Source organism: Diadema antillarum, unplaced genomic scaffold (genome assembly GCF_040938485.1).
Source record: "Diadema antillarum isolate AM-2024a unplaced genomic scaffold, OU_Dant_1.0 seq00000728_RagTag, whole genome shotgun sequence".
Lineage (NCBI taxonomy): Eukaryota > Metazoa > Echinodermata > Echinoidea > Diadematoida > Diadematidae > Diadema > Diadema antillarum.
The window spans coordinates 215,535-270,447 of record NW_027271630.1 but is presented as its reverse complement, the minus strand read 5'-3'; the positions used below and the strand labels follow the sequence as shown (position 1 = coordinate 270,447).

Here is a 54,913-nt window from a genome sequence, read left to right as displayed (position 1 = left end):
ACACACAAATACGCATGAAGTCACTCACATGCATATTTCCTATACATTTCTGATTCTGGTTTATATTTCTCCTCCCACCGACTTTGGAACCCTTTACCTGATTCTCACTCTATATAATCTCTTATAACTGCCTCAGTATTCCATTCTCCCGTCTCTGTCACTGCACCTCAACGTCTAGCTCACTACTGCCCCTTCGACTGTCACTCGATTGTATTTGCCTTCATTGGGAAAGTGTGTAGTGTACACACTCTCCTTATGTCGCTTCCTTCGTCTCTCTCCTATTTCTATGTAGAGTCTTCTTTCGTCATCAAATGACAGTTTATACATACACATGGTGTTATCGCAATTCACTCTTCATAATTTACATCATTGCAAACTTTCAAACAACACATACAACGCAAGATTGTTGTTGTACACACAATTTTTGCTCATTACTGTCGTTGATTAGTCATACTTTGCCTATATAATCGAAACAACAGAGACATCTTTATTGGCTATTCATGGAGGGGCTTTCCCGCTGCCAGTACTCTTAAAATACAAGTATGTTGCTTTGTGCTTTGTAGTGTGAACCTCAGACAGAAACTAACAAAAAACGATAAAAACCTGCTACTGTGTGCAATACTGCTGGTCTGCTTAAGAAAGGTAGAAAGTAGCGCTTATGCACCATGGACATGGAAGAGTTGCATGAAAAATAACGGGTACAGTTCGTTATTCCGAAGATTCGTTAATCCACAAAAGATATACGGCTCCTTATTGCAATCATTCGTTACTCCCAAAAATATAAGGAGGGTTCATTATTCCAAAGGTTCGTTAATCGCAGCATAAAAATGGTTCGTTATAACGGTTCGTTTATCCGAAAATTAAATAAGGTTCCCTATTCCGAAGGTTCGTTACTATACGTAACTAATTTGTTTTAATTTTCGGATTAATGAACCTTCGCAAGAATGAACCTCCGGAATATTAAGCGCAAGAAATGATTCGATCGATGAACCCTATTACATTTTCGGATTAAAGAACATCTAGGTAAAGAGATTTTGTGTGTTCCAGAATAGGAAACGTTATTTCGTTTTCTGATTAATAAACCTTTGGAATAACGAACATCTTCTTTTCAGTAAATTTCTGTAACACATGAAGAGGATGACGATGTGAGGCTATGGTTACAACAGAGTTGAAGAGTACGTGCCTAAAACCTGGCGGTAAACCGAAATGATCCCCGAACGATAGTTATTGACCCTGGCGAGAGAACAAAGAGGTTGTACATATCACAGTCACAGGTCTGAGAAATTTTATTGCACCATATACACCGTTATCCTTGTTATTGAATCCTCGGCCCCACAAGTGCACCGGAGGATATATGTGGCTTACAGCAGTGTCACACGTCGCCGCGCTTCACATTGTGTGCGCAAAACTTTGACAGACTTTGAAACACAGAACTCCTGTCATCTTCTGTCTTCTTTTGGAAGATGCTAAGACTATTAGTATTGATGATCTTCCAGAACAATGAGAAGTCCACTGCACTCATCGAGTAGAAGAAATAAAAATGTTCGAACAAGTGGTACCTACACGCAACTGAAACCCAATATCTGGAAAATCTTACTGATCTGATTTTTTTAAAATTCTGAGCACTAGCCTCAAAGTACAGTATATGTAATGAAATATTTTAAGTAGCACAATTCACGCACTGCTGGAGATAGAAAAACCCGATGTTTCAATTGGTATAGAGACATGGCTATTATTCAATGTATTCCATGCTCAGACCATGACATCGTTTATCTCGATTATCGTATTCATCAAAATAAAGCAACAACGAAGAAAAATGTTCATTCTGATTATGGGTAAATTTGAAAACAAAAGTGAAGATTTAAATCAGTATGCGGATTCAGTCAGTAACGGAGTATCAGAGGAGTCTACAGGAAACGATTTGTGGGAAGGTTCTAATAACGTTCTTTCTCAATGACATTTCTCAATGAAATTACCACATACCCTCAGACCTCACTGAACATATGAAAATACCGTATGGTTTAAACACAGTCGAAAAGATTATGTGTATACAAAGTGAGGGTTTATGATAAAGCAAAACGCACTAGATCTGAGGACACAGGTATGACTGTGGAAGATATCTAAAACGCTGCTCCGAGCACTGGGCCGGAGCCTCAGGAAATCCCGTTGTGAATATCTGTGCGAGGTAGGCGAGAATCTTACGATTGGTAATAAACAAAACATTACCATGCCCTTTCGGAGATTCATCAGAGCTTGAGTGCGTCAGAGCCCCTCCCCAGGACCCCCCCCCCCCCCCCCCGACATTTCGTCGCTCAACACACCTGACTGCATTGCAGTATATATCTGCAGCTGATAAAGAAAATGTTAGTTCTTGTCAATATTAAGTTATTTTACTCTACTCATGAAGATCTTAAATTCACAACCTACCTATTCGGAGCTGTACCACGCTCCAAACCATGGACCAATCACAAAACAGATAATATATCTTCTAAAAGAACTGAAGTCACATAAAGCACCGCGGACCCTAATGGGATTCTACCCCTGGTCTTGAAGCAATGTGTCGAGTTGGTTCACTGTTTCAACAAATATTCCAGAAGTCCATAGACACAAGAGGGCTGTTTGACAGCTAGTTAAGCCAATGTCTCCCTAATATTCACGAAGGGTACCATTAACAATTGACCACATCCAGGAAACTACAGACAAGTTTCACAAACAACTGTCCCGTATAAGCTTCTAAGAGCACAATAATTCACTCAAACATCAAGGCTCATCTTGAAAAGTATACATTTGTTCAATAAGAAACAGCTGGTTTCCAGAATCGACGATCATGAAGTACGATAACACAACTCAGCCTGACTGTCAACGACCTTGTAGAAATCCTAGACCCAGGCAAGGTTCATCAGCAGACGTCATCATCATGGACTTCAGTAAGGTCTTCGATACTGTACTCCTTTTTTAACTGAAGTTAAAACAGTTGGGTTTGTACGGGCGCCCTTCACAACAGGCTTACATAAATTACGTCCTCACCACCTCACCAGGAGAGCGCGTTGCTCTGTGCAAGAATTAAAGGACAAGTTCACCCTCATAAACATAAGGATTGAGAGAATGTAGCAATATCAGTAGAACACATCATTGAAAGTTTGAGGAAAATCGGACAATCCGTTCAAAAGTTATGAATTTTTGAAGTTTTTGTGCAGTAACCGCTGGATGAGAAGACTACTGCAGTGTATGAATAACTTAGATGTCACATGCGTACAACAATATAATGAAAATATAAAGGGATTTTCACAAAATTTCATCTTTTGAAAAAAGTACACATTCCCTTGACTCGTTACCGACATATGTTATGGGTAATATTATTCCCCCTGCCCTTAGAAAGAGGCAAGTCAAGTGCTCTTTTATTATGCGAAAAAAAGTGAAAATATGTTGAATTTTCTTTACATTTTCTTTATACTGTTGTACGCATATGACTCATAAGCTATAGTAGTCTCCTCATCCAGCGGTTCCAACACAAACATTTTAAAAATTCATAACTTTTGCATCGATTGTCCAATTTTCCTCAAACTTTCACTGATGTGTTCTACTAATATTGCTGCATTCTCTCAATCCTTATGTTTATGAAGGTGAACTTGTCCTTTAAGGTGCACCTCATCTGCGCCTGTGTATCTGTCGAGTCCGGCGTCCCGCAAGGCAGGCACTGTGTTCGGTAGACCCCCACAGTTCACTCTCTACATTAACGACACTGCCACTTGGCATATCAGCTCCAAGTTCGACTGGATATTGGCTAACAACTGTACACTATTATCGTAACATGGAGTCTGATGAAAGACACTGCAAAACGACGTCAACTCGCCGTGAAACTGAGCATCTCGTAGGCAAATGAAATTTAATACAAATAACATTGTGTCATGCACATCACTTACAAACAGAAGGCCATCCAAACTTGTGAAATAGCAAGAATGGGAAACTCCTAAACTCTGTTCCAAGTCACAGTTGAAATAACCAGCAAGTTGTCATTGACTGACCATGTTTACACCACTCCATCTACGAAGTACTAGGCATCTTGCGAAGAAACATAGGACCTATGAACGGCACTGTCCATGCAAGTTGAAGGAGACCTACTGTACAAAGGAGCTTACAAAAGTTTGCTAAACAGTACGTCCAAAGCTGGAATTCAGAGTCGGAGTCTAACAATAATTGTAGATCACAAACATATACTTCAAGAAGTGCAACGTAGAGCAGCAAGATAATGTCTGCGAGGATTCAAGACGAACCAGCAGTACCTCCTCCATGTTGATGGAACTGGGATGAAAAGACCGTTTAGCCATTTCCAAACTTAAATCTGTTCCACGTGCCGCTGCATAGACTCTAACCAGAAATCATCTTCGATTTCCTTCCATTAGCCTGTGACCACGAAGGACTGTAAAATTGTTAACTACCAAGTACGATGGAAAAATGGAATGTATTATCCCCCCCCCCCAAAAAAAAAAAAAAAAATGAAAGCGCGCCTTCAGCTTTTGACACAGTTAAAGAGGAAATCCCCCAAAGTGAATGAACTTCAGAGGAAATTGGAAAATTATTCCCTACAGAACGATACAAAAAGGAAAAAAAAAATCGGATGAGAAATAAGGAAGATATGGCATTTTTAAAATCGTACATTTTTTGCGGAAAACATTTTTGACCAGTCCTTATGAATATTCACATGAGTGAGTTCATGTCACACCCTCACAATTTGTCATGTACGCTATATATGAAATTCGGAAAATTCATTATGTTAGCTAAAACAAGTAAAAGCATTTTCTCATACCAAGACATAATCGACTATCAAAGTTAACATTGTTGTTGTTTTTTTTATTTTGGGTGGTTTTAAAGCAAGTTTTGCATTTATACTGCTTAAACATAACATTTTTGTCATTGCTGTATACGAAATGAAAAAGAAATTGTGAGACCATGACATCGTCCACTTGCTGATTTGAATATTCATAAGGCTTGGTCAAGAAATGCTTTCCGAAAAAAAAAAAAAGAAATTTCAAGATGTCATATCTTCCTTATTTCCAACAAATATCTGATTTTTGCCATCTTTTTTTTAATCGTTCTTTTGGGAATATTTTTCTCTTTCTTTTGAAGTTAACATATTTTTTGGGTGGATTTCCTCTTTAAGGCAGGACTAGGTGACACAGACATTTCAACTTTCATTCGGAAAGGGAGTACTAACTGTTTAGACACCTTGCACCTGCAACATAATATATATATCTCAGAAATGGAGTTTGTTTGTAGAAGCCGGAAGATTGCTGGCCATGCTTCTTGACGGACGGATTGTATTCAGATTCGTTATTGAGGTGTATCAATATAAAAAAAATAAAAATAATGATAAAAAAATAAATAAATCTAGCCGCCTCAAAACTTTGATGGTGGCGCCCTCGCTTAGTCCTTCTTTGTACACACAAAAAGGTGGATTTGGGATCTAGGGTCTGCATACTTGTGTGCGCTCTTCAAGTCACAGATCTTTAGGGATTTGTTCCAAGTTTTGTACAGAGATTTATCATAGTCAAATCTGGACCCCTGTAACTTTTGGTGATGTTACTCCTAATGTTCCACCTTTTACAGATTCAAAAGTACATTGTAGCCGCTATCAATCCAATGTAGTCCTTGTGTGCACTCAAGCATGCATATTTGTAAGTCTCTTTCTCCAAAACTCCCATGGACGTGCAATATGGGTAAAATCATGGTAAAACTTCGAGCCCGTATTGATTTTGACCACACCCCCAGTGTTCCCACCTTTTTTTTTTAGGTCATGGGTCATATTTTGTCGGTGCCTTGTGTCCTAGATGGGCTGCATCTCTTCACGATTCGATTCAAATTCGATATAGAAGCATGAGTTATATAATACAATCTAACTTTGGATGACAGTAGAGCATCTACAAATCCCTTGTTCAGTCTTTACAAGGTTGAAAATCCCATTGACACCAAACAGAAAACCAATGGAGCATTTCTGCTTGTGTCTAATCGTTTATGTTTCTGTTGAGGTTGGGACTAACAAACAAAAAATCCAACAAACACCAAGAGAATTCTATTAGAACAAATTGCAGCTATCAGATCACAGAAAGTCTAACAGTAACTAACAGATATCAGACCCAATTAATACCAATAAATCAGACACAGCACAACAAATACATCCAACAGGACTAATACAAATTCCATCGTGATTAAAGTTTCTGGTGATTTTGCTGGTGTCCAATTGCATACACACATTCCTTATGGGGTCTGCACAGCTGTTTGAATGAGCACCACAATTAAGGTACAAAACCCATGTAAAATCCAGCAAAGCCCATTTAGTAGCTCAAGGGTGCCATGCAGCTATCCTATTTCCTATTGGATGGAACCCACGGAACCAACAGCCTCCACAGACAGTTGAGTTCAAGTCATTTCTATTGGTTTCTACTGATTTTTATACTAATGATTGATATTCATGAGTGTCGGGTATCATTTGAAAAATAGTGGAAGAATAGAAAAAAAAAAATTACATTTTAAGAATCTATGCCGGGATTTTACTTTGAATTGGGTTCCAAATTGCACTGCACATTATTCTCACATTTTACACAGTAGTTTCAACTTATTCTAAGAAGTACATGTATTTTCACATTCAGTCATGTATTACAGTGGCGGATCCAGAGGGGGGCACAAGAGGCACACGCCCCCCCCTTTATTTATCATTAAAAACAAAAGAAATAAAAAGAAAAAAAATGAAATGAAACCCAGAAGTGGCACCAGAAATATTAGTTGTGCCCCCCCTTTACGGAATTCCTGGATCTGCCCCTGCGTTAAAAGTTAAATCTAGTCAGAAGCCGATGCAGGGCCTACTACTTTTCCTATTTAAACCAATAGGTCTGTTGGTTTTGATGGTCCAACAACATATTGAGATTTCACAACACACAACATCACATACATCGGACACATTGAAATCGATTACAAACCTGTCATATTAGAAATGTCAATCTTTATTTCTTTCATTTCATTTACACATGTATTTTCCATTTCAAACAAAAATATACAATCATAAACACCTGTAAGCAAAGTATTTCAAATATTTACATGAGCATGTGAATTGTTACTAGTTTATGACAAGGGAACATCTTTTAAAGGGACTGTACAGTACTGGTTGAGGTGAGGATTCAGGTTTATAGCATTTTTTGGTGAGATAATGAGAAACCTATCATCAAATACAGTGGACTGCCATTATAAAGAAGTCCTTGAGACCGGCAGTTTTCTTTCATTATACCAAAATTGCGTTATAACTGAACAAATCAACAATAAAAATACATAAAGTGGATAACGTTACGGTCCGAATTTTTACTTCATTATAACCGGAATTTTGTTCTAATAGTGTTTGTTATAACGGGAGTGCACTGTATGAAAGAGCATGTAATTTCAAGAAGGATTCAACGTTTATTTGATGAAAATTAGCCTTGAAATTGCTGAGATATCCAAAAAAGCAATCCTAATAAAATTGACAGGCCATGGCTTTTATTAGGATCTCTTTGTTTTACCTTGTTTCTAGATATCTCAGTCATTTCAAAACCGATTTTCATCAAATAAACTCTTGAATCCCCTTAAAATTGTATGCTCTTTAACATTTCATAGAGTGGTTTCTAAATATCTCGCAAAATGTTACAAGCTGAATCCTCACCTCAACCAGTACTGTACAGTCCCTTTAAACAAAGTCATATAGGGTCGATTAATGTTGTATTAAATAATGGTAATTAAGTAGGCTGTGGGAAATGGAGGGGACTGCCCAAAAAACCTAGCCTGTATATTGCAGTCCCCTCAGAAATGGATAGTGGGGGGGGGGGGGGGGGGGATGGCGACAGTAACTTAAAAGACAGTATGAACTCAGAAAATAAAAGACATTACAGAATTTGACACATTAGAAGCAAGTGGTATAGGAGCTTCCCAGTGCAGAAAATGCTTGGGGCCAGTCAGGAAGAAGCAATTTGTGTCTGAACAGGGAAAACATATGTCAACTGATTTTGATAAAAAGATGAGTCTCAGATGATTTTTGGGTAATGGCTTTTAAAGTAAGAATTTTGACATCCGATGAGTTGTAACCCATGTGTTGCTGCAACTTATATGGAAATTAACACAACATGTGCATTCACCGTCTTTGGAAGAACTTGATACATGTACTAGATACATAATAAAATTCTGCACAAATATGCAAATTACTTTCAAAGGACTGTGCATTAATTTCCAGTTTCTGTTAGCCCTGTTGATTCCAAGGTAACAATAAGTTTTGATGGAGACTTTGTTATACTGGTACTGTATGTGCTGGTTCCCAAGGTCCAATAGGTTTTGATGGAGTCTGTCCTGATGTTTGCTATTAATTGCAGGAATGCTCAATACTGATTACTGCAGGACCATCACACTGGAGTATCTTGAGCTCTATATCAACCCATTAAAAATGCTGAACAGCGCCTCAAGTCTGGAAATGTTACAATCATACTATAATTATTACATTGGAGAGGCCAACGGTGTATTGATTGTAAGAAAAATTACTACGTACATGTCAGGGGACAGAATTTTGTGTTGAGCAATTGTATGACATTGCACAGGCTTTGTGTGCCTATAGGGTTAATACACAGTCCCATAGTACAGGGAAACAAGCAATTCATTGTTTGGGGGAGAGAGATATGAACTGGCTAGTGGTAGCACAGAGTTCTGGGGCTGCCATCCCATGCTACTAATTAAACCCCCAGCTAGTTTCACTTCACTTTGGGGCATGTGTACTTGCCCATGTTATAATAGTTCTGTTGGTTGATTAATGTTATAGTTGAGATACTATGAGAGAGGAAGAAATAAGTATGTGCCTTGCATATTACAGTTGAGGTTACACAGAATATGAAAATACTACTACTACTATTTCGAGGGCATGTATTAGCTTCAGCCGATGCCAACTCGGGTTCCATAAACAAAGTTGCGCCTCCAAACCTCTCCATCTAACATGTCTGTCCTTAGGTCATTAATGCTATCAATGCCTGCGTCCTTCCTCAGGACACTGATTAAAGTGGCCTTACATCTTCCTCGCTTTGCAGTTTCCTGTTTAGGTTCCCAGAGTACGAGGAAAATAATAACTAGGAATACAATTCATATGGAAATGAGGGGAGCAATACTTTTGTGAGTGATCAATTACAGAAAGTGCTGAGCCAACCACTTCTGGTGGTCTGGGGCATTGCATCTTGCTCTGCAGAGATGGAAAGAGGCAATCACAGGTCACTGGAGGAAATTTGCTGGTCTGTTTTTGTTTCTGTTTTGTTACTTTGGTAATAAACCCACATATCACTGCATATGAACTGTTCAGCTCATTCATTTATGAGTACTCCCCAGGTATCAAAACCAACCCATACCTACGAGCTCATCCCAGCTCCCATCCCCCAACAAGTGGCGTCACAGACAGAATGGTTGACAGGAGCAGTTATTGAAGCCCCATTGTCATAGCAAAGACGTGGACCTCAAACTGATTGGATCTGGGTGCACGACTGACGGCGAGACAGCATCGGGTCTGGATGAGGTGTTCGACTGATCAGAACGAGGACGTGATCATCGGGCACCAGCCGGAACCAGGCTGGTTGGCGGTGCTGATGGAATGCTGACTGCGTAGCATCTTAAACGGAGACCGATCAGGACCGGATGTGGTTCTACCATGTATATAGATATCAAGGCTGGATGTCAGAGTGGTGTAGATTTACTTACGTTGTGAAGTAATTGTCATTGTGTAATGAGATTTTGTGTGTATACTTGTTTTCCTCCCCACATGTTAGCCTTCTGTTACAGCGATGGCAGAATCCATAACCCAAATGATTCCAGCACTCACCGATGCTTTACATGCTAGGGTTGAATGTGCAACGCACTCCACCCCCAGTGAAGATCAGCAAGTTTCGAGGCCCTTCACGAGGGGAGTTATCGCTTCAAGAGTGGTTGGACAAGGAGGTATGAGAGACCCACCTCCTTGGGTTGGATGAGTTTTCCACTTATGATAGACACTATCATCTCATTGGGGAGGCCAAGGCCCGGACACTGTTAGGTAATAAAGCTGGAGTGGCTAAAGAAGAGATCCTGTGCAGGAAAGATGACATGCAGAAAGACAGTGAGAAGATAATCGAAGTATTGAAGTCTCTCTTCGCGCTGGTGGAGTCTGTCCCTTCTCTCAATCAAACCTTCCACAACAAAGATCAGATCAGTGGCGGATCCAGAGGGGGGCGCAACCGGCGCACGCCCCCCCTTTAATTATCATTAAAAACAAAGAAAATAAAAAGAAAAAAAATGAAATAAAACCCGGAAGTGGCACCAGAAATATTAGTCACGCCCCCCCCCCCCCCTTTACAGAATTCCTGGATCCGCCCCTGCAGATGGATGGTATTATTATTATTATTATTATTATCACCGTTCTTATATAGCGCATAATACCTTTGGCAAGGTCTCTATGCGCTTTGGAGGGAGACAAAGAAACATACAAAAAATATAAATTTGGTAAGATGCTAGCAGATTACAGCTGTGTACTCATGCGGATTTATGACAGGATGGTGAAGGCAGCAGCTGAAGAAGATGACAGGAAAGCATTGGAGCGCTTGCGAGATGGTTCGCTGAAACAAAAATTTGTCAGAGCAGCTAAAGAAAAATGGGTTCAGTGTGAACTCAGGAGGATTCGAAGATGTGCTCGTGCTTACAGGTGTGTTCAACATGTGCAAGCTGTGCCATGTCATGACCAGCCTTAACTGTGGCGCAGGTGTTGAGGAACCACTGGATTGCACATTATGGAATATCAGCCAGAATTGAGTACCCGGCGTTGTCACATGGAATCAGAAAGCTCAGTGCAGACAGGTTAAGCTGCATATTGATGAGAACATACCCCCATTGTGATAAAAATTGCTGCATGCCGTTCCACCTCTGTGCCAAAGTCGAGGATGAACTTGAGAGACTCCTCACATAAGACATTATTGAGAAGGTCATTGGTGAATCCACGCCATGGGTCTCACCAATTGTGACACCCAAAAAAAAGGATGGCTCCATCTGGCTGTGTGTCAACATGAGGGCCCCTAACAAGGCCATTAGATGCAAAAGACACAACATACCTATAGTTGAAGAAATCATAAATGACTTAAATGGTGCTCGCGTATTCAGCAAAATCGACCTCCTGCCTGGATACCACAAGCTCAAACTTGAAGCAGAATTGTGTTACATCATGACGCACAAGGGCCTTTATCACTACAAGAGGCTCAATTTTGGAATTTCCTCTTCGAGTGAGATCTTCCAGGGGGTAGCTCACAGTATTATCCAAGATGTGTCTGGTGCTAGGAACAACAGTGACGATATCATTTGCTTTGCCAAGGCAAAAGCCGAGCAATCAGTAAACAGAATTAGAAATCCTACGCATCTGGGCCAAGGGCATCCCTACTGACACTGACATGTGCAAGGCACTCGAAAGCTGGCCAAGATCCACCTAGGCGAAGCAGACTAGACAGTTTTGGGGCTTCACAGGATATTACTGGTGGTTTGTCCAATGATTTCACCAAGATTGCAAAGCCACTGTTTGCACTAGTATGCAAGCCAAAGAGGAAGCGCCAAGAGTCACATCTCACACTACCATCATTTGTCTGGACAGATGAATATCAGACAGCCTTTGACACGCTATGACAGTGCTTGATGTCAGCCCCCATCCTGTCCTACCCCAACTTCAAGAAACCCTTCCGACTATACACCGATGCAGGCAATCTGGGGATGGGTGCTGTACTTTCCCAGGAACAGGTGGGGCCAAGAGAGGGTAGTGGCCTATGCAAGCTGGGGTCTCCAAAAGGATGAAAGGAATGACGAAAACTACAGTGCTTTCAAACTGGAGTTGTTAGCCCTGAAATGGGCTGTCACTAAAAAGTTTCAGGACTACCAGCTCGGCTCAGAAGTCAAGGTCTTCACAGACCACAACCCTCTAGTATATCTTCAGAGGGCTGACCAGGGGGCTACAGAACACAGGTGGGTGGCAAAACTGGTGATGTGTCTTGACAGCCAGAATGCCCAATGCAGGATGATGATGAAACAAAAGCACTGAAGGGAAGTGCATGGACATGCATGCATCATTGTCCACGAAAATAGCTACAGCTCAAGCCCAAGACAACTGCATTGCTCATGTTGCAAGGCTAGTGGCAGAAGGCCGTTGTCCATCAGCAGCTATCCTGAAAGACGGGAGCTTAGGACAAATTAATGGTACATGAGGGCATCTTCTAGCAGCGCATCTTTGATGATCATGAGAAGAGGGATGATTTTGGTCTAAAGCAAACAGGATTGCAGATGGGGACAAAGCTGTGAATGTCTTCCTAGCAATGATTGGACCAGAAACTCTTGAACCTGTCTCCAATCATTTCTGTCAGGATGACCCAAGAATGAAAAAGTATTCAGAGCTAGTTCAAACATTGGAGGCATACTATGGGTCAAGCAAGAATGAAATTGCCCTCAGATTGACTTTTCGTCAATGACGACAAGCCCGAAATGAGAGCATAACTGAGTACATATTAGAGCTAAAGAAATTGGCTCATCATTGTGGATATGGCCAAGCCTGAGAGGTAAATTTGAGAGACACATTTGTGGCAGGCCTTAGAAATACCCATGTAGAGTCAAAGCTTTTGAGCTAAGGTTATACTCTAACTTGGAAAATGGCCTGTGATGAAGCCATAGCAATGGAGTATGTAGAGTCCGATAGCAGTCGTCTCCAGGGACAAGGTCCTAGTAGCAGCCATGGCCAGAAGCCAGCAGAAGTTCATTGCCTGGATCATAGAGGGATGGCACCACTATTCAGGGATACCAGATAATGGTATTTGACACAGGGATGCATATGGGGATGTTCACATGGCACTGGATCCCAGTGATCTCTGGATGAAGGGTTGCTCCTAGTATTCATAGCTACGAACTTGAAAAACTCAAAAGCTTTCCATTTTTATCTAAAAATGGATGACAACTGAAATATAACCAGATGGATGGCTAAAGTGCTTGAAAAGGATATCACAAGCAAAGGCGATATCTATGGCATACCAGCCGATCTTTCAGAAACAGACATACCAGACACATTGAATAAACAGAAAGTCTCCAAAGTGGAGCAAATACTGAAGAGAGAAAAAACAGATATGATCCCCACAAAATACTCATTTAAGTCATGAAAGCTCCAAGCCGCCACACTTTTTGGTTATGAACACTTTTCAGTTATCCCTCCCAATTTTCGTTGCAACAAGTGTAAATCACTGAGACATGTAAACTGTAGCAACAAACTGTTGCTCAAAACAAACGTGTGTATGCTGTGGAGGGTCACATGCCTTCCAAGATTGCACCTAGAGAGAAAATTCCAACTGTTGCTCACTGATCACTGAAAACTTATCTTACTGTTGCAAAATCAATCAAGAAAACCAATCAAGTTCCTTACATCTCAAAAGTGGAAATTGGGATATTTTTTCCAGAACTATCTAAAACTTTGTTGGTCACCAACATCCAACATGAGGATACTGAAACATTTTACACGAACTTCATTGAAAACTTAATAATGATCTTCTCAAACTCACTTCCTCAAAAGAAGAAAGCTGACTATCCAGCAGCAAACAAAACAAATAACGCAGCAGTAAAATGTATGTCAAAACAAAGTAATACCTCACAAAGACAACGCTGATGCTCTTGCACAATTTTTTGCAAAATATCTGGAAACAAAACTCAAGTACCACTCTCTATGAAGCAGTAGAAAAGAGCAAACAACATGAAGACACCAGAAAAAAATACCTTCAGTACTCAATGAAGATTTCTCTAAGAATAAACTGTTGAGATCTCTGGACTGTGAAAAAAACATCCATGCACAACAAGTATGCCAAGAAACTACAGAGAAAAAGCAAATGGGGGAACTACTACTATAAATGTCTGTAGCTGCTGTCAAGGATGGAGCCAGTGTTAGATCTGCCAAAAATGTTGACATTGAATGTTTAACACTTGAGCATTTCATGAATATTAAAGCATGACAAAGAACCTATCTGTGTCACTGGGTACAGAGTGATATTTAACGGCCACGCCGTCTTCAGTGAGGAAATGGAATGAGACCAGGGGGGTGTTTCATAAAGCTGTTCGTAAAGTTACGAACAACTTACGAGCGACTGGTGATCAGTTCTTGTGCTGAATTAAGGAAATTCTGATAAGTATAGCACATCAGAAGTGATCACCAGTCGCTCATAAGATGTTCGTAACTTTACGAACAGCTTTATGAAACAGGGCCCTGGCCATGCATATTACCAATATATCAGATCAGTTCCATAGTCGGCCCCTGGTAAAGTGTAAAGGTGTCTGTGCTTGCTCATGAGTTTGCAGCAGCGAACAAATTACCAATGCCAGAGAACTGGAAAAGGGACCACAAAGCTGGAAGAAAGTGGTGGGCAGGGTTCAAACAACAATAGTGACTGTCCATTCAAAACCCTGACCCTACCTTATTAGCAAGGCCACCAGCTTTTGATAGGCCTATGGTAAACAAATTCTTCCAAAACCTTGAGGACATCCTCCAACGATAACTGTTTGTGGAAAGGAACATCAGTATTGATGAGATGGGTTGCTCCACTGTTTAAGAGCCAGGATGGGTAGCTGGAAGGAGGACAAAAGCAACTTGGATTTGTCAAGTCAGTGGAAAGGGGTGAGTTTGTCACTGCTGTTTATGATATCAGTGCTGCTAGAGTTACTGTGCCTGCAATGGTGATTTCCCAACCAAGTTCACTACAAGGACTATTTCATAAAGGGAGCATCTGCTGGTTAAACAGACAAAGCAACACAATCCAGATGGATGAATGAAGACATATTCCCAGAATACCTCACTCACTTTGCCAACCATGTCAGATACTCGCCAGAGAAGATGCTGATGACTCTTGACAACCACAAGTCACACATTTCCCTGAAAGCCATCAAAAAGGCATGAGAACTTGGCATTGTTCTTCTAACAATTCTGCCACATTGCTCCCACAGATCCCAGCCCCTGGATAAGGCAGTATTTGGGCCATTCAAAATACTCTCATGGATGCTTGCATGATGAATCAGTCATCAAAGTTGGTGGTTACTCTTTCCAATAAAATCGTCATCGACATCAAGAGGGACGATATTAAAGCATCTCACATTGCGTCCAAGGATCCAAGAAGAGGGGTACCGCGCTGATACCGATCATCGCCACATTTGTCAGGCGGGAAAAGGAGGTGGCTCTCATGGTGAATAAGAGGAAGCTACGGGATCCAGATAACCAACAAGACAACACAAATATCTGCATTGAGGAGGATCTCACACTCTGCGCACCCGAATGATGACGAGCACTTCTAAGAAAGACCCAAACACCGTCAAGACGTGGTCCATCAATGGGAAGATACACGTCATAACAATGAAGAAGGGCAGGGACTCATCATAGACACCCAAGATGATTTATTTTGCCTTCGATGGGATGAGGAGCAGATGAAGTCAGAGAATCTGATCGACTTCACGCAAGAACGAGGCAAAGTCTGCATGACAGTGGAGAAGGTGCAGAACAGTACCAGTTGCCAGGAACAGGAATGCATTAGAAAAGAAGTGGAGCCAAAATCCCTATTGATAACTAACTCTAATAATTCATCCCAAGCTAATTCAAAACTTCTTGGTCTTAATGTGTGGATTGCATTCTAAGCTCGAACTAGGTAATTCATCAGAAATAATTAAAGATGTTGATTTAGCCTGCATATGTGAAACAAAATGGATGATGAGGACGATAAACTTATTCCACAAGGTTTCAAAGTATATTGTAAAGAAAATTTGGACAACAAATTTTGCCAAGGCAGAGTTCACGGTATCTTTATGATATCTAAAGAGCACTGTAATGTATAGGTTTTAGATGACATCAACTCAAATCATGGGCTGTGGACTAAAGTGGAAATAAACCCACTTTTAAGTTCATTCTTGGTGCAGAAAGCCCTTACAAGTCTGAACTTATCCTCTCAAAGACAACTTGGGCAAAGAAGGGAAATTATTCAGCAAAAGTGCCCACATGCAATAAGCGATTTCCTGATGTCCAGCCTCAAACCAGTGCAAAAAAGAAGTGCAAGACAGATAAACCAGTACTAGAGAATGACACTTCATCAAGTAAAGATAATGACGCCGAGTGTATCTACTGCAGTGAACTGTAGAGTGCAGGCAATGATGGCATGATCAAGTACTCAATCTGTTCTGAATAGGCTCATGAAGCTTGCACAGGAAAAAGAGGATGATTCTGATAAAGTATTTGTATGTGATCTCTGTTCTTAAAAGGCTATTCACTGAGATCAGGTCTAGATATGACACAAGACATCAGTGTCAGGATTATAGTTAGTCAATGTTAAAGTTGATATACATTGGCAGCTTAACATGACTTTTTATCATCACTTACGTGATGACATTTTCAAAAAGTTTTATTTCAGTGGTTTTCAGTGGTAGAGATGAGTTGCATTTCCAGTGTTTTATTTGTTAAGAAAAATTGTGAAAGTAAACATCTACGTTCTTCATTTTGAAAAACTGTATTTTGCTCAATAGTCTTTATATTTTCAGAAAAAGAGAGAAAAAAAACCCAAATATCGACCCGTTGTGCTTGGCATCCTTAAAAGCACAGTTTAGACTCAAAGAGTGATTAATGTTCAAAAGTTCAGTTGAAAGTTCTCCAGTTGTCTTTTATATGTGTATAACATCTTTTGGCGATATATTAGCACAGAGATAACAATGCATAAAGGGAATGAAAACCAACATTTTGTTTTGTCTTATAGAATATGTCATGTTAATAAAAAATACTTGTATTCATCCCTTGTGAAGGGGCTCATTTACCAGTGTTGCAAGTTTCAATCTAAGTACATTGGTCAATACAGCAAATCTCAGTACATGTACTAAGTTTTGTACATCCCATTGTACTTATAAGCTAGCAGAATTCAAAGTATGGGCCTAGTAGTTGGTTTCCATGTAATAGTGGTTGTATCAGAAAAAAAGTCCCAAATTCAAGACTTAGAAATCTAGAGAGTAGTGCACATTATTTTAAAGTCTTTGTTACAATTACTTTCCAGTTTAGTCCTATAAATGTTTGAAATGTTTGAAGCTACTATCCCACTTTCATTACACAGCTCTGCCCACTGCATGCTCAGGTATATTACTAAATATAGAACATTAGAACTATGAGGCAATACGGACCTACAGATCCATTTTACCCCAAGGGGGAGTGCCATTATGCCCCAGGGATGGGGCAAGTTGGATTTTTCTTTTGTAAAGTTCATTTTGAGTTTCTTTGGAATTTTACAGTGGTTTTGTTGTTTTGTCGTTGACATAATACATGACATCTATTTCAAACTGTTATATTTTACTGTATTTTCCTCATTGACAGGGGTGGATCAAGGAATTCTGTAAAGGGGGGGGGGGGGCAAAAAATATTTCTAGTGCTACTTCCGGGTTTCATTTCCTTAATTTCTTTTTATTTCTTTTGTTTTAACAAAAAATAAAGGGAGTGCGCGCCCGGTGTGTCACCCTCTGGGTCTGCCTCTGGTTGATGATATCATATTGCAAGTTTGAAATTAAGTGTTCCATTATACCCCAACTTCTCCCACTGCCTCAGCTTATCTTTTTTTCAGTCTTGTGTGTAAAGATGACATAAATATTTTCTAAATACCTAATTCTCTGTTTTACAGATTTATATGGAATAATAACAATGAGAGGGTCAAAAGAAAATATTTGTGTAAGGATCATTTCAAGGGCAGCTTACGCATGGTATAACCTTGTGTGTTCCTTATCATGATATACACACACAATATTGCTTTAGATAATTTTGATTGTTTGTGGAAATGTACAGAAATTTTATTACTGGAAAAGTACTGTCAGAAAAGAGATTTCATTTCAAAGGCACATGACTCTAAAAGTGTATTGAATGAATTACCTTCCTCTCTGATTGCAGACTCTATCAGAACCTGGTATAATTTTGGAGCAAATGCTGCCAAAAAGGAACTCAGAATCAATTTTGGTGTTTTAGGTTCTATTCAAAGTATTTGTTTGTATATAAATAGATATATAAGATCCGAATCAAAAAGTGTTTTTTGTTGTTGTATGAAGAATGATTGGATGAAGGAATGATATATATCAGTGATTTGTTTGATCCTCCACACCCAGTTAGTAAATCGTTTCAAGATCTTATTTTTGATTTTATATTGATCCACAGGATGTGAAATATTCTTTTTTAAACCATATTCCCCCTCAGCACATTCACACACACTACCCAAACTACACACAAAGTGACACACAAAGCACTGTGTGTGTCTAGCCAGCTCTTGAGAAAAACAAAGGGTAAGCTACTTCCACTCAGACTCTAATCTTTCTTCAGGCTGTTTGTGGAAAAATGAAGTTATACCATAGTTGTCGTAAAAAAAAAAAATATAGAGGGACAGCAGAATTTACAACATGCAGCTGCATGCCAAGCACAGAAGTCTAGCTGCACGTGACACATGTTTAGTAGGGTGTGCACGTGATGCATGGGCTTGGTTTACATGGTGTGGGGTCTTCATGCCAATTGTGTAGGCTATAAGATCATGCTGTACACACTAACATATTCGCACATGGATTAAAGAGAACAATATGAGTGTGGGAGAATACAAAGGGAAAATTCTTGGTGACAAGCCAAATGACTATCATGTGCTATTTCATAAAACTTATGATCAAACACCAGTAAAATGGGAGAAGAAAAAAAATCAGTTCATCAATTTGCTTTTTTTTTTCTTGTTGTTTATTCCAACGGGAGCTACATACAGGAACTACACATGTTCCATACAGTAACAATTGCATTTTTTGTGACTTACAATGTCATGTTAATGTGACTTGTTTGTAATACATTGTACATGCATGAATGACAAGCCTGTACTCATACGAGCAGGTCCTTGTCATGGACTACTGGTTATCCTTTGCAGTTGGTTAATAGGGAATAATATTGAAACGCTGTAATTTTGTTAGGTTTGCACTCTATGTCGTTTTCCTTGAAAGCATCACAAGAGTATAAGGATTTCTGCAAAGGCTGGTTGTGCAAATTTATATGAGCTGCAACTATAACCCTGTAGCTACATACGGTACAGATAGGTGCATAATTAGTGTGTGGCAGGGGCGGATCTAGGAATTCTGTAAAGGGAAGGGGGTGAAAAAAAAAAAATATATATATTTCTTTTGGGTTTCCCTGTATTATTTTCTTTTTATTTCCCTTGTTGTAACAAAAAATAAAGCCCCCCCCCCCCCCCATCGATCCGCCCACTGTGTGGTAGCTATGACATAAATGAAACATGCTCCCAGGTATACAGAGACTACTCTACCATAATAACACCCAACAAGGACATTCATATGCAAATAATGTATATGTGCCAAAATTATCTCACAATTAAAATAAAGTGATAACACGCACATCTACATTCAGGAACATAATCAACTTCTTCGCAAAGCAACAATGCAGTAAATATTCTGATGTATGCAAACACTTTCCTTTTTTACAACAATAGATGTCAAATTCATCAAAAACTTCTAACCTATGTAATGATAAGCTACAGTGTAGAATTCATAATTTGAAATGTCAGCAATCACTTGAGAAGTACAAAATAGACAAAGTTTGTCTTGCTCACAAGAAATGGATTCAATTGAACAAAAAATGACTGAATTGACCTGCTTTTACGGTAAGCTCAGAGTTTGTTTTTCATACATTTTTGTAAAAGTACAATCAACTGAACAATCTAACATGTACATTGTAATAACGTATGGAGGAGAATCTGAAATCCTGACAAATCTCCAAAATCATGAATTAGATGAACAAAGATTTTGGTCAAGAATTCAATTGAAGGTATTTTTTTCCCCATGAGCTTTTATAAATATCTACTCAAACATGATAGCATTTTGAAACATGAAGTTCACCTATGTTTACATGAGTTAAATTTTCATGCATTCTAAAATTGAGGGCCCTAGCATCAACAGGTATAACATACAAGTTTTATTAATTTTCCTCTCTCTCTCTCAAAAAAAAGTAGTATTAGAAAACCACTCAATGTGTCCAGAACAATCCAATAAACTCTCAAAAGTAATCACAAATCATTACCAGAATATGCCAGATGGAGGAATAATTAACATCAGAATTGTTAAGGATTGGTAAGCAACATATCCTCATGGACAGGGTTATAGATTTCTGTATTGGTCACAGAGAAGCTGGTACAATGTGTCATGCTCACTGAGATTGCTTGGATTGCAGCGGTCATCAGGTTTTGCAGAGGACACAGAAGTTGTGAAGAAGGAGCCATCTCCTACATCCTTCATGGGAGTCAAGTGAAGCACTCCTGGTTGTCTGTAGATGCCTGAGGACACATTGGGAGAAAGGGCATATGTGAGCTGTCATCCTGTTCAGTTGCTTGGATGGAACAAGATACTCCACATGAGAAATGAAAGATCCCTTGTCTACATATGAAATGAAAATGGAAAGGTGGCCTATAATTTCAAATGGTGGTCTGACTTGCATCCAGCAGTATACTGTAAAACCACAAATATCGACGGCATGAAACTATTGTGAATTTGAGAAGATGGCCTTTTTTGTGGCACAATTAAAATTTTCAAAAATTGCCATTGGCATTGTGTAGACAAAAACTTTTGCATGCAATCCTATTTTGCATTGTACTTTTGTGAACCTTGGCCTCTCACAAAAAAAAAAAAAAAAAAAAAAAAAATTGCAAAAGTCTCAAGCACACAAAAATTTCTGGTTTTAGAGTACACTGTGACTATGACATCTGAAGAAATGACAATGTTAAGTAAGCGATTTGCTAAATAAATCTGAATGGCAAACAATGAGGGTAAAAAAGCCATATTACAGTGTACAGTAAATATTCATGTTACTTTTAATAGTCAACATAAAAAAATATATATATATATGTATATGATCATGATTTTTTTTTTAATACCATGGTACTATGGAAAGGAGATGATTCCTGTCTTTGTTTTTGTTTTTATATGAAATCACTGCACTAGATCAATTCTTCATAATGCGTGTAGATGTTTACTAAGTGCAGATAGTAAGCAAAATATTTTCAACCATGATCTATAGAAACTATCTGGGTAAGAGAAAACCTGCTTCAGGCAAGGCTTGATGTAATTTCCTCCTGTAAGGCCAAAGTCATTTGGATAATACACTGTAGGTCATGTCAAAAAGAAATAAAATCTTGCAGGCAAGTTTGGAAACACAATACACAAAAGTAAAACAAGTAAAAAAGTAAAACACAGAATATCCAAAGCTCAATTACAGTGACCATACACTTGATAAACTCTGACAAAATAACATCCCCCATCTGGGGGTAGTGCAAACTTACATGTACATGTACACTGGGCAGGGCATCACTAACAGAGGAACTCTCTTTGTCTGAGGAGATTGAGTGGCAAAGTGAATCAGGAATCTATAAGCTAACAAAATGAAACAAATAAAAACATACAGAAACATAACAAAAACTAGCAATCCCACATGATTCACATAGCCTGCATTTCGAACAGGGAGGACATCTTGCCCCTGCAATCTGCTGACCAATGCAGCATGGTACACAATTAACTGTCCTGCCCCTGTGAACACCACAAGCCAAATGAATGTGTTCTGAATTATACTCATGTGGCTGAGGTTGTTGCTGTTTGTTTGTTTGTTTGTTTGTTTGTTTGTTTGTTTGTTTTTGGGGATAGGGGAAGTTATGTGAAAATCAGGGTACTATTTCATTAAATCTTACTTCATACAATCAATACATGTTGTAAAACCTTACTATACAATCTAATTTTGTAGATCTATTGTATGATATTAGCTAGAATACTTAATAGTGACATGTTATATTTTGAATATCATTACTTTCTGAATTACATGATGTAGAATCCATGTCAGTTTACACAGAACCATTTCATACTGTTTTATTCTAGCTTTTTCAGATACTTTACTTTCTACTAGTAGTGGACCAAAGAATATGCTTTACATTAGGGTGTCTAATTGCTGCTTGTATTGTCTGACAGGATCAAAACATCTCAGCACATATCATTTTTTCGAGTACTGGATCCTTTCACAGTTTGATACGGATTTATCCATCATTTAGGTGAGATACATCAGTTATTTATTCACCAACACTATTATGAATTTAGAAATTGTGACTCACACACTGTCCAGCTCTTCCAGGAGATTTCTTTGAATGCCCCTTCTGCTGTAGTGGGCATTCAGTGATGTCCTCAGTATACGGCCTTGACAGGTCAAACTCTAGGAAAGTCTCCCTGACATGGTAGTGCAGAATTACTTGCATGTATTTGTTACGTGCCCTCAGTTTGCAACTTCCCTGCAGCAGCGGCATTGTACTCTCGAGTCCAATGGCTGGAAGATGCTGCACAGACACCAGCATTGTTGTTGGTCATATGCATACAGTATTTGACAGGCAGGGCACTCTTCCCACCTCCCTGGCACAACCTACTGCAGCGAGCATAACACCATCATCGCTATCCAGGTCATTGATATTGTCATGTGAGGCTCAAGCAGTCCTATCCCGGAGTTCATCCTCGGCAAACACCGGCTCATAATCATAAGCTCTAAGTCCTCCATTGAATAAAATGAAGGATTTATGAAGATATTCTTTTTCCCCCCAATATTTGGAGGTGATGAAGTGACAATATGAGTGTGTTTATGTGGTGGTTTGGCTTACTGTACACTCATGGTCACAGAATGTTTGTGTGCATTCAATATTCAAGTGCTTTGTGATATGGCGGTATGGGTCTAGACTGATAGACTTTATATTGAAACATTAGCCTCCGTTAAGAAAGTCAACAGCCTTGTAAATGTATTTCATGATCTTTTCCATTTTTCCCCCCTAAAAGAATAAATTGCAGCGCTGTATATGAATTATGCAAAAATCCATTAATTTTTAGGTTAGTTTGGACTTACATGTATATGACTTGAATACAGGGTGTATGTAAAACCATGCATCTTCGCGTACAATTTGTTACAAGTAGAAAACACATAAACTGACCAATGACCTACAGTTCTCCTAATCTACATGCCATGCATCCTATTACAGGGTTCATTGGATGAAAAGAAAATGGCAACCTGCGGGTACTGCACTGCAAGTGCATGGTGAAATGAGACTACTAGAGTGCACACAAGCAGACCCTAAAAAATCAACTTTCTTGTATATAAAGACAGAACAAGCAAGGTTGCTATCACCTAAAGTTATAGGCAGCTAAATTTTTATATGATATGCATCCATACTGAATTTGAATAAGATCAGTTGAGAAATGGGGCCGGTATATGACATAGGAGTGGTGGCAGCAGTGTAAAACTGTTGAAGTTGTCCTCTGGTACACAAACTGGGGAACACAATCATATAGATGACGCAGCTTTTTACATCTGTATACCGATAAACTTTACATTTGCATCTTATCATTTCATACTCCATTTTGGAAATTATTTAGATAGCAACATAATTATGCCTCCCATTTTGTTTTTGATTTTCCTACCTCGTTGATTTGTAGTATGGATATTTCATTTATTCATTGTGACTGACAATGTGATGGATCTTGCAGAGTCTGGAGGTGCTTTCATTTTCTGTAACTGTACTATTATAATGAGGATGGAAGTCTCTTTTCATCTGACTGAAAGTTCGTATTCTCAGAACTCCTATAAGATAAAAAAATATATATATCTGTAAAGTTAATGGTAGATATGCATCCAAAGTAGTCTGGTCAAGGGGCTGATTATCACACTGCAGGCACTGTTTCTCTAGCACTGATCATATTGGAAATATTGAAGATCCACGTTGATCCATTAAACAGTGCCCTCTGCCAGCAAGAAGCAAAACCAACCTGCTGATGCACTTTCAACCTCCAAACACAGGGTCTTGACCCAGGGTGAGAAAGATCACGTTGGGATTGGATGCCTCTTCAAAGTCTGAAGGCACTTTCTTGAGCAGCACAGCGCCATCAGCGACACATTGCTGTTACCTCCCAAAGCATAGTCTTGCACCCATGGTATTTGAAACAGGTGCACGTAGGCCTGGGTGAAGATAGGTTGATCACAACATACTGGTCCATTGCAGTGCGAGGTAGGAAACTCTATAAGGCTGGCAAGTCTTCTTGGCAGGGAGTTTATGTCTAGGATATCTGTATTATAGCATTGGGGGGGGGGGGGGAGAAGAAAACGGTTCTAAGCTAATTTCTTGCATTAATCTACCAACAATTCTGTTATCACAGATGAGTATAATCGAAAGCTGGATTTTTCTCATGATGAATTTTTAAGACTCAAGCACTAAACATACATATAAACATGATACATCAGCAGTTTCTACACTCCGAATGGTAATAACAATGTCTACTGTCTACAACTCTTTTAGAGAGTAATACCATTCAGGAACATGCTCCTTTAAAATTCAACAATCACAATAAGCTTATAGAGCAGAAATAATTTGAGCTATCTGTCATCCAAACACAGAGATTTGACAATACAGCCATTAATGATAACTTAAGAAAATACAGTAATAACAACACAACAGTTCCCTGATAAAAAGATATCAAACACTACCTTACGGGGACATACAAAATTCACATGAGTTCACATGCATTCACATCAGTAATATTATGTTTGACATTGAGACAGGAAAATTCACCTTTATATTCGTAAACAATGCGGAGTGAAATTTCCAGGAGCTTTGAGGGATGTTCTGTCTTATGCACTGCATCAAAATAGGTCTGAATTTCAGGAGGGAGAACTCCACATAACTCTCCCTGCACAATTTGTCGGTCCAGCAAGGGTTTGGATGATCCACAGCTACACAGAAAAGAGAAACAAATAAATAACTAACTACACAGAAACAAAAGGCAATCAAAATGAAAGCTGCTGTGACATTAAAAAAACAAACAAACACAAAACAGACATTATGGCATGCCAGTCTATATGTCTGTATGTCAAATACAAAGCTTTCAAGCAGAGGAAATGAATGAAAATGTACATTTATCAAATGACAGTCTGAAAACATTGCATAACAGTTCATCTAATTGTCCATTACACAATGTTTGATGTTAGTTTCAAAGCCTGTAATGCACATAAACAAACCAGACAGAAATACATAAAGTATTTGGTCACTACAAGTGAAAAAAAAATGTAATAGGAGTAATGTGTTAATTACGATGCAGTTTGTATCATAAACTAGACTACAACGTAATCATTATCATTCTTACTTGCTGACACCAACTCGTTTGCTGTACAGATTGAAGGGCACTGCACAAAGATGGGGATTGTGGTCAACATAAAGCTTTGACAAGCGTGGCAACCAGCCAATCCCTGAGAAGAAATGACAAAGAAAGTAATTTCAAACAGTTTCCAACAGCTTCAAAATGAGAAGGTTTAGGAAATCTGAAGGAAATCTCCTATGACAGGATCTAAATGCTTGCACAACAGCATAGAATATCACAAGAGGCCTGAGGAATTCTACTAGAATCAATTACTACAGAAATGACAGTACCAGAGCTGCAAATGTCTCCCTAATTCTGCCGAAAACTTCAACTTCATAAGCTATTATTTTTGCATATAGATATTTTCATGAATGAGGAGGGTCATGGACATTTTCACAAGATGTTGTTTTTCACAAATTGACACAAAGCTGTCATTAGTGCACTATTACACCAGCGCATGAGTGACAAATTCGCGTGTTGTTAAACTCGCAGTCCAACAGTGAGTCAAGAAATTTGCAAAAATAACAGTTTAGGCCTATACAGTATTTCTTCATATATGGATAAGAGAATAAAGTAATTATACACACTGTACATACCATATTCAAAAATTATTTTTGCTCATTTAGGTGCATGTAACACACAGGCATCTTCCTGATTAATGCTGGCAGTCATGCAGTATCTAACAGAGGGACAACCAATTTTTACATGCACATACATATACACACACAAACACAAAACCTGGAAAAATGAGACTATCACTTAATTGAAATTGTTGTAATACATGACACTGACTAAAATTATGCCTCACTTTTTTTTTCTGTAGCCAATCTAGAAACCTTAATTCTTGCATTTCGCAATCCATGTACCCTCATCCCAATCGTGAATGAACGTGATTGTTATAATTTGAGTTGTTTTGTACACTGTATAAGTTACTGTATAATTTGTATATGAAGGGTTTTTCTTATGTTCTGAGGTTGATTTCGTTATGTATAGTAAGCATCTTGTTTTTGTTTGTATTTCATTTGCTATTTCATATGTAAGAGCGCCATGAGCATCATTATTGATGATCTTCAGCGCTTTATAAGAGGCCACTATTATTATTATTATCATTATTATTATTATTATTATTATTATTATTATTATTATTATTCAAACACGGCAGTTGATTGTAGAGTGTTGCTTCCTGGGAGATTGTTGTACAACAACCATTTGTGCGCTAACTAGCTAGGAGCTACACAAATCGTTTGTGGTAGTCCATCCTTCTTTTTCCCAATGCCTGGAATACTGCAGTTAGTTAGATATTTTTTCAATTGGTTGACTTTTATTTCTGCAAAACTCAGTTGCTGTGTCTGCCATCTTGGAAACAGCTGTTGTCGACGTACTGTAACAGTACCAGTACTCTAGTAGAACGTTGTACCTTACTACCTTTAGTAAAAATTTCTTTGTTGTGGACACTGAAGCGGGGAAATATATCTCTTGTGATACTGGCATTGGTGGTGCATGGATTGTAAAACAAGAACATTAGTAAGTATCAAGGCATTTGTGGAACTTGGCCGAATGTTGCTGCTTATCCTCCCATAAAGGAGGATAAAAGAACTACAGTGTACTTGAATTCAAAAAATCTCCCCAAATAATACAGAAATGTACAAAATTTGCCAATTTGAGAGAGAAAGAGAAACTTTTAAATGTGAAGAAATATCTCGTCCATATAGGGATTGGCTATATGTGACCCGCTACAACAAAATGGTCCTAAAGTCGCGCACGGTCGAAGCCGTGAAAATCGAGTTGCAAGTTAGAGCATCAAAATTGGTCAAAACTTACGATTTTCTGAATTTGACATATTATTAGAGTCTGACATGTCTTCTATCATCTGTCGAAATTTTGAAGCAAAATGATGAAAGAAAAGACCAAAAAAATAGCGTTTTTCTGGGCCATGTTTTTTTGGCGTTTCAACGAAGCAGAAACTGGTTCGAACATTTGGATTGAGCACCACACATAGGCTCCGCCCCTAACAACGACCAGAGTGATCTCATTGGTCAGTTTGCTGCTTGCCGCTAACCGAAGCGTGAAGCTCGCACACTGCCCAGTCGACTGGTGCGTGCGGGCGGGTTGCGCTATGCCTAGCCGCTTCTCCTGACATCCTGGTCACTGATTGGTCGGTGAGGAGACCACCGACGCTCTGTTTGAATGAGCATTTCGGGGGTTGCTAGGGCTTAACTTCTATTGTCCGGAGGTGAATACTAACTTGCGTGTCTCTTGATTGTGATTGTGTCGCAAGGAGAACTTTTAGGGCGCTTTTCTCGAAACAGTGATTTCCCAGACGTCTTGACATGCTCTCTTTTAAACATCGATATCTCCGCAGCCGATTATTTTTATAAGACGTGTTATATATCAATTCAAAGCAGAAAGATTAGGGAATTGTGTCATGCAATTTTCAAATAATCGACCTCGCCCGACTTTTGGATCATTTTGTTGTAGCGGGTCACATATGATTATAGAATTAAAATGTTCTTGACAGTACTGCAACAAAAACAAAAAATTACAAATGAACAATGATGAGCTCGTCCAAAGGACAGACAATTACTTACTCTGTCTTATAACATAGTAACACTGAAGAATAAAAATAAAAGTGAATATATCAAGTAACATCTAATGTGGTTTGGGGATTGATTGAGCTACTTTAAGGGAAATATGATCTTTCTCACCTGCTGGAAGCCAGCTAAAATTATTTCCCACAGCAGACAGCTCTTCAAGCTGCTCCAGGGCTAGGATCTGTTGTGGTAGACTCTGAAGCCGATTACGGTCTAGCTGCAGGGTCTCCAAACTCTGGCACTGGCCAATCTCTGAAGGCAATGTCACCAGGCTGTTGTTCATCAGATTCAGTAGCACCAGCTCCTTCAGTTGACCAATTTCTATCAGCAGAGGAGAGAGATGGCACATTTAACACTCTTCTTCAATACATACTTTTTAACCTTTATATTTACAGTGTATATCATCAGAATTAGACTATCATTGGTGTAGGTTGAACAGTTTCTAAAGAATGGGGTTTGAGCAGTTGTGTTGACATTGAGCATCAATCTCTAACAAGAGACCCGCGGGTCTAGCGCTCACCTGAGTATCGCAAGTTCACCTTTCACGCAGTCACTAATCTAAATTATTCACAGCTCTACCAAAATTTGACCAGGCATTCTGAAGTAGAAGATGAAAATGTACAATAAGGGCCCAAATTTTTAAAGATTCCTTAATTTGGGGAATTGGGGGCCCCCTGGGGCCCTCTGGGTGGGGCATGGTGCCCATTTTGATAAATTGAGACCCTGACCCCCTAAGGATGCTACCTGCCAAGTTTGACGAAAATCTATCGTGAGGTTTTCAGGAAGAAGATGACAATGTACGATTCAGGCCCCCATTTGGACCTTCCTAACCAACTCCCCCACCCCTGCCCCCAAGAGGGGCACCCCTGGATCTCCTATGAACAAACTCAAAACTACAGTCATTAATGTACTCACTCATAGTATTATCTTAGCTGTATAACTTCTGATTCTAGAGAAAATTTTTAACGATTCCTTCATTTGGGGGGTTTGGGCCCCCCTGGGGGCCCCCTGGGTGGGACATGGTGCCCATTTTAACAAATTGAGATCCTAACCCCTTAGGGATGCTACCTGCCAAGTTTGGTGAAAATGGGTCATGGGGTTCTAAAAAAGAAGATAAAAATGTACAATTTAGGCCCCATTAGGACCCCTCCTCACCTCCCTCCCCTGGGTCCCAAGGGGGGCACCCCTGATTCTGCCATGAACAAACTTGAAACTGCAGTCATCAATGTACTAACTCATAGTATTAACTTAGCTCCATCACTTCTGGTTCTAGAGAAGAAGATTTTTAAAGATTCCTTAATTTTGGGGGATTTGGGCCCCCTGGGGGTCAACTGGGGGCCGCCTGGGTGGGGCATGGTGCCCATTTGAACAAATTGAGTTCCTAACCCCCTAGGGATGCTACCTGCCAAGTTTGGTGAAAATGGGTCATGGGGTTCTCAAGAAGAAGATGAAAATGTACAATTTAGGCCCCATTAGAACCCCTCCCCACCCCCCTCCCCTGGGTCCCAAGGGGGGCATCCCTGATTCTGCCATGAACAAACTTGAAACTACAGTCATCAATGAACTAACTCATAGTATTAACTTAGCTCTATCACTTCTGGTTCTAGAGAAGAAGATTTTTAAAGATTCCTTAATTTTGGGGGGTTTGGGCCCCCCTGGGGGCCCCCTGGGTGGGTCATGGTGCCCATTTTAACAAATTGAGTTCCTAACCCCCTAGGGATGCTACCTGCCAAGTTTGATGAAAATCGGTCTTGGGGTTTTCAAGAAGAAGATGAAAATGTAAAAAGTTTACGCACGACGCACGACGGACGACGGACGACGGACGACGGACGACGGACGACGGACGCCGGACGAAGGGCGATCGCAATAGCTCACTTGAGCCTTTGGCTCAGGTGAGCTAAAAACTGGCTCACAGCATGCTACAATAATCTAAGTCTGGTGAAGAATACTGTCAATGCTTAAAATTTCTTACTACAAATACTTATGAGTACTATTCAAACTGTGCACAAAGGGCCTCTTCACGTCACCCATATCCACACCTGCCGTGATATGGTCCTGCAGTGTATAGGTAAAAACTGCTGGTTGATACTCTAATAATCAACACTACTTTTCTTTTGTCAAACAGAAAAATGTTCTCTCACGGCTACAGGGTAGTGACTGATATGTGTGTACCTGTCCTCAGATCATATTCAAGACTGATGATGTGACTGTGTACCTAAAAATGTTTTGAATTTCAAGTAACAGCCCTAAATCAAACCAAAACTAGAACTATCACTCATTGTGATTAATATACCCCCACCCACAACTGAGGAAATTAGCTGAACCAGGATTTTTAAAACTGTTTAATGAAAAAAAAAATTACCAAGGCAATGCACTGTCCAACAGTAAATAAATGTATTGCTCACTGTTAGTCAAATGTCCCACATCTCAAGTCAAGTGCTCAAAAACTGAGTGAGCAAGATAAATAAACTGACGATTTCTATGGTTTTTATTAAAAATTGTATAACCATGGCGCAACACAATGTTGGATAATAAGAAAAAAAAATGAAGTTTTGCACAACTATATATCATAGCCATCACATGTGCCAAATTTCAAGCCAAATGCTAACAGGATGAGGGGCTTAGTTGAATTCACAATATTAGTGTATCATTTTCATTCAAAATATACTGTTACCATGGCAACACATTTTCAACACTGACAAAAGAGTTTTTGCACATCTAGGTAATGTAGAGGTAACATGTGCCAAATATGAAGCCAAAATGCTCTAAACATAGAGTTAGGATCTAATCGAAATGTTTGTATGATTTCCATTCAAAATGCACTGTTACCATGGCAACATATTGTTCAACAATGATGAAATACAAAGTTTGCATATCTCTGTACTACAATGGTTGCATGTGCCAAATTTCAAGCCAAACGCTCAAAGACTGAGGGAGTTACCTGAATCCACAATATCTTTATATTGATTTTCATTCAAACTATGCTGTTACCATGGCAACACAATGATCAACAATGACGAAAGGTTAAGTTTGCACATCTACATACCATAGTGGTCAGGTGTGCCAAATTTCAAGCTAAATGCTCAAAGACTGAGGGAGTTGGTGGAATCCATATGCTTTTTGGTGAAAAAATGTTGTTACCATGGCAACGCATTGTTCAACAATAATGACAGATTAAGTTTGAACATCTATATGCTATAGTGGTCACCTGTGCCAAATTTCAAGTCAAATGCTCAAAGACTGAGGGAGTTAACTGAATCCAAATTTTTTTTTGCATGATTTTCATTAAAAATATACTGTTACCATGGCAACACATTGATCAACAATGACCAAAGACTATGTATGCTCATCTACGTACTATAGTGGTCACATGTGCCAAATTTCAAGCTTAATGCTCAAAGACTGAGGTAGTTACCTGAATTCACAATATTTTTGTATGCATTTTAGTGAAAAGATGCTGTTACCATGGCAACCCATTGTTCACCACTGACGAAAAATTTAGTTTGCACATCTATATGCTATAGTGGTTGCATGTGCCAAATTTCAAGCCAAATGTTCAAAGAGTGAGGGATTTAACTGAATCCACGATATTTTTGTATGATTTTCATTCAAAATATGCCGTTACCATGGCAACGCATTGATCACCACTGCCAAAAGATTACCTTTGCACATCTATGTACCACAGTGGTAATGTGTGCCAAATTTCTAGCTAAATGCTTGAAGACTAAAGAAAGTTAGCTGAATCCACAATATTTTTGTTTAAAAAAAGCTGTTACCATGGCAACGCATTGTTCATCACTGACAAAAGATTAAGTTTGCACATCTATATACTATAGTGGTCATGTGTGCCAAATTTCAAGTCAAATACTCTAAGACTAAGGGAGTTAACTTCATCCACAATATTTTCATATGACTTTCATTCAAACTATGCTGTTACCATGGCAACACATTTATAGAAAATGACGAAGTAGTAAGTATGCACATCTACATACAATAATGGTCACATGTGCCAATTTTTAAGCCAAATGCTTGAAAACTGAAGGAGTTAGACTAATCCACACATTTTTGTATGATTGGTAAAAAAAAAAAATTCTGTTGCCATGGCAACAGATTCATCACCACACACATCAAATGTGTTTTGCAAAAATATACATTACATTGATCGCATATCCCTAATTCAAACTGAATTGCTACAAAACTAAGAGATTAGAGCAATCCACAAGATTTTATAAGATTTATATGAAAATCTTCCGTTGCCATGGCAACGCATTATGAAATACTCACAAAAAAGGTCTCTTGCACATCTGCCTGTGATAGCGGTCACACATGCCAAATTTGAAGTTGATTGCTCAAAAAATGAATAAGTTGTTCGATCCACAAGTTTTTATGAAAATATGCCGTTGCCATGGCAACGCATTATGCGATACTAATAAAAAAAGTGTCTTGCACATCTACCTTTGATAGCAGTCACACATGCCAAATTTGGGGTCAATTACTCAAAAAATGAGAGAGGAGTTCGATCCACAACATTTTGCTAGATTTTTTAAAAATTTGCCGTTGCCATGGCAACTCATTATGCAATACTAACAAAAAAGGTGTCTTGCACATCTCCCTTTGATAGCAGTCACACATGCTAAATTTGGGGATAATTGCTCAAAAAATGAGAGAGTAGTTCGATCCACAAGTTTTTACAAAAATATGCCGTTTCCATGGCAACGCATTATGCGATACTAACGAAAAAGGTGTCTTGCACATCTACCTTTGATAGCGGTCACACATGCCGAATTTGGGGTCAATTGCTCAAAAAATGAGAGAGGAGTTCGACCCACAAAATTTTGCAACGGACCGACCGCCCGACCGCCCGCCCGACCGACCGACCGACCGACCGACCGCCACCCGACCTCAGGATGATTCCTATATACCCCCCCTACACACTATGTGTGGGTGGGGGTATAAATACATACATGACCATGCTTACAGTTGCTACAGACAGTAGTTGTAGATATAAGCACTTGAAGAAATATTAACCCACAGAAACTCTTTGTTGCTTGGCAACAATAATAAACAAAGACTAGTAGTAAAGTAGAAATGTGAGATTGTTGCCAAGGGTTACCTGGAGGGACTGATGAGAGTCCATTGGAAGACAGGAAAAGTCTCTTGAGGCTTATACAGCGACATACAACAGGAGGAATCTGACTGAAGGCATTCTGACTGATATCCAGCGAGCCAAGGTACTTTAACTCACACAGCTCTGTGATGTCAGATAGATACATGTACATTCTATGCAGATCAAAAAGACTGACAGACAGAAAGGTAGATAGATATAGGAATAGACAGACAGCCATTTAAAGGAATAAATAGGCAGATACATACAGGCAAAATATTTACAAAATGCATGCTACATGATGGCTATAAATTGACAAGACCATTAAGCAAATCAATATAATTCATGACAGAAAGCACAAGATGTAGCCAAGGGTTGGAACATATACAGGTATTAAAGCAGGGCTCGACACTAATGGTGGCCCAGTGGCCCAGGGCCACCAAAAATGCGCGTCGGGCCACCAAAATTTCAGAAATGAAGAACGTGGTGGCCTGATCGGGCCACCAAAAAAGGTGAAATGTTTGCCTTTGGGCCACCAAAATAAAAGTTAGTGTGGAGCCCTGATTAAAGCATGAAAGAATCCCTCATATGTCTCACATGCTACAGCTAAATTAAATTTCTTGAGTTTCATAGTTTCTCCAGCAATACAAAATATCTTGACAAGATATCAACACAACATTCACTGACTAACGCAGAATGAACTCAATATTGTTAGCTAACAAAATCTTATTTTCTTTAAATTTATGAAAATGCTTTGATGATTTGTGGGAGCCAAATATGGTACTGCATGGTAATACTTAACTAAATGCCAACAAATTACGATCACACACAACCAATTTCTTTTGTTCTTATTCACATCAAAATACTTTGACATTAACCTTTTTTATTTGAGAGAAAAGATGGTTTGAACTTAATACATCAGCTAAACAATTACACGACCTAAAACTTCAGAACAAAATGAGAGCTGTGTCATCAAGTGACTGAAAAAAAAAAAGTACACTGAACTTTCCCCATTGACACTGGGCATCACTCATCTTTCCACAACATTTATTCAATGAACACAGAGAGTGAACGCCAGTTTAGCACATCTGAAAAGCTAAATGGACATGCACCAACTCACATTAAGATTAAACTATATCTCACCATCTGGGAGAGTTGACAGCTTGTTTGACGGCAAGTACCTGCAGAGTGGAGAAATTGGAATGTTTTGAATCCAACAAATTGTAATTTCATAAATTCTTCATTCTCATGCTTCACACCATTTCTTTCATGGCTACATTCCAACATTTCATGAGCGATCTCATTTCCCATGTCATCAATTATACTTGCCATGATTTCCAACCATCACATTTTGCATATTGTCCCTTAATAATTCCCACACATTCTTTACACACTTATCTAAGTGCTTTCAAAGACTCCACAATTACCAAAACAAGAGACCCGCGGGTCTAGCGCTCACCTGAGTATCGCAAGTTCACCTTTCACGCAGTCACTAATCTAAATTATTCACAGCTCTACCAAAATTTGACGAGGCATTCTCAAGTGGAAGATGAAAATGTACAATAAGGGCCCAATTTTTTCAAGATTCCTTAATTTGGGGGGATTGGGGCCCCCTGGGGCCCTCTGGGTGGGGCATGGTGCCCAGTTTGATAAATTGAGATCCTGACCACCTAGGGATGCTACCTGCCAAGTTTGACAAAAATCCATAATGAGGTTTTCAGGAAGAAGATGAAAATGTACAATTCAGGCCCCCATTTGGACCCTTCCAACCACCCCCCCCCCCTACCCCCAAGAGGGGCACCCCTGGATCTCCTATGAACAAACTTGAAACTACAGTCATTAATGTACTCACTCATAGTATTATCTCAGCTCTATAACTTCTGATTCTAGAGAAGATTTTTAAAGATTCCTTCATTTGGGGGGTTTGGGCCCCCTGGGGGCCCCCTGGGCGGGGCATGGTGCCCATTTTAACAAATTGAGATCCTAACCCCCTAGGGATGCTACCTGCCAAGTTTGGTGAAAATGGGTCATGGGCTTCTCAAGAAGAAGATAAAAATGTACAATTTAGGCCCCATTAGGACCCCTCCTCACCCCCCCCCCCCCCCCCCCCCCGGGTCCCATGGGGGGCACCCCTGATTCTGCCATGAACAAACTTGAAACTACAGTCATCAATGTGCTAACTCATAGTATTAACCTAGCTCTATCACTTCTGGTTCTAGAGAAGAAGATTTTTGCGGATTCCTTAATTTTGGGGGGTTTGGGCCCCCTGGGGGCCCCCTGGGTGGGTCATGGTGCCCACTTTAACAAATGGAGTTCCTAACCCCCTAGGGATGCTACCTGCCAAGTTTGGTGAAAATGGGTCATGGAGTTCTCAAGAAGAAGATGAAAATGTACAATTTAGGCCCCATAAGAACCCTTCCCCACCCCCCTCCCCTGGGTCCCAAGGGGGGCACCCCTGATTCTGCCATGAACAAACTTGAAACTACAGTCATCAATGTACTAACTCATAGTATTGACTTAGCTCTATCACTTCTGGTTCTAGAGAAGAAGATTTTTACAGATTCCTTAATTTTGGGGGGTTTGGGCCCCCCTGGGGGCCCCCTGGGTGGGGCATGGTGCCCATTTTAACAAATTGAGTTCCTAACCCCCTAGGGATGCTACCTGCCAAGTTTGATGAAAATCGGTCATGGGGTTTTCAAGAAGAAGATGAAAATGTAAAAAGTTTACGCACGACGCACGACGGACGACGCACGACGGACGACGGACGACGGACGACGCACGACGCACGCCGGACGCCGGACGAAGGGCGATCGCAATAGCTCACTTGAGCCTTTGGCTCAGGTGAGCTAAAAATGAAATTGAGTAACCCGTTGAGGACGGACTGATTTTGCTACAACACGCATTTCGCATAGACCCCTGCCCGAGTATACTTGGGACTCGTCCTCAACGGGTTAAGTATGCTTTTGTTATGGCAGTTACTGCACAATTTTAAAATCTTAAATAAACTCACAAGGCAGAAAGCCCAAAACTTACAATGTGTGAAGTCCAGAGAGCCTGTGGATATCCGGTGGCTGACACAAAATTGGGAAGTAATGAATATTGGTTTAATTACAGATTCACAAATAGGGCAAGTCCAAGATAATGTCCCCTCAGATGCTCAAAATTCATCTTGATTTAATCGAAAAGTTATTGATATCATGTTGTAGCCAAAGAGTTAAATTACATATTTCCAGCAAAGAAAATATTGAATTATGCAAATTTATGCAAGAAATATGACCTTAATTTGCATAAAGTAAAAACAAACCTTACGTATGGGACAAATTAAAAATATTCATATAAAATCAGTCGAATTTGTCCTTGACCTAGTTCCTTTATGGACATGACCCCTGTATGAGCTATTATAATTTCCAATCGGTAAGACAAGGTCAGCACATTGATTATGCAAATTATGCACTTTCCCAGAACGAAGTGTCCCATACGTAAGGATTTGAGTATGTTTTTTTAAGTTTTCTCTGAAGATTTCTAACATCGACCAATCATACTTCAGGAAGTTCTAATTTATTCATTTTAACTCCAGATTAGCAAAACTAAATGTGGAAATTTAATTAGTCCTTCGTCTTATAACTAATTAAAGTTTGCTTACGTATGGGACAAATGCCTTACGTATGGGACATTACATGCAAAGTGAATGGGAAAATCGCCTTTTGACATGGATGCTATATGTCCTTACATTTGTTTGGTTTATGGTTATCTTTGCACCTACACTGAAGGATATGTCTATATATCTGCCTCTCCTACTCAGTTGACCTCAGGGAGAGTGTAAGAACAGCATTATTGAGTCAATCTATGATTAAGAAAGGAAAATAAAGAATATCCATTTATTTTCTTATTTTCATTACAGGCTGTGCAGCTGGTCTTTAATTAGCATTCCTCCCTTTAACATTTTGATATTGGATATTTTCTTAATTCAGTTATCATTTTCAACTTTACCTCTCTACAAAATGACTTTGTCCAAGAGAATGGGATTCTCTGAGTGTCATTTTATGTGCAGTACATTGTTCAGCATGTACTACAGGCTGTACAGCCTCAAAAGGGAAATCAAAACAATTTTGCTTGTGGAGCTCATCAATGACAACATTACAGGTCTTACTGAATAGAAAAATCACTTGAGGTGACAGCAGGTAACTTTGTCATTACTAGAGTTGATAGCAAAGGAAAAACCCTAAGAGAATACTTTTTATTTTGATATGATGTTTAATATTTCAACTGCACACCCTCAGAATATGTCATGACTTTATCAAGGTCATGAACATGATTTCTGAAAATCCGGTAAAATGAAGACTATAGTTCACATTTACCATGAACCACAATATCAATACTGGTTCTCTGGTTGGAGTGCTAAAAACACAAATTACACAAAAAATAGGGAATTCAAATTTTTTTTTTTCTATTTTGTGTTTGACGAGACAGATGTGCTCTGAGACACCTTCATCAACTCATACTTACTTTGTACCCCACAGCTACACAATTATCAACATACATTGCAATCTGGTAGTGTATGATCAAATGAGGTTATTAGAATTTATCACAATTGTAAGTTTCAGATCAGTGAGTTACTTAAGTGTTTCAAATCTAGAATTACATTTTCTCTTAAGATTTGAATACAAATGATAATCTTTCCTGTTTTACTACACAAGCATTTATGTATGTACAAAGTATCAACACAAATTTTGTGGTCTTTGGTTTCATAGACTTGAAGCCATGCAATTTGAGAAAAAAAGCCAGCATAGGTACACTGTACATACAAATACATTCTTCTGTCTCTTTGTTCTACCACGGCTTTTAAAGTCTAAAAGTTTCATTGAAATTTGATTGATTTTGCAGTTCCAAGCTAAAATGCACATGGCAAAACATGATGATTACAGAGCCAAATGAATTACTCTTGTTGTTGTGTTTTGTGCTGCATTTCAAACAATTATAAAGCTCTATAAAAACTTAGACAACTTGCAAGGTAAGCCTAGAACTACTGAAGGTACCCACTTCAAACTTTATTTGCAAATTACACTGTACATGACATTTGATTTTACAGTTGAAATAAATCAAGACTACAAATTAGTCATGGTACATGTGCATGTATGCTACATCAAGGTCACAAGCTAGAATTCACACATTTTTTTTTTCAATTGATATTATGATAAAATATTGACCAGAGTATTACATATGGGCTAGAAATAGAGTGTCAGTATATACTGTATCTGTATGTTAGACATCATGAGGACAGTGTTAATGCATGACGGAATCCAAACTAAGATATTTAATTGTAAATTGGTAATTACTTTTATTTGTCTTATTTTAGCTTTTGTTAGGTACCTGAACCGGGAAAGCACCCACTTAGCAGTCTATTTCATTTGTTAAATGTTGTGGTATGATTTGTGGAACTGAATATGACACTGGGAAAATTCAAAGTCATTCCCATGAATACACTTGTGCACTAAAGACAAATGTCCCATACGTAAGTTGAGCCATGTCCCATACGTAAGGTGTACTTTTGTTAATTAAACCAACTTCATGAAAAAATGCTGTATTCTTTTGCAATGAAACTTTGCTGAAAGATACTTCAGTATTGTACCTTTCTTCACTTCTAAACAGAACTTGATCAATAAGGTACTTTCAGAGAATTTTCAATTCAAACTTTATTTTGAAAAATCCAGTTTTTCTCTGGTCCCATACGTAAGTTGCCATATTTTTCTTAATAAAATAATTAACCCAAGGTCAAATGACATCAAACTTAAACACAATGTTCTTCTCAGGGATACCAGTCATTCTGATGATAAACAGTAAAATCCAAGTCCTCCTTCATTACTTTTCAGAGGTTTGAAATCTCTGAATGTCCCATACGTAAGGTGCGCGATATCTTGGACTTGCCCAATAGACAAAAAATATGTGGAATGACAAACTAGAAGGAGGTTCATAAAGGCGGCAGCAATATCAACAAATTTCAGTGAATGTGAATGGCAAGTACATTGTACTGAGAAATGATATTACACTAGTTGACAATACATCTGGTGAGGCAATGAGCAATAGACAATGATGAACTGATAACAACCAGAAATATCAAATTTTTCACAAAACACCTTCTTTTAAGAGTATCCCTTATTTCTCTTTGGCATCCATTGCTGAAATTATTTCTTATCATGATTAATATCAAACTGACTTCCTACACTTACAATCTAAATTCACTTGATTAAAAAACATATCATTAGACAGAAATCACCAAGAGGGCATTTGCATGATACTCACAAGACTGGTTATGAGATTTCTCTTGGCATTAATGACCAAGATGTGTGTGTAATCATCATCTCTTGTCAGTCTGTGTGGAAATTCCAACAAGCCCTTGTAGTTTAGGTTCAAAATCTGGTGGGCCTTGTGATGTAGATGGAACAATTGAACAATAAGCAGAAGGTTAACAAAGTGAACAGTGCTAAGGAGAGAGAAAGAATGTATCATGTGTGGTCAACTAAAGACTTCAAATAACCTACTAGAAGTGGTTTCAAAAAAAGTGGCTTATCATGAGTGTTGTCTATTGAAACCTGTTTGTACAGAAATCTGCAAACTGCTTGTGAGAGAGAGAGAGAGAAAAAAAGAACAAAGAAACAAACAGTTCAATAAACATTAAAGATGTAGAAATGATATCAAGAAAGTATTATACTTCATATTATGATAAAAGAACATCTAATAGTAATCATAAATAACAAGTCAATATCTCTTCTAATGATAGTTTGAAGAGGAAAGGGAATGCAAGTCTTTGTATAGAAAGTCACTTCTTGCAAAGTTGATTTTCAATAGTAGATGGTTTAAGGTGGATTTCAAATGTTTATTTGTTGGTTTGTTTTTAGCCAATATCACTGAGTTTTCTCAATGTGTCAAGAAGAAATAGGTAGGCCCTAAATATCATGGCCATTTGACAGTTGATATAAACCTTATTATGAAGGGCCTCAATTAGGAGATCTCCCACACTGCTGGATTCTTGGTCCTCATCCATCATGGAGGCTGACCTTGTTGTGACCTTGGCTTTGACCTCTTCCATGAAGGCAGCTTATCTTGTAACTTAGATCTACCCTGAATGTGATTTATGAGAATGAATTTGAACGAGTTATCTAGGGTAAACATATGGGAGTGTAGAGGTAGAGAGAGAGATACTGCATTTTCCAGCATGAGATAAATATCTTATGTTCAAGCAAGTATAAATGTACTTCATCAACACCCAAGGTCAGGACTCATTCTTGTCTTAACAGGAATTGAATTCAAGTGGCCTTGTCTAATAAGCAAAATCAGAGTACCATTTGGTACATATGTACATTCTTTCAAGGGTTATGAGTGCCCACACAAAAGGGGCCAATGTACAGTTTGTATTGGTTATCATTTGATTTAGTATGGATTCATCACCAACATAAAATTGTGGGTATTGTGGGTGTCATACTGACACTGACTGGAGGAGACAAGATGGGGGGGGGGGGGGCAAACATGTCCCTTACCATACCCCCCCCCAAAAAAAAAAGGAGGGGATACCCCTTTCCACACCCTCCACTGCCAACCTCCATACACTTTCACACAGTGAAGGCACACACATGAAACAAGAGGTGGTAGATTCACAACTTCGTCGTTCACTTTAGACTATCTAATTTTCTTACTTTTTGACTAAATTTTTTTTTTGTTGACATTTTAACACAAAATGTGTGCTCTAGATCTTTCAATTTCATTTCTAAATATGCAAAAGCTTACTCATGGAGGAAGGGCCGGGGGATACCCCTTCCCACCCCATTTATCTCCATAGACTTTGTACACATTGAAGGCGCACACACAGAACAAAAAAGGGACATACGTAACCATAGTTCACAGGCCCATGTTATATATAGCCCATTGACAATTTCCCCTGAATATTTGAATATTGAAATTTTCCAACTGTATTCCACCAAAGTGTGAACCAGATTGTCGAATTTCAAGCCTGAAAACGTAAAAGCCCCCTAGTGTGTAGAAATTTCACATTTTTTTTCGTCAATTTCAAAATGTCATATCCTCCTATTTCTTATAACCGATTTCAATCATTTTTGTATTGTTCTGTAAAGAATACATGTATTTTTCTCTTACTTTTGAAGTTTATTTATTTTTGCGGCAGATTTCTTCTTTAAAAGTGACAAGCAAAAAAAAAAAAAAGCCTTCAGCGCAATTTTCTGCTGCCATTTCCGGGTTTGGCAAGCAAAAACAAAACAAAAGAAAACACTACAACAAAACAAATGGCCAGTTCCAGGGTCATTGCCTTACAAGCAGAGAAAAACGAAGAAGAAAAAAAAAAAAAAACTTGACCACATTTTCCTCATGCCACTTCCGGGTTAAAAGAAAAAAAAAAGTGGGGGGGGGGGGGGGGAGGGAGCACGAAGTGGTTAATTTAGACCCTATGCATTACTATCCCTTATGTAGGCCTACTGGTAGTGGTATAATTTAAAAAGTAAGTGGTGCCGGCCCCGTGATGTTTTATAAAATGCTGTAGGCCTACTGGCCGGGCCGGTACTATCACTGAACAAAAGCCCCAAGTGTGATGGCTGATAGTGTTCCCTACCCCATCACCCTCCCCCCTTTTTTTTAAACTGTATTTAAATAAAACAAATAAAATTTACTTATTAAGTGGAGTTAACAAAGATTGGATCCCTGGATTCAAGTTGGAAGGAGATCAAGCACTGAAGCAGTTCAATCAAGTTTAATTTAAGCAGTCATGTATGTGTAATAGGCCCTAATCTATATTAACATCCTTTACTTTATTTATAACTTTTTGCTTGAGGCCTAACATCAAGTTTCTAATATTTTTTGTGAGATAATAAACCTTTTCTGAAATATGAAAGGGCATGTAATTCCCTGAAGAATTCAACATTTACTTGAAGAAAATTGGTTTTGAAATGGCCGAAATATCCAAAACAGAGCAATTTTAATTTTTATGTTTCAGCCATTCCAAAACTGATTTTCATCAAATAAACTTTGAATTCCTCTTAGAATGGTATGTTTTGTCATTTTCTTGGTTTTTCTTGGTATCTCGCAGGAAAGTTAAAAGCCAAATTCTCATCTCCACCAATACTGTACCATCCCAAGTTACTAGTTAGAGCGCATCATGTGTAGACCCCTATATGTGTATGAATACTATGATATGATATATACTAACTATACACAGCCCAGTCGCTGTATAAATACAGACGCTGTGCTTCGCACATCATCGTCTGGTCTTGACCGACAAGTATGTCTAATTCCGCAAAAAACTTCTCATTTATAATAATGACATTTGCTGGGTCAGTTTTTCACTTCTGTAGACAGACACCATTGATACATACGCTATTGCGACGGTTTCAATCGTTCTGTGTACAGTGCACTCCCGTTACAACGAACACGGTTATAACGAAATTTCGTTCCAACGAAGTAAATCTTCTGGTCCAAAAATTATCACCATTAAAGTCTATGGTACAAAATTCGATTATAACGAACACGGTTATAGCGAAAATTCTGTTACAACGAAGTCTTTTCCGAGCGCCACAGACAAAGAAAAACAAAAGAAATGTGCTCCGTTATAACGAAACGCGAATTGCTTTCAAAAATACGTAGCGGAACTAGCATCTATAGCGTCTCTGCATGGCCGTGGGTGAACGCTTCACACCAGTGGCACTGTGTGTTCGCTCCTTGTGTCACGCACAGTTTCTGAGGGGAACTTGCGTTTATTATTGTAATACAGATGTTATCCCATCACATTTCACATAGCTTTCCAGTGTATGATGAGTATTGAGCAAACGTAATATGATATATATATATATATATTTATATACATATATATATATATATATATGCGTGGTTCCTTGTTTTCGTTATATATTGTATTTGTTCGATTATAACAAAATTTTGTTATAACGAAAGAAAACTGGCGGTCGCGAGCATTTCGTTATAACGGGAGTGCACTGTACTGTGTACAGTGATTGTACGGAACAAGGCACTATATTGGTACACTTATGTTTATTGACTAAAGGACTAGTACGCGTAAGTTGTTCGAGCTCTAAGTTTAACTTTGTGATATTGTGAATGAGCATTTGGCATGCCATAGACGCAGAGACTCCAACCCAAAGCACCTTCTGATCTGGAGATTCTCCCATCTGAAACCCCTAGCAAACGGGAGACTCCAAGTTGATGTGTGGGAAGCGCGAAGTTCCTAGGGTTCTAGATGCTCTCTGGTGCTATCTAAGGCTTATCTTTTCAACATACAATAGCAATAAGTAAGAATCCTTTCCAACGGGAGACACAGAGCCAGGGCGGGAGAAATTAAATCTCAAGCAGGAGAATGGGAGATTTTGCAAAAATGGGTTTTCGGCGGGAGATCTCCCGTCGAAAACGGGAGAGTTGTAGTCTCTGCAGACGTTCATGTGGTCATTTTTCAAACGAAGGCAACGATGAATTGGGGAGCGCTGCAAAGAAGTGGAGGAAACAACCAGAAAACAAGAGGAAACAGTGGAAGAGGTGAATCAAAATATTTACTGATTAATCCTGTATATATTTTTTTTCCAAATTGGTTTGAAAACCAAGCTGGAAAAAATAATAATAACCATTTTTATGCGGGGGGAACTGGGTCGAAGTTGCGTTCAAACAGAATGATTGAAACCATCGCAATAGCGTATAATCAATGGTGTCTGTCTACAGAAACAAAAAACTGACCCAGCAAATGTCATTATTATAAATGAGAAGTTTTTCGCAGAATTAGACATACTTGTCGGTCAACGTCTGGTCGGGCTAGATATATGGTTGAGGGGTCTAGATATAGTGCACGAAAGTTTGTGATGCTCTTATAATAGAATTATTCCACAATTGTACCTGAATTTCTCAATAAATATCACAAAAATGCACAAAAATCACCTCCCAGAATCTCCTGATGATATGACGACGGAGTAGTGCGCTGTGGCCGTTTGTATGTCGGACATAATTTCATGCGTTCAATTTCTCGGGGTATGTAAAGGTCGCGCGGCTGCCCTCTGTAGTTTCATGCGTGAAAGTGTCTGCTCCTCTGCGGCTGTAACATGCTTTTTTTCGGCTTTCGTCGAATATTTTTTCACTTGATATCAAATTTGTCCCTGTTACTCTTGTAAGTGTTAAGCAATACGTATCGATTGAATTCTATCAGCTATGAACGAGACAAGTGAGACGACACGTCTAGGCTACAACAACCTTCAAACAGATTTTAAGCTGAGGTAGGTAAATTACAGGGTAAAAAATTGGAAATTTAGTGAAAAATTTGTTGGAAATCAAAATTTCTCCAAATTTCTTACCCGCTTCCTTCTCATGTTTAGCAGTTGTCAGGTAAAATTTATGTTTATTCCATGGGCATGGGCGTATTGGCAAACTTTGCGCTTATTAGTCCCACGCGTAATATTGCTTGCTATACGCAGTTCCGCTATGCGCGACCATTAAGTCCCTGCGCAAGATCAGTCCGGGAAACCCGCTCATGAGGACCGCTCCCGCGTACGAGGACTGCCCCGCCTCATGAGGACCGCCCCCCCGCCTCATGAGGACCGCCCCCATGCCTCATGAGGCCCGGGGGGAACGCCTCATGAGGCCCCCCTATTCATTTCTATTCATCTCACATCTGACGTATAAATTGTCGCAACTTTGCACTGTGATTTTTTGTTACACACACATGTCCACTATCCATGATGAAAAGAAGAAAAAATCCTATCTGTTTTTTTTTCTTCAAAAATCAAGTTTTAATCAACCGACGCAGAGCGCGAGCGCCCATTAAAACGCACGTGTTTTAATGGGCGCTCTGCATCGGTTGATTAGAACTCGATTTTTGAAAAAAAAAAACAGATAGGATTTTTTTCTTCTTTTCATCATGGATAGTGGACATGTGTGTGTAACAAAAAATCACCGTGCAAAGTTGCGACAATTTATACGTCAGATGTGAGATGAATAGAAATGAATAGGGGGGCCTCATGAGGCGTTCCCCCCGGGCCTCATGAGGCATGGGGGCGGTCCTCATGAGGAGGGGCAGTCCTCGTACGCGGGAGCGGTCCTCATGAGCAGGTTTCCCGGACTGATATAGGTCTAGATAGAATCTACATAAACACATTCATTTTTATGATTTATTGACACGTCGTAGCCGGTAGCCGTAGCCGTAGGCTAGGTCATCATGGTCATGACATGTCATGCGTCAAAGCCATGCCAAGGCCAAAGGCAGTGATATTGTTAGTCGATTCATTATTTTAGACAATCTTAAACAAGGTACAGTACCTGTAGAAAAAAATAAAAGAAGAATAAGGAATAAACAAAAACCGGCGCGCCTGACATGACAATACAGCGACATAGGTCTAAATAGTGTAAACAGGGCATTCTACTATGTATACTTAGTTAACTTAACCACAGCATATTCAAGGCATGGGACTATTACGTTTCATCTTGCTTGAGAGTAGGACCAGGCAGAGGAGTTTGCTCGCCTCACGTGCAAGGTGTTGAGGACGTTAACAAGCATCTACCTCTTGGCGTCGTTCGGAGACGGTCGTGATTGGGGATGGTTTCTGTAGAATTAGTATTTCTTTGGGAGTTTATTCGCCACTGCATATCTATCCTGCCATCCTGCGATCCTGGGTATCGTCGTCACCGCCTCGATATAACGTTAGACCCTAGCTGGCGTTTTCTAACTTTCGATCGAAGGCCAAAACACTTTACGATTATAGGTCTAGCGCAAGCGCAAGCACGGAAGAACACACAGGCTCACAGCCGAGTCAGCAGCACTGACTGTCGCCGGTCGTCAATGCTAAAATAAACGTATTAGATTGTATACTATCGTACTCGAGCATCTTAACCCTAGCTAGGCGTGCATCATGAGCAGAGGGAAGGTTTCCTCATGGTAACGGCGTGGCCAGCCAGTGGCAGATCCTGGCCTGGTCGGTAGGTAAGCACCTACTAGATTTTGCAGGCATGGGACTAAGCGGTAACTGGCATACTCAATACCGGTCTCATAGTCCCATGCACTGCAAAATCTTAGTGCCATCATCTGATCATGTTGTTGATCTCGGAACTCGGAAGCCGCCCAAACATTTAAACAACTGTTCAAACTTGAAGTTTGCTAGATCATGTGCAGGGTGAAATGGCATTGAATTACACAAACTTGACTCGGGATCTCATTTTGTCAGGCCAGACAAAGGCAATGTCAATAATAATACTGTCATTTAGTGTCAATTACTGTATGTCGTGAATACAAATCAAATTTACAAATGAATTTACTTGTATTTGTATACCCAGTCATTGGGTGTCCGGACAGGTTGTGGGACCGGACGCGTACTGTAAAGTGCGTCTGGTTTGACATTGAAGCGCCTACGTAAACAGTTGTGCCTTGTTTGTCAGTGAGGAGCTGTGCGTAAATGCTTATTCAAAGTAAAATAAGCAAGTCAGTACGCGAGAATCTTAAGTCACTGTCCGGACACCCAACCCCCCATGCTGCTGCTTCTGACATGACAGCATGCATTCAGTATTACTATTAAGTACACGTATCATCCATAATGTATCCATAGGGGCCGGGGTTAGGTAGGTCAAAACAAAATTTCAGGAAAGAATGTATATCTAAATCAAATGAGCTGTTGTTGAGTGTTTATTCGTGTGGAAAATTTGTGATGTTTTATGTGAGTGATCAAATTGCAGCACAACTCTGATTAAATTAAGTTTATTTGATACACTTGGGTCTAACTGCAACCAGCTCGAACGCGAAGCAAAGTGTTCGGGCTGTGGATTGTAAGATTTTCATGCTTGTACAGAGGAGTATCACACATAAAATCCCACTTAAATAGACTGCTTGAATTTGCTTCAATTTGAATACGTACAGATGTAAATTTAAATTTACATGTAAATTAACTTTAGTTCACATGATCAGATGCCAAGTTCAAAAAATTTTGATGAGTGATATTTTCATGACTCAGCATCTTGGTGCGCGGGCATGTGTTTTCGAGTGAGGGAGCGAAGCAACTGAGCGAGGGGAGGGTGCGGGAGGGGGGTGTCCGCCCTCCCACGGTATGGAGCCTTTTCTATTTTTAGCTCTTAATGTTGCAAGCTGGTGCATACTTAAGTGACTATTTTTTACTTATTTTGAAAGACAGGGAAATATGTCTTCAATTGCAACTCTCACTTTAATACTTTAAATTTAAGCTATGCTCCCAATGTGTGAGAAAAATGGGTGTTATGCGTGAGATCGTGAGACAGACCCTAAATGCTTGAGTCTCACTCACAATGTGTAAGACTTGGTAGCTCTGAGTTCAATTGTTGACAACAGGCGTCTTAGAACATTTAGTTGAACCAAAGCTTAACCAGGGATCTCGCCAGCGTAAATCACCCTTGTCGGCCCCGACAAGCGTGCGGTTTGAAGAAGCAATTGCCGACAAGGGTAAAACTTGCCGACAAGGGTAACACCACGCGTGAACTTGCCGACAAGGGTAACTGGCTTGACGAGCTAAGTTCGGACCAATTTCTCGCCTTTTTCAGTTTTTATTATCTGGCTAGAAAAGAAGCTTGATGTTGAAAGCAGCAGCAGTTTACATACTTAAACAAGCGCAAAAATTTACCCACGCAGTCACCGCACCGATCACAACAACGCGGCTCAACAGAGCGACGTACTAGCTGATACCAGGGAGGTCTCACCTCCCTGCTGATACACACCACATCACACACTTGCTCACTCACATGCGCTCTGATTTGGGATCCACACACACATGCACAAGCACCCAGCCGGCCACTTACTGGTATACCTAGCCGCCTGCGTGTACAACGGTACAGTGTATATTGTGAGAGGGAGAGAGAGGACGGAAAGAGAGGGTCGGAGGCCGAAGGAGGCTGAGGAAGGTTGACACGTGCTCGCTTGTTGTCACGCTTGTTGTCGGGTTACGCAAAAACAAACGATATGAAATGCATGCCCCCCACCGCCAAAGGTTGTTTTTTTTTTTTTTTTTGGCTGCTTTGGTTTGTTTGTTAGTTTGTCTGCCTGTCTGTCTCTCTATTCGCAAAATAAGTCAAAATTTGGGAATAGATTAGGATGAAATTTTCAGGAACAGTTGGTTGGTAAAATGGCGCAAAGAACAGATGATTAAATTTTGATAGTGAGCAGGATTTATAATACCACCGAAATTCACCGCCAGGATCCAGGATCTTTAGACTTTGTTTCGTATATTTGAAAGGATTCGTATCAATTCTTTAGGAAGCTGGCCATCGGCAATGACGCAAAATTAGATGCGTTCAAAGCATTGCCGCAGAGAGAAAATTAACTCCATTTTTCGTTAAAAAAAGAAAAAAAAGAACGTGCGATGGAGTAAGCAAATGCAAATTGTTATTTAGGTTTTGGTAGTTTCAATGGGTTATTTTTTTTTTTTAATCTAAAAAGCCATGCGTTCCATTTTAACCTTTTCAATTTCTACGGATTTGTAAACGTCATTCGTGAATATTCCATTTTCCTTCTCCGGGCCGAAATTTATAGTAATTCTGTCATGATGGTCTTTCAAGTTCAACGTATACGTAATGCTCCACGTGCTTCTGGCTTGGTTTGTTAAAAGGTGGGTTAGGGGGCCTTCACGGGCAGAAAATAAATGATGATCATTCATCAATGTTCCCAGTTGGTTTACATGCTATGTACACGCTGTTTACGACCACTGAAGCAAGGTGGCAGTACGCGCGACATTCTTTATCTGACACCTGGCTTTCGTGGAAATGTCATGGAAATTTCCACAAGCCATGATATCAAGTTTCCCCACTGCTTGAGGTCGTGCTTTTTTTTTATTCTATATTACGAACATCAATTTGTTCAACTTGAAAAGTGTAGATAATTTGCTTTGAGGACGTGTTTCTTTCTTCTTCTTTTTTCATTGCAGCATCGGTAACATTTTGTTTTGTTCATCGTCCCTGCATGGCAGGGGTTCATGGGAGGAGAACGATAGGAATGACTGGGGAGAAAATAAACTGAGCAAAGTGAAAGAAGGAAGCATCTTTTGAGCGAGCTGTCTTTGTTTTTCTCTACACCAGCATCAGTTATCGCCACCAAGATTCATTTTTTTTTTCGTTACTCCGACAGATTAATGATAAAATGATGCTAGATTCTTTATTCTGAAGGTTCGTTAATCCAAAAATGATTAAGAAAAAATGTCCGTTCATTTCACGACGAAATCAGTTTTGTTATTTCGAACGTTCTGCCAGTGAAATTTCGGAATAAAACGACGGGACAAAACAGCGTGTTTTCGTACTCTAAGGGTCTGTTATTCCGACAGAAGTAGTAATGATGAAATAATAAATTGTAGATTCTTTATTCTGAAGGTTCGTTAACCGAAAATTGAATGAAGAAAAATGTCCGTAAATTTCAAAACGAAATCAGTGCGTCATTTCAAACGTTTTGCCAGTGAAATTTTGGAATAAAACGACTGCCCCAAAACAGTTGCAGTTTTCTTACTCTGAGGGTTCGTTACTCCGACAGATTAATGATAAAATAATGCTATATAGATTCCCTATTCTGAAGGTTCGTTAATCCAAAAAAATGATTAAGAAAAAATGTCCGTTCATTTCACAACGAAATCAGTTTTGTTATTTCGAACGTTTCTGTCAGTGAAATTTCGGAATAAAACGACGGCACAAAACAGCGTGTTTTCGTACTCTATAAGGGTCTGTTATTCCGACAGAAGTAGTAATGATGAAATAACAATAGATTCTTTATTCTGAAGATTCGTTAACCGAAAATTGAATAAAGAAAAATGTCCGTAAATTTCAAAACGAAATCAGTGCGTCATTTCGAACGTTTTGCCAGTGAAATTTGGAATAAAACTGCCCCCAAAACAGTTGCACTTTTCTTACTCTTTCGAACGTTTTGCCAGTGAAATTTGGAATAAAACTGCCCCCAAAACAGTTGCACTTTTCTTACTCTTAGGGTTCGTTACTCCGACAGATCAATGAAAAAATAATGCTATATTCCTTATTCTGAAGGTTCGTTGATCCAAAAATGATTTTAAAAAATGTCCGTTCATTTCACAACGAAATCAGTTTTGTTATTTCGAACGTTTCCGTCAGTGAAATTTCAGAATAAAACGACGGCCCCAAAACGGTTACAGTTTTCTTTTACTCTGAAGGTTCGTTACTGCGAAAGAATAATGATAAAATACTTTAGATTCTTAATTCTGAACGATCGTTAATCGGAAAACGATAAAGAAGAAATGAAAACGGTTACAGTTTTCTTACCCTCAGGGTTCGTTACTCCGAAAGAATAATGGCAAAATAATACTCTACATTCTTAATTCTGAATGATCGTTAATAGAAAAATTATAAAGGAGAAAATATTCGTTTATATCCAAACGAAATCAGTTTTGTTATTTCGAATGTTCTGCCAGTATAATTTCGGAATACAACAACGGCCCTAAAAGGGTGTTTTCTTATTCAGAAGGTTTGTTATTCTGAATAACGATGGTAGATGATAGATTCCTTTCTGAAGGTTCGTTGATCGGAAAATAATAAAGAAAAAATGCTTGTTAATCTTCGAACGACATCAGTTTTATTTTGAACATTCATCTGTAGTACCGACCTTTGGTGTTGTTGTTGTTTTCGATTACAAACCTTCGAAGTACTCAGTAATGAATCGTTTCATTTTATGTTTAAACAAACCTTCGGAATAATGACCATCATTACATTTTTGTATGATATCTCTTTGATGTCACGGCCAAACTACCGCAGTATACCCAGAAAGGAAAGTGCAACGATGTCCCGAAAGTTCTCGATCGCTTCTCGCGCATCTGCATGCAATAGGCCTACCACGTGGTCGAGCAGACGGCGAGAAAGCAACACGGCGCGCGTTGTTGCGATGCAGAGGCGGCTAATTATTGCAACAGTGAAACAGGAAAGGCCTAAAAGAATTCGGAACCTCCACCACCGGCACCTACTTCTCTTTCATTTATTATTTAGGAACTGCCGCTAACAAAAGGTATGGAGTTTCTGCATTGTTTCTGTGAGAATATGCCCCTCACAACGTTCATTACATCTCCGTGAAAATGTCGCATTTAGTGGCATTTTAGCGGCGATTTATCTGTGTTGTATTGAGCATTAGCGAAGGCTTCCGCGCTTCGCGCGGGAGGGGGAACCCCCCTCCCGTACCCACCCCCAGAACAGCGCGCATAAATGCCGACAAGCGTGAAGAAATTCCTGGCGAGAACCCTGTTAACCCGTTAAGGACGGTTTGATTTTGCTACAACAGGCATTTCCCATAGATGCTTGCCCAAGTATACTCTAGACTCATTCTCTTATTATGGGTTAAATTGTCATTTTCTGTCCAAATTTATGGTGTTTTTTTTTGTTGTTGATTTGTTCAAGAGGAATCTTTGAGAACAACTTTATTTTTTCAACGGATTTGAAATCTGTTCACAGGTACCTGTATGTGCGAGCCGTTAGCAGTGTAGCCTTTTGACAAGGCACTCTCACTGCACGACATCGTTTGGCACCTGAAAGTCTATAGTTATTGAGTTGATTGTTGTCAGACAGGTAGGTCACTTTTCTCTGCTGGGCGCGTTTCACTCAAACTCCATTTCCTCGCTACAACACAGCGGAAGGGCGTTGTCGAAAGGCTTAAAACATTGCGATTCCTCATGCTTATTTAAATCGCTGATGCGCAATGTGTCATGCACAGGCCATTTCAAAAAATGAAGGAAGGAATGGGGGGAATGGAGATAAACTCATAGAAAAATGTCTTTTCAGGACCATGGGATCAGTGTGTGTGTGTGTGTGTGTGTGTTTGTGTGTGTGTGTGTGTGTGTGTGTGTGTGTGATGTCACCACATTGGATTGCACAACACTGCACATTTGCACTAGTCCGATATCGATGGTCCCTGACCAGTAAAAATCACTGTCGGACCTGTAACTTCTTTTCTGGAATTTACCAGTTAAAAATGGAAACAACTGGTACCTTCTGGTCCAAGAAGAAAGGGGTTAGTATGCAGCCCTAGATCACATGACAGTTTTTTTGTTTTCATTTATCAGCGGTGCTATGTTTTGTAGGGCTGGTGTTATGTTTTTCTTTCCTTCATTTCCATTTTATTATCCTTTACAAAGAACAGTGTCAGGATCAGAATGGTGACTAAATATATTAGTTTTCATCCCCATAATCCAGGAAGAAACATCATCATGGACTTCATTCCAAGGGCAGTGGCAAATAGAAGGACAACAAACAGACCTATCACGCCAAGTTCAAAGAAGGTTGTGTCAGCCCAAGGTCTTAAACTTAATGTAGATTCAGTCCATCAATGTCTCCCTACTAGAGAAGCTCACAGTGGTCCCATATCAAAGCAACAGCAAAATGATTGTGGTGGATTGCTGTCACTGCATGGAAAATCCCAGCCCAAGAGTCGCAATGCTGGGTCTCAGCCATGTGGACATCCTGCATTTAGATCCAAGCAGTTTGAGATGGAAAGTAACAATGTAGGGAGGACAAATGAAATGAAACGTGCTTGCGACCCACAAGCTTCACAGACTGTCCAGATTCAGGATGGCAACAGCTGCAGTTTAGATAAACCTGTTGGAGCAGTAGTTACTGCTGATCAGCAATCTAAGGCTGCGGATGCATACAGTACTCAAAGCTCTATGTGTGCTATGAGGAACATCACTCCTTGTGAATCTGTCCAGGACACACAAGTGAATATCAACAAGGACTGTAGATCAGGAGGAACTGGTCTGGCTGAGTTGCAAACAAGAAGTTTCCAGCAATTTCAGCAGCTGCAAAATCAGATACTGACACATATTTCAAAATCTGAAAAGAAGGAGAGAGAAAATTATCAAATTTTGAATGATCAGAGTGGGCAGGGGAGTAGCAGAGATGGAATTTCTGAGGATGTTCACCATGCATCTGGGTCATCGACCACCAAGGCGGACAGCAAGCATGCAAGGACAGGCAGTGATGATTCATCACTGATAGATCGTGGGGATGTAAAAATGGAGGATAAACAGTCAGAGACTTGTTACCTGGATGAAGAGTTGGCTGATGACAGGCCTCCTGTAATCTCATTTAGCAAGCTTCAGCGATGGCCAGAGATGGAGGAGCCTGTTTGTATTGTTTGTGGGCGCTATGGGGAGTACATCTGTGATCAGACTGAAGCTGATGTGTGTAGCCTGGAGTGCAAAGCAAGAAATCTGACAAGGATGGGACTACAATCAACTCCAAACATTCAGGTAATTATCTTTACATATCATACATCGGTCATAGACATTGATTGTGGAACAGAAATAGTGAAAGTAAAATTCATTTATGTATCTGATTAAACACTTTCCCTTGATATCATAGGTAGTTACTTCGGAATAAAAATGTAATGAATTTAGTGATACATAAAGTACCATTTGTGTTAATTTGCACATCATCTGCAAGCAGTGTGTTGGCAAAAATGTGAGCTCGGATTTAGGAAAGTAGAATTTCATTGAGAACTAAGACATGCCAAAAGATGCTCCCACAGCAAGTTAACCTTTGTTTGTTTGTTGTTGTTTTTTCAGGCCATCAACAGACATTTGTACAGAATGTTACGAAGAGGATGTTTGAGAGATCAGACCATGTATGAATACATTCAAGCTGTCAAGTTACCCTCTTCCCCAGAAAAACTTTGTGTGCATCTCACTTGCCTTCGTCATTACTTTGCAGGTGATATGATTATGATATCTGAGTGATGAATCTAATATCATATCTCATTGAAGGTCAGACAGACATACAGAAAAACACAGCCTTCAGCATTGATGTGTGAGCTGGCAATATGTATGATGACTATTAGGACAAGCAATTTGCTGAGTGTTAGTAACTAAAATGTCTTGCATACTAGGCTGCTGAATTGGAACCTGCAGAAGATGACAGTAACACATCTCAGAGTGAGGAGACAACATCCAGGCAACCAACAGATAACCTCCAGGGTCTGTACATCTACAGTGAGCACAGCAGCATTTCCAGTCTTTCTCATGAGCAGGTCCAAGATATCCGAAATGAGGCAGGCACTCACAAATTCTTATTCTATTTGCACATCATTTGATGTAGACTAGAAATGCCAGCATAACTTATTTGCAACTTTTTGTGATGAGACTTCCATCGAAAAGGATGGTGGGTTCAGATTTCTATGAATTCTGTGGTTGCATATAAAAGTTCAACAAAATGTGTAAAGGAATTCCAGTGTCATTGTATGAAACATGGTCTGATCATATTTGTTAGCATAGGAGCACACATGATTTCATCATGGTAGAGAGAGCTACTTTACTGTCATGCCAGCATACAAACTTATGATACCACCTAATCGCGTCAAACCTAGTACCACTTTTTTTGAAAACCCTGACTTGAATTAATGCTGTGCTATTAATCATTCTTGAGTAATTTTAAAGGTGAGCACCCTCAAATTGTGAATAGATGCTTCATTTCTCTTTCTTTCAGTGTAGGGCTATCTAGTAGTTAATTGGAGGCAATCGCTGAAGCGAGCCATTACCACCATTCTTTTGTCTAGAAGCATTGTCTGATTTATCTTTTTGTACAGATTAATTGTCTTCTTGGAAACCTATTGTTAGACTTAAACTTAAGTTACAAGAATCATTCTTAAGGGTTGGGGATACTTGCTTACATGGTACGAGCGATGCCCATGGGGCCCAGGGACAGGGACCAAAGGACCAATATTGTCTTCATTGTAATGATTCTCTTCTCCAGATTTGCATACAGTGGAACCAAATCATATTGGATTGTTATGCTTGAAGAGGCTGGGAATGTAAGTTGTCTGTGACGGTGATAGTTGTCAAATTTGGCACATGCATTCTAAGGGGGTGTTACAAGTTGGGATGGAGGCTCGCTGTGCATCAAGCCCCTCTGGACTTTTGTTTCTTTGTGCCATGCAAAAATTTATATCTTGTAG

At 39.4% G+C, this 54,913-nt stretch overlaps 2 protein-coding genes and 1 long non-coding RNA gene across 3 annotated transcripts in view; 1 reads left to right on the top strand and 2 right to left on the bottom strand.

Annotated features, from left to right (window-relative positions):
• Nucleotides 1–19,498: 19,498 nt before the first annotated feature.
• On the bottom strand, nucleotides 19,499–22,344 carry LOC139738196 (uncharacterized). The gene is made up of 3 exons (XR_011711421.1): nucleotides 22,220–22,344; nucleotides 21,402–21,492; nucleotides 19,499–20,399 (listed from the first exon to the last, which is right to left on the bottom strand). It is a non-coding gene; the product is annotated as an uncharacterized lncRNA (long non-coding RNA).
• Nucleotides 22,345–23,404: 1,060 nt separating this feature from the next.
• LOC139738195 (leucine-rich repeat-containing protein 28-like) lies at nucleotides 23,405–45,633 on the bottom strand. The gene is made up of 10 exons (XM_071648854.1): nucleotides 45,434–45,633; nucleotides 39,947–40,086; nucleotides 39,268–39,390; nucleotides 36,001–36,038; nucleotides 34,111–34,148; nucleotides 32,977–33,114; nucleotides 27,978–28,184; nucleotides 25,279–25,381; nucleotides 24,708–24,868; nucleotides 23,405–24,204 (listed from the first exon to the last, which is right to left on the bottom strand). Exons 2-10 carry the CDS (start codon nucleotides 40,052–40,054, stop codon nucleotides 23,963–23,965), a joined length of 1,158 nt encoding a protein of 385 aa, XP_071504955.1. The 5' UTR covers nucleotides 40,055–40,086; nucleotides 45,434–45,633; the 3' UTR covers nucleotides 23,405–23,962.
• A 7,023-nt stretch (nucleotides 45,634–52,656) lies between these two features.
• Nucleotides 52,657–54,913, top strand: part of LOC139738194 (probable ATP-dependent RNA helicase DDX59) — a 20,095-nt gene continuing 17,838 nt past the window's right edge. The window contains exons 1-2 of the mRNA XM_071648853.1: nucleotides 52,657–53,213; nucleotides 53,849–54,010. Of these exons, the coding sequence (XP_071504954.1) occupies nucleotides 52,977–53,213; nucleotides 53,849–54,010 (399 nt within the window). The 5' untranslated portion in view covers nucleotides 52,657–52,976. The remainder of the gene's footprint in view (nucleotides 53,214–53,848; nucleotides 54,011–54,913) is intronic.

What these genes read in the sequence shown, in the direction of transcription:
- LOC139738195 (XM_071648854.1), bottom strand. Translation starts at nt 40,054, where the DNA reads ATGGAAGAGGTCAAAGCCAAGGTCACAACAAGGTCAGCCTCCATGATG. An exon ending in CTCTCTGGACTTCACACATT is followed by an intron (nt 34,149 to 36,000) that starts GTAAGTTTTGGG and finishes TCCACTCTGCAG; the next exon opens with GTACTTGCCGTCAAACAAGC. An exon ending in CATTGTTTACGAATATAAAG is followed by an intron (nt 24,205 to 24,707) that starts GTGAATTTTCCT and finishes GCTATAATACAG; the next exon opens with ATATCCTAGACATAAACTCC.